Here is a 70,988-nt window from a genome sequence, read left to right on the forward strand (position 1 = left end):
ATGTGTTGATCCAGCCCATCAAGTCTGCCGGAGGGGAAAGGGTGTTGCCCCATTCGCCCTCTCCTCTCTGGAAAGAAAGATGGCGGCCACATGGGAGCCTTGTGGACAGCAGGTATGAGCTGGGAGTGTGGGGGCGACTAAAACCTCATGGGAAGGGGGGCGTTTCGCTCCGCCCTTCACGCCCTACTGAGGCCACCGGTTGTCCCCCGCGAGCGGCTCTCCAGCACGGCCACGACTCCAGAACACAGAAACCAATTTCTTAACTATCTGACTTTCAGTAGAAATACTTCCTGGGTCAATAGGTAAAATAGCAGAAATCCAAAACCAACATTTAATTCTTGAACCCAGCTGTAGAAAGCAAATCACTTCACAATGCTTTTTCAGCATGTCTGATTTGGGGGGGGGGGTAAACTCTAAATAATAGTGGTGAATCTTTTATTGGAACAATGAATCTAATCAAAGCAGATAGAGTGTTAACTAGAATTCATCTGCCTCACAGGGACGGGGAGGGGTGGGGGGTAGGGTTTTATTGGGGTTCTTCATGGTAAAAAATAAGTATTGGTAAAGGGAAATGTGTTTGATATCTGCATGACTGAGACATAAACCTGAAAGCTTTGTAACCTTTCCCACAGTGATTCAATAAATAAATGAAATAATAAAAAAAAAAAGTAGTCGCTAAATTTCGGTCTCCATATCTGAGTTCCTCTTTGACACTCCAGATTCCCGTGTATAGTTGTCTCTCTTCTCTCCCCTCTCCTTTGCTTCCCTTCATTGCTGTCAGGATGTCCAAGGATCACGTGGTTGCAGTGCTTGCTAATTCAGCTATGATAGTCTGGGGCTGCACATTGTGTGGCACCAGAGCTCACAGTGGCAGTGCTAGGGATCGCCTTTTGCAATGTGAGGCGGTGCCAGGGATTGGTCTCACACTCACATCTGCCATGAGAAACAATGTTAGCAGTTCCCATAAGGTTCCCATTTGGGTTCCCCAAACCCGCACCATCTTAAATATTCCCTCCAAGCCACCAATCTTTTTACTGTCTCTATTGTTTTACCTTAAAAGGTAACCAACAGAGTGTCATATAGTTGGAATCATATAGTATATAACCTTTTAATATTGATTTCTTTCACTTGATAATATGCATTTAAATTTCTTCATGTCTTAATAACTCATTTTTAATAGTGATAAATTTTAATGATCTAGTATATAGACATTATTATTTATTTATTAAAGTACTAAAAGTCATTTCAGTTGTACTTAAAGTTTTGGCAATTATGAATAAAACTACTATATGCATTTATGTATGGATTTTGGTGTGAAAATAAATTTTCACCTCTTTTTGTGAAATACCAAGAACCCAATAATTGGTACATATTTTGTTCTTTAATAAGTTATAAAATTGTCATCAGTTGCCCTGTCACCACCAGCTCATACCTGGCTTTCCTATAAGCTCTGAGGCGGCGGCCATGAGGGCATACCGGCTCATTCTTTACACCCTACCGAGGTCACGAGTTGCCCCTAACGAGTGGCTCTCCAGCACAGCCATAACACCAGATACACATAAACCAATCTCATAATTATCTGGCTCTTTGCGGAAATCCAAAATCATTATATAACATTCTATGATTCTCATACCAGCTATAGAAAACAAAGTATTTCACAATGCCTTTTCAACAATTCTGATTGTTGGGTGGGGGGGATTCTAAACAATAATGGTGCATCTTTTGTCGAAATTATGAATGTAATCAATGTAGAGAAGAGTTAAGTGGAAATCATCTGCCTCACAGGCATTGGGAGGGGTGGGAGGGGGGTATATTGGGGTTCTTGGTGCTGAAAAATGAGTACTGGTGAAGGGAAAGGTGTTTGATGATTTTATTTATTTATTTATTTTTATAAAGATCAAATTAACCATGGCATAAGAAGCTGGACCCTTTCATCTTAGTCTCCTCTCCTTTATTCTAATATTCTACCAGTAACTCCCTCTTTACTTTCTTGTCCACACAAATGGTACCACCTTCCTTCACACATGGTGTTTCTTTTGAGTGGAATATGCTTCTCTACCAGCCCTTGACTCAGTTCAGTCTGCTTATCATTTAATCTCAGCCATTATTTCTGTATTAATTAGCTGCACTAATTTTCTTAATGCAGTTCCTTATCTTTTTTCTAGACCAGGTTTTTGTACATCAAAAAATTTATGACTAAAACCTCCTCCTATTAGATTGTTCATCCTCTAAGAGAAGGTAATATTTACAATACTCACTACTTTATTCCCAAGTGTGATTTGTATGGAATCCTGAAGACAATAAGACCCCAATAAAATTGGCTAAATGATGATATAGGAACATAAAGCTGCTTGTGAGTTCTCTGAAGTAGTAGACTGAGATAAATTTGCTAAAGTACCTTCATAACTGGAGACATAACTGCCTGTGTGCTTTGAAGAGAGGGCTTTATAAATATTCACTTATTACTTGTATCACTTGTCATCCCGTTGATCATCAATTTGCTCGAGCGGGCACCAGTAACATCTCCATTCGTCTCTGTTGCATGCAAGTGTAGCCCAATGGCATCTACTAGCTCCAGGAACACAAAGAGTCTCAAAGAGTCTCAAAGAGGTCAGGGTTTTGACGAAGAAGTCTGACCATCTCGTAGGTGGGTGGCCACACGTCCTTTTGATGCCCCGTGGAATCCAGTTGGTAGCAGCTCTAGTCAAGTGGTCATCTCTAAATCACATTATGAGTTCAACCCATCTGAGTTTTGATGCCTTGGAAAACAAGACAGCACCCCGATTCTTGATCATCAATGAAGATCTGAACTCTGGATTCCTTCTCTCACTTGAGTGAAATGTGATATTCCAAGCATAGCTCTTTTAATTCCTCTTTGGGAGGCCCAAATAGCGTTTTCGTTCTGTTTTTGTAGGGCCTAGGTCTCTGAGGCATATGTTAATGCAAGAAGAACAGTGGAATCGAAAAGATGTGCCTGGAACCGGAGGTTCTTTATCCTCTTTACAGCGTCTTCGATGCTCTTGAAGGCTCTCAACACTGTTCTCTTCCTCCTGCACAGTTCTGGTGCCAAGTCGTTTCTCATGTTGAGTTCTTGACCCAGGTACACGTAGCTGCTGCGTTCAGAGATGCTCATTATGTTGAGAGCAAATGGAACATCAGGGACTAGTTCATTTTTCATGAACACTGTCTTGGTGAGATTCAGCTGCAGTCTGACCTCTCCACACTCACAGTCGAAGTCGACCAGCATTTGTGCTGCTTGGCTAATGTTTGGTGTTCTTAATGTTTGGTGTCATCAGCGTAGCAGAGGTGTGTAGTTGCTGACCGTCTATCTTCACTCTCATTCCTTCCCATTCCAGTCATTGCATGACGTTCTCGAGGGTGGCACTGAAGAGCTTTGGTGAAGTGGTATGACCCTGCTGTACCCCTCTCTTTACGTCGATGATCATTTCCTTGTAGAATGGTGAGATGCTGGTGGTGAATCCGTAATACAGCTCGCAGAGGATTCTGATGTACTGAGTTTGAATGCCCTGTTTGACTAGGGCTTCGATGACCACTTCAGTCTCAACAGAAGGCCTTCTTTAAATCGATGAATGTTAGACAGAGAGGCATCTTGAACTCTTGTGAAACCTCAATGAGCTTGGTTATCTTGTGGATATCGTTGATCATGCTGAATCCTTTTCAGAACCCGGCTTGCTCGCATGGTTGTCCTACCTCTAGTGTTCTGCCTATTCTATTCAGGATGACTTGAGTGAACAATCTGTAGACGATGAACAACAGGCAGATCAGGCGATAGTTGCAGATGTTGTGGTTATCTCCTTCTTGTACAACAGAACGGTCCTGCTGGTTTTCCATTGGGACAGAACCTTACATTCAGACAGGTAGCGTGTGAAGAGCTGAGTCAGTATATTGATGTGTACTGGTGGCAGATTCTTCAGGGGTTTGGGTCTGACCTAGGTGCTGTTTGCTTCTTTACCCGGTGTAATGGTGTGTCGGATTTCGGAAGAGAGAACACTGGGAATGACATATCCATCCTGCAGAATTTGGTATGTGAGTAGGTGGATGTGGCTATCAAAGAGATCCGAGTAGAAGTCTTGGATAATCTTCTCCACTTCTGCCCTTCTGGAAGATGTGATAGATCCATCAGGACATCGGAGGGCAGTCATCTTGGTCTTGTAGTTGACCTAGAACAGGCGAGTGTTGCGAATACTTTTCCCGGCTCCTGCCACATTGGCCAACAGTGCTGCTCTTCTCTCTTTGAGGTCTTTCTTTATCACTTCTCTGCACAGCTTTGCAAGCTTAGACGTTAGCTTGTGGTTGCCTGAGGCTCGCGCCAAACCATGTTTGTGAATAAGCTTTAGAGTTTTTGAGGACAGGCGTCTTTTTGTGGCTTTTCCACTCTCGACATTCCTCGAGCAGTCATGGAGGTGCTGAGCCAGTCGATCATATTCCTCGTTGATCTTGTCAACAACAGCATCTTCCCACATTGCCGCAATAGTGCCAAAGAGCTCCCAGTTGGTGGTCATTCTGGAAGTTCTCTTCTTAAACTTTGCAGTCCTTTCTCCCCACTCTGTGAAGTAGAATTTTGCACGAAGGAAATGGTGGTCTGATCCCATTTGTAATTTTGGGACAACGGTGACATCAGTCAGGCAAAAACGTCGATTGAATATGATGTGATCTGTTTCATTGTGGAACCATCCACCAGGAGACTCCCATGTCCAACGTTTAGATTCAGCATTCTGGAACTTTGAGTTACCATGGATGGTCTTGGTCAACATGATGAACTCAGACAGTCTCTTACCCTGCTTGTTTCATTCTAGGCCCTGGGTCCTTATGTGGAGTTCTTCAGGCGAGATTCTCGGTTCTGTCTTGGCATTAAAATCACAGCAATAATCTTGTAGAAGGTGTGGTCTTCTTTATAGAACTTCTCAAGCTCCATGTAGAACTTCTCAATTTCTTCTTCATCATAGTTGGATGTTGGTGTGTAGACAACAAAGATAGAAACTGCCAGCAGTGAAGTCACATCTATTCAAGTGTAATCATGCAATTCAGGTTGCTAGGCATTTGAATGAATCAATGCTCATGGTCAAGTTTGTGTTGACAAGGACACTGGCACCACTGACACATCTATTTTCGCATGTTCCGAGAAACAGTTCTTCTCCAGTGTCAAAAATGGTGTGACGTGATTGATGCCTTCTTGTCTTGGTTAGACCAATGATATAGTACTTGATCTTCTGCACTTGCACCTCGATGAATGCTTCCGATGACAGCATATGTGCATTGAAAGTACAGACAGTCATTTTAGTTCTTCTTCGTTTTGGCAGCCTAGTTCAGCCCTGAGATTTAATCAGCCTCTCCTTGCTCATCCTTCTTAATGCTGCCGTAGTGGGGGCTCTTTCACGGTCAGGGTGAATGAGGCCCATTGTTGTTACTGTTTTTAGCATATCAAATACGCCACGGGTAGCTTGCCAGGCTCCACCATGCAGGCAGGATACTCTTGGTAGCTTGCCAGGCTCTCCGAGAGGGATGGAGGCTTTTAGGACGGCCTCTAACCACCCTTGCAAGTGGTCCCATGGCTCACAGTATATTTGAACCCATTCAAATATGGTGCGGAATATGGGTATTAAGTGTCTTATGATGTGTTGCGTGGCTGCAAAGCAGCTGTGCCATCTGGTAAGCAGCCTGGAGCATGGTGGCAGCTGGGTAGTGGAGGTAGTGGAGGTAGTGGAGGCAGTGGAGGTCGGCTCATGAGTTATTTATCTGCCACCAGCAGGGTGGGTCTTCTGGGTGAGGTTCCTGGGATATTGGGGATTGTTGGAAGCAGGCAGAGGATCTGTTTCCGGGTCACATTGAGCCTGGATTCCAAGGTCACAAAGTTCCATTTTACCTGGTTCTGTGGGGCTTCACTCATGCGTGGGTTATAAATATTATAAATATTGGTAGGATTAAATTGAACTGTATTCACTAATTTCACTAATGTGCCATATTAGTCCTATTGAAATATACACTTTGAACTGTCAACTGGGCTGGAGTGATAGTACAGTGGTAGGGCATTTGCCTTGCACGCAGCCAACATGGCCAACCTGAGTTTGATTCCTCCTCCCCTCTCGGAGAGCCTGACAAGCTACTGAGAGTATCTCGCCTGCACGGCAAAGCCTGGCAAGCTTCCCGTGACGTATTCAATATTCCAAACACAGTAACAAGTATCACGATGGAGACGTTACTGGGCCCGCTCGAGCAAATCGATGAACAAAGGGAGGACCGTGACCGTGAACTGTCAACTACTGAGCATTTATCTATGAGTTACTGTTATTATTATTATTACAATTTTAATTCTTTTGTTTGGGGGTGGTCACACCCAGCAGAGCTTTTTCCTAGTGTTTTTTCTCAGACATAATGCAGAGCTTACTCCTGGATATTTGCTCAGGGACCACTCCTGGCAGTACTCAGGAGAACATATGCAATGCTGTGGATCAAACTGGGAACAGTGATATTTAAGGTGAGTAACTTAAACTCTCTACCCCTGTACTCCTGTACTATCTATCCAGATACTGAGCACCTCTGGGTGTGATCCAAACCACCCCCTCCCATTTTTTAAAATCATTTTAAACTTCATTTTAAGCATTTTAAGCAGCCATCAGCAGTGTATGTTCTTGAGAGGGTAGATCTGCAGCTATGTGACAGCTGTGTTGTGGTATCTCTGTGAATTGAACTGCACTTCAATAATGATGCTGACACTAAACATCTCCTTGTATGAGGACATGAAAACTTCACAACTTCCTCTGTAAAGCATTTGTTTAAATCTTATAACCATTTATAAAATTGAATTGCAGGTTTTCTTACTAAGTTTTAAAAATTCTTTATATCAAATAAATGACTTGCAAATATTTTCTCCCAGATTGTGGCTCCTATTTTTATTCTCTTTTTGTTTGGTTGGGTTTTGTAGTCACACATCTGGTGATATGACAGGGCTTATTCCTGGCTCTGTGCTCAGGCATTATCCCTGGTGAAGTTCAGAGGACCATCTATGGTGCCAGGGATTGAATCTGGGTCAGCCACATGGAAGGTGAGAACTTTACACTCAAGCTTTCTCCCAAGAAAATGGCTGTTGCAACAAACTGTAAACATAATTAATAAAGTCTTTTACAGTAACAAGGGAAATACAATTGAACTAAAAAGAAAGCACCGGTTTCTCCAAAACTAGATTACTATTGTGCTTACTATACATAACACAAATTTAAAACAAATTACAAAAGTGGACTGTTTGAAGTTTAAAATTAGTGCTTAGATTTTTTTCCTAGAAAATATGTTCATATTAAAAATCCCATCAAAGGGTAACGTTTCAGCAAAGGGAGGTGTAGCCTTTGCTTTTATTCTGTGTCTTTTGTAGAGTGAAAGTTCTTAGTTATAATAAAAGGTCTTATTTATAAAATTTTTCTTTGGCAGATTGTTGTGTAGTCATGTCTTATTTAAAGATTTAAATCTTATTTTTTGGAAGCAAAGTAGTTTTATTGGCACTTAGAAAGATGCGAGGGGATAGGAGAGGACAGAATATGGGCTTCTCTAGAGTGGAAAAAACGAGTGTCATAGAGATAAGTGATCATAGAGATATATGTTTAAGGGAGAACATGAGCTTGAAGAGCAAGCCTAAATCTTATTTCAAAGTCTTTTTGTTATATATTTTCTCAAAAACGAATCCAAACTCAAACAATTTTCTCCTGATTTCATCTAGAGTCTTTTGCAGTTTAAATTTCACCTATGACTTATGAACTATGACATATTTTTGGTTACTAGATATCCAGAACACAGAGATGCCCTCCAAACTTTTTAGTTCAAAATGACATACACCAAGATGTAACATTGTTAAATAATTAAAAGCCAATGAGAAGGAAAAATGTTGAAGGCTGTGAGTAAAGAAAAAATGCATAAGCACCTCTATCAGTCTTAAACAATCATAGAAGGTGGGAATAAGATAAATAAAATGGCACAAAAAAGGCCAGGGAGATAGGATGATTATCAACATGCAAGATTGTGTGTCCTGCATGCAGGAACACTGGGTCAATCTGTGAAACTGCATGACCCCCCAAACACTTCTTTATTATTATTTTTATTTTTGCTTTTTGGGTCACACCCGGCGATGCATAGGGGTTACTCCTGGCTTTACACTCGGGAATTACTCCTGCCAGTGCTTGGTGGACCATGTGGGATATTGGGAATTGAACCCGGGTTGGCCGCATGCAAGGCGAACTCCCTACCCGGCTGTACTATCACTCCAGCACACATCCCCCCCCCCCCCTTACCCCAAACACTTCTAAGAATAAACTTGAACAGCACCAGGTGTGGCCCAGAAACAAAAAAATGAAAGAAACGTTGGTGGTGGGGTAAAGTGAGAAAACTCCTGGACCCTTTAACAAAATGGAGAGAAAATAGAAGTAAACAATGAATATTGGTCCTGTTCAGAAGGGTAAAATCAGAGAGCTATCATCTTCAGAAGATTCTCCACCAAGGAAAGTGAATAAACCTAAAACACAGCTCAGAAGTCCATGCCCACGGAGGGGGATGGACACAGACAGAGACTAAGACTGGGATTTTTCTGGGAATGGGCATGGAGGAAGCTAGCTGGTGCCACAGGGCTTTTCCCAAGAGAGCTTTGAGCCCTGCCTGAACAGGAAACCACCTACCAACTGTTGCGCTAGCACTGCCACCAAAAGCTGAGGGCAAAAAGGTGGCAGGTAGTTTCTTCTGCAGTTTCTTAATTTAATATGCTGAACAGCTCAGCATTTGGTAAAAGATTAGGTTTGGTCGTAGTTGGTGGTTCTTATGTTAGTGTGAGTCCAACGGGCAGCCAGGCATGGGCAAATGCAGGCCCCTTGGAGGACACTGGACTTGCTGAGGGGCTGCGGTATCCTCTCAGGCACAGGAGCCTAATGACATGACAGCCACAGTCAGGAATCAGAAACTAAAAATCCTTGGTCTACCACCAACTATTGATCTTCCTGTCCACGGAGTTACAGTTGACCTAATTGGCTCATGCCAACAGGACCTGAGCAGCGTTTTAGATAAACACAAACAGCGCCAGTCTCTGGGTAGAATCTGCAAACAGGATCCTTATACTGCCAGGTCTGTACAAAACCACAATCTCACACAACCACCACCCCTCTCAGTCCTCCCACCATATCCATTTACTGAGTGAGCACTGAGGAATAAAAGAGATTCTCAAGGACAAACTGCATAAAGCCATCCAAGCAAACTGAAGAGGATCTGTCGTTTTGTGTTTGCATCTTGAGTATACTCTTGTTTGCAATAAATGACACTACTTTCCATTTATTTAAAAAAGAAAAGAAAACAACTGGTGTTGGCAGGGATATGGTCAAAAAGAGATCCTCGTTCCTGTTTGTGATAATGTGCTCTAGCTCATCTTCTGTAGAAAAAAGCATGGAGATGTCTCTAAAAAAGCAAGAATAGGGGCTGGAGCAATAGCATAGCGGGTAGGGCATTTGCCTTGCACGCAGCTGACCCGGGTTCTATTCCCAGCATCCCATAAGGTCCCCTGAACACTGCCAGGAGTAATTCCTGAGTGAACAGCCAGAAGTAATCCCTGTGCATCGCTGGGTTGAACCCAAAAAGCAAAAAAATAAAGCAAGAATAGAGGTCACATATGACCTAGAAATTAGATTTTTTATGCCTAACTCAAAATATTAAAGCATTAATTAAAACATTTACCCACAATTATGTTCATTGCAATGCTTAGTAAAATAGCCAGGAAATGGAAGATACTCAAATGAATTAGATAAAAAATTTGTGGTATATATACACAATAAAATGCTATGCAACCATAACTCAAGATGAGATCATGCAGTTCACTACAGTGTGAATGGAACTGAAGGGTATTATGTTATGTGAAATAGTCAGAAGGAGGAGAACAAACACCAAATGACTTCATTCCTCCATGTTACATAGTGAAACAAAACAAGGAAATCACTGTATCACTGTCATCCTTTTGTTCATTGATTTGCTCGAGCAGACTCCAGTAATGTCTCCATTTGTCCTAGCCCTGAGATTTTAGCAGCCTCTCTTTACTCAATGGTGCCACATTGGAGGCTCTTTCAGGGTCAGGGGAATGAGACCCATTATTATTACTGGTTTTGGCATATTGAATACGCCATCTAGGAGCTTGCCAGGCTCTGCTGTGAAGGCAGGATACTCTCAGTAGCTTGCCAGGCTCTCCGGGAGGGAGAACTAGACTATAAGAGGTTGCAAGGCTGCAAATGCAGCTGTGCGCTGCCAGGAGCTTTGTCTTATAGTCTCTGGATCTTGGCCATTGATGGTATTACAGGGCACCAGGGGCAGTTTGTGGGTGTGACTGCCTAGCTACTGGAAAATGGGAGATCTGGGCGGAAAAGGCCCAGTCCCAATCTGAGCAGGCTTGGAGATCTCAGACCCGAGTCCCGCACACCTGGGATCCTCTGCCGGTTCCTTCATGTGTGAGGCTCACCCAGGAGTGTGGATAGTGGCCTTGAGCATGGCTGTGGCTGGGTTACAGAGGTCTTTGGCTGCCGGGGCTCTGCTCAGGGCGGAGAGTGAAACTCAACCCGCCTCCCTCTGAGGGGCCCTGGTGAAGACAGCCAGGCGGTGGGTCAGGAAATAGGCAGCATAAAATAATAACAAAGCCTTGGTGACATGGTGCATGGAAAATCATAAATGTTAAAACTCTTGCCCAAAGTAAGAAAATGGGTCTTGGAGAGGCAGCACAGGAGTTGAGGCACTTGCTTTGCCTCCCACCCTTCTGGATTCAAATCCCTAGCAACGAATATGGTCCACCCAGCACCACAAGGGGTCACTTCTGTGCAGTGCCAGGAATCGCCTCTGAGCACTGTTGGATATATTCCCAATTCTCCTGATTACCACTTATTTAAGTGACAGTTTACTAAGTAATATAAGAAGGAAAAAAGAATTAAAAAGTTAAAAAGAGACAGCATTAGAGCTCTATGAGAGAGATTTAAGAAAAATCACATCTATATTAATGTAGTTCCTAATGAGAATAAAGAGAGAATGGGAAAGAAACACTAGTAGAAAAAACCATGACCAAGAACGTTCCCTGTATGAGGTCTAAGCCATATTTCCAGATTCAAGAAGCGTAAAGACCCTCCCTCCCCTCAAAAATAAAGTAAAATCCCCAACAGAACACCAGGATATATTTCAATTAAAATGAAAAAAGCCAAAGATAGAATCCTTAGAACAGCAAGAATGAAACAAAAGCTTTCATAGGACTCCCAAAAGATCTAGCAAATGAACCTCTAATATCCAGAAGGTAATGGTATGATAAAGCCAACACATTGAATGAAGCAGGCATCCAAACAAGGCAACTCTACCAATCTAGGATGATATTTAAATTAGAAGTAAGAAAATGGTTTTGTTGGTTTTTGTTTTGTTTTTGGGCCACAGTCAGTATTGCTCAGGGCTTACTCCTTGCTCTGTGCTCAGGGATCACTCCTGATGGGCTCAGGACACTATCTGGATGCCGGGGACCAAACCCAGATTAATGTGTACAATATGTTTAAGGCTCATAGGACATTGTCATTACACAGATAAAAACAACCTCAGAAGTTCAGAGATAAGATCATGGTCACTATCACTGTCCTCCCATTGTTCATCGATTTGCTCGAGCGGGCCCAGTAATGTCTCCATTGTGACATTTGTTACTGTGTTTGGCATATCAAATATGCCATGGGTAGCTTGCCAGGCCTTGCCCTGCAGGCGAGATACTCTCGGTAGCTTGCCAGGCTCTCCGAGAGGGGCTCGAGCTCGAGCTCGAGCGGGCCCAGTAACGTCTCCATTGGAGACTTTGTTGTTACTGTGTCTGGCATATCGAATACTCTCAGTAGCTTGCCGGGCTCTCCGAGAGGGGCAGAGGAATCAAACTCAGGTCGGCCATGTTGGCTGCATGCAAGGCAAATGCCCTACCGCTATGCTATCGCTCCTGCCCAAGATCATGGTATTTTTTTAAAAAATACATGAAAAAGGCACAAACAAGAAGAGGCAAATGAAATCTGACCACATTAAAAGCAGATATTAATGTAAAAGAAGACCAACAGTCCAAGACAAATGTCACAGTCATCTAAAATCCAGTTTAATAAATGGCAGTAAACTCTTTTTATCTTAGTAATTTTGCTTAATTTCAATGGCCTGAGCATACCAAGAAAATGGCATTGAATTGTCAAAATAAACCCAGCCTTCTGCTGTTTACAAAAGCTATACTTGACTATCATGACAAACATAAGTTCAGAGTAAAAGGTTTGAAGCAACTACAGTGGCAAATCATTGCCTAAAATAGATTAGGGTGGCTATACTTCAACAAATTAGACTTCTAATTTAAAAATGGCAGTGAAAGACTAAATGGATATTATGTAAAGATAAAAGCATCAAGAAGACTTAACACTTATTAAATATATGGAATGTTCCCATCTAGAAGTAGTAAGGTACTTAAAAGTAAGGTATTGTATCAACCAACCCTAGCATTGGCCTGAAAGACGGAGCATTGTGGGAGCGACCCTAGAACCCCGAACACCCCCAAATAACATTCCTGAAGATATATGCACCTGGGCCAGAGAGAGTGAGTGTTAAAGAGGCCAAGTATATGCCCTGCATGTGGAAGGTCCGGGTTCAGTCTCTGGCACCACACAGTCCCTTAAGCATTTCCATGAAAAATACAAGCAAAGAGCCAGGAGTAGATCCTGAGCACATCCATTCAGGGCCCAACTTCTGCACTAAGTGAAGGAGAATCAAAACACATGAAACAACTATTAATAGTCCTAAAGAAAGATGTCAAACAGCAACACAATAGTACTAAGAGACTTCAACAGCCCCCTTCACCACTGGATAGACAAACCAGACCAAAACAGTAAAAATCAATAATGAACCATAGTCTTAACTAAAGGAAATATAAGAGCTGGACTTTATAAACATGTATAGAGTTCTCTGGGGCTGTAGCGATAGCACAGCAGGTAGGGCATTTGCCTTGCATGCAGCGAACATGGCCGACCTGAGTCCGATTCCTCCGCCCCTCTCAGAGAGCCTGGCAAGCTACCCGTGACATATTCGATATGCCAAACACAGTAACAATTGTCACAATGGAGACATTACTGGGTCCTCTCAAGCAAATCAATGAACAACAGGAGGACAGTGACAGTGACAGAGTTCTTTGTTTCCAAAAAATAAATAAACATGCACAAGGATCATTCTGCAGGACAGATCAAAATCAAGAGGACAGAAATCAATCAAGTATCCTCCTAAACCACAATGCTGTGAAGGTAGGAAAATACACCAAAATAAAACTGGGGAAAACTCAAGCACTTGAAAATTATATAAGTTACTGCTGAACAGTGGCTCAGAGAAAATTAAAGATGAAATAAAAAGTCTCCTGGTACCCATATTTCCAGGAGAAATACAAGCAAAGAGCCAGGAGTAGATCCTGAGCTCCTGAACCCATAACAAGAATGGAGACATTAACTCCAGGACTTATGGGACACTGCTAAAGCTCTACTGTGAAAGAACTTCATGACTCTTCAAAAGTTCATTAGGAAATAAGCAAAGCCTCAACTAAACAATCTGGATTCTAAGTGGGTCCGGTGAGATAGTACAGTGGATAAGGCATTTGCCTTGTACAACTGACCTGGGTTCAATTTTCAAATGATCCCCTTAGCACAGAGCCTGGAGTAAGCTCTGAACACTGCTGAGTGTGGCATAAAAAAACAAAACAAAATACCAATCTGGACTCTAATTACAATATTTGGCAAAAGATTAAAGGAAGCCCAGCATAAGCTGAAAAGAAAAATGATTTTTAAAAATAGAGCAAAAATCAACTATATATGTATATGTATATACAGATATATAAACGTAGTTCAAAATATTAATGAAACCAAGAGCTATTTTTTTAAAATTATTTATTTATTTTTTAATTAAATCACTGAGATACAGAGTTACAAAGCTGGGTTTCAGTCATGGTTGGGTTTCAGTCATACAGTGTTCTAACACCCAACCCTCTACCCCTGTACACTTCCCACCACCAATGTCCCTAGTTTCCCTCCTGCCACATTACCCCCAACCTATCTGTATTGCAGGCACTTTACTTCTCTCTCTCCCAAGAGCTATTTTTTGAAAAATGAAATAAGATGGGCAAATGCTTAGCTATTCTTAGTAAAAGAATCTCATGAAGAAAGAAAATTGATTAATCAGATCAGAAATGTGAGTGGGGAAATAACAACAAACTCCAGAGAAATAGAAAGGATTAAAGATTATTCTACAACTTTGTAAATCATGGTGGTAAATGAAATTTCAAATGAAAAAATATCATTTTTTGTCAAAAAATTGGAGAACCTACAATAAATGGATACAATTTATAGAATCCTAAAACTTCCCAAAATTGGATCTGGCAGTAGAAAACCTTAACAAGTCAATTACTAACGCAAAATTGCAATCATAATCAAAAGTCTTTCCCAAGGGGGTATGGTGCTGCCAGAGGTCAACCTGTACCTGCAAGGTGAGTGCATCAACAGCTTCTTGGTGCTTTCAGACTTCCTGATACTCCAAATTGCCAATGTGCCTTTGGCCAGATCCCACAACTTGGGACCAAGTTTACCAAAAAATTAAATAACCCAAAATTAGGTATGTGAGAGCCACACCTACAAAACACCTCCGGCTCAGCTGTACAAGCTCATTTATTGGCCTTATTTCAGAGACCCATAGATAAATCTCAAAAGACAACAAAATCCACAATTAATCTCGGACCCACACATGGCTGAATAGACTGGGGTAAATTGGAGGAGGGCAGGTTGGCCTGGAGAATGCCCAGGCAGAGCTTCCAGCAGCCACTTGTTTCCACAATCCAAAATCACCACCATCCCTCAGTCTGACTCCAACTCAGGACGGACCTCACCAAGATATAATCTGCTGAAAATTCGGATATGCAGGCTTTGTGACTGAAATCTCCAGACCTTCTTAGACTTGAGATGGGCTACCTCCTCCCACTTCCCAATACACCTGGAAGCACTGGCAGTCACCCCCACGAACCAGCTCCAGTGCCACCATGTAAGCTCTGCTACCGGCCTTGCTTCAGAGATCCCTAAATAAATATCAAAAGAGATAAAAAGCTGCAGTTAATCTTGAACCCGCATAAGGCTGAGCAGACAGGGTTAAATTTGAGAGGGTCAGGTCAGTCTGGTGCCTGCCCAAGCAGAACCTCTGGGAGCTGCTTGCTCCCACAATCCAAAATCGCTGCCATTACCTTGGTCTGACTCCACCGTCTCAGGACAGAACTCACTGAGACATAATCTGCTAAAAATTCTGGTATGCGGGTTTTGTGACTGAAATTTCCAGGCTTTCTTGGGGTTGGGATGGGATACCTCCCCCAACCCTCTGGTACTTCCAGAAGCCACAGTACAAAGGGGCCACCCAATTGAAAAGTTACTCCAGTCTTACCGTCCCAATAAAAATACCAAATGCTCTGAACAAACACCATGACCTCTTGGCACCTGTATTGCAATCAATAATGCACAAAAGGAAAAGGAGAGAGAGAGAGAGAGAGTAAGAAGAAAAGTGCATCCCATAGAGGGAGGCTGGAGGTAGGGTATGATGTGTTGGGGGATGGTGGTAGGGAAATGGGGCATTAGTGGTGGGAAATGTACACTGGTAGAGGATGGATGCTGGATCATTGTATGGCTGAAACCCAATTATGAACAGCTTTGTAATGGTCTATCTCATGGATATTCAATTTAATTTTTTTTAAAGTAATGTGGAGTTCATGCCCAATTCAATCAGCTTAATCAATGGCTGAATAAATAACAGTAAAGGTAAAGGTAAAGGCCCTCCCGTTGATCGTCGATTTGCTCGAGCGGGCCCAGTAACGTCTCCATTGGAGACTTTGTTGTTACTGTGTTTGGCATATCGAATACTCTCGGTAGCTTGCCGGGCTCTCCGAGAGGGGCGGAGGAATCGAACTCGGGTCGGCCATGTTGACCGCTTGTAAGGCGAACGCCCTACCGCTGTGCTATCGCTCCAGCCCAAATAACAGTACTCCTGCATTAAAAAAATGTCTCTCCCAAATGGTCTGTAATTCCAGGCAGTTCTTTCAGACCTTCAGTGAGGATATAGCCTTGCTGTATGTCAGTAGCCTTGATACTACTTCTTAAACTCTTCCAGAAAACTAAGCAGGATTCTTCCAGCTTCTATGATCAACATTATGATGTTACCAAAAGCATACATGCATTAACACTGCCCAAAAAAATTATCAGGAAAACTACAGACCAATTTCATGATAAATTTTCATGTAAAGATCCTCAACCAAATCTTTGTAAGCCAAATTTGCCAATATGCCAATATATTAACTGGATCATATACTATGATCAAGTGGAATTTATCTTAGGGATGCAAGAAGATTAACATATGCAAATTAATGTGATACAGCACATCAATAAAAGGAAAGAAAAATAGTTATCATGTCAATAAAGTCAGAAAGTATTCAGTAAGAGTCAACACCATTTATTTTATTAATTTTTTAAATAAAAATTATTGAATCACTGTGAGATGGTTACAAACTTGCATGATTGCATTTCATTCGAACAATACTCGAGCACCCATCCCTCTACCAGTGGACATTTTCCACCACCATTGTTCCCAGGGTCCCACCCACAACCCCCACCCTACCCCACTCCCTGCCTCTGTGTCAGGTACAGTCTTTCTTACTCTCTCTGTCTAATTTTGGGCATTGTGATTTGTGATAGAGATATTAAGAGGTCATCGTATTTGGTCCTTGGTCTACTTTTAGCATATAACTCCCAAACTGGTTGATCCCTCAATCATCATTTACTTAGTGGTGCCTTCTCTGTCCTAACTGCTTTTTCCCCCAGCACATGGGGCCGGCTTCCAAACCATGGTCAACACCCATTTATGATTTTGAAAACAACCCTAAACAAAATAGGGATAGAAGCAACTTAACTTCAATAGTAAAAGTCAAATACAACAAACCTACAACTAACTCAACAACTGAAAACTGAAAGCATTTCTCTAATATTAGGCACAAGACAAGGATATCTGATCTTACCACTATTATTCAACATAGTTGTGAAATTATAAAGCATAGACAATAGGGGAAAATTAAAGGGATTGAAATGGGAAAACAACACATCATTATTGATTTAAAGATGACTAATATATAGAATACCCTAAAGACTAAGTCTTCCAAAATGCTTTGCACAAAAAGTCTATACAAAAATTTGACTTCAAAATGGGTGGTGAAATCTGTTATATTTTGATATGTAATAATGATGTAAAAGATAAGTAAAATAAAAAAGAAAAATCTCATTTACCACAGCGTCAGAAAAAAAAATCAAGTACCTTGGAATTAACAAAGGAGGTAAAAGAATTATTCAGTGAAAATTATAAATCAGTATTAAAAAAGTAGTAGTCACAAGGAAATGAAAACATATTCCTCGTTTGTGGGATAGAAAAACTAATACTGTTCATCATTCTAACCCAGCAAAAGGGGGACAGGGAAAAATGACAGAGGCAGGCTGGGGGGCAGGAGGGAAGCCCAGGACACTTGTGGAGGGCAGTGGACACTGGTAACGGGACTGGTGTTGGAACATTGTACACCTGAAACTCAATTATGATTACTTTGTAATTCACTGTGATTTAATAAAAAAGAAAAATTACTGTCTGATTCATAGCACTATACATATTAAATAAAATTCCCATCAAAATTTCTATGGCATTCCTCAAAGTCATAAAACAAATATCTCTAAAATCTGTATGGAATTATAAATTCTCAGGATTTTCAAAACAATCCTAAGAAAATAGAATATGGGAGGCATTACATTCCCTAACAAACTATAATATAAAGTCTAGTGATCAAACTGGAATAAATACAGATTTTTCAGACAAATGAAACAATTGAGAGTACAGATATTAAACCTCAGATACAAGAACAGTTAATTTATGATATGCATATTAAGTGAAGAAGTAAAGACTCTTTAACAAAGATGCTGGGAAAACTGGTTAACTACATGCAAAAAAAAAATCTCTATTTCATTCCATACAAAAAGTTAACTCAAAGTCAACTAAAGACACAAATATTCTGAATCCACAAAATGCATTGAGAAAATTGTAGTTATCTTCATAATATCTACATAGTTATCTTCCTGATATTAATCTTAATACTTATTTTTATGATACTGACCTCAGAGGAGTCTTCAAATAATTGAATCCAATTGGCAAATAAAATAAAATAAACAAATGAGACTATACTAAACTAAAACAATTCTGCTCTGAGAAAGAAATGTTGGCTGAGCATCTCAGTAGGTAAGACCCTCTCTCCCTCTTCCTCTTCCTGGTGAGGTTACTCTCCCGGCTAACAACCCTTGGACCATTGGAACTGGAAATATAATTTTTCTCCCTTCCAGAGGATTCCAGCATCATCCACTCGACCACTCTTCTCTAACTTAGCAGGCTACTTCCACCCTCTACCCAGACCCTACACTTATACCTCTTATCACTGAGTGAGGACCTGGAGGGAAGGAAAAGAGCAAGCCTGACACCTGTGAGTCTCCCGGGGGAATAACTATACCCTCCACACAGCAGGGGGGAAGATCTGTAGAAGCCCACTCTGCCCAATGAGTGAAAATAGTAACACAGAAGGTTCTACTGGCACAAGCTAGCAATGTAAACTCAGAAAATAACTTTAGTAACACCATGGTTAGGTGCTTTAGTAAGATCAAAGAGATGATGGTGCAGGTAGAGCTATCAAAGCACAGGAAAGCCTGAGAGCAGAAGTGAGAAAATCACATTTAAAAGTGACAGAAAAGAAGAGCATAGTAGGTGATATACAAAACTCAATAGAAGGTCTGAGCAACAGAGTAATACTAGCTAAGAAGATAGGTGCACTCCAAGAAGAGATGCAGGAAACATGTAAAAAACAATAAAATATGGTGGGGAAAAAAGAAACGAACAGCACATCAGAGAACTATGGGATGATTTCAAGAGGAATAATTTAAGATTCATTAGTGTCCCTGAAGAACAGGAAGGCAAATTGAACCAAAAGCAGCTACTTCAAGACATCATACATAGAGTTCCCCAGCATGGAGGCATCCAGGCATCCTCCAGCAAGAGGCCCAAAGTTTCCCCAGTAAAAATAGACCCAAACAGTAAAACTCCAAGATATTATAACAAGAACGACAAATGCCAAAAACACAAACAAAACTCTGAAAGCAACAAGATCACAAAGGAACTTACATACAAAGGAAAGTTCTTAAGACTCATAGCAGATGGAGCTTATGAGCCAGAAGAGAATGGAGGGCTCAGTCAAAAATTTAATGAATTGAACATCTCATCAAGAATATTCGATCCATACAGAGAAGATTAGCATGGCCCCTGCGCAAGGATGACACGCAAATTCGTGAAGCGTTCCATATTTTTGAACACAAGGGATTGCCCTGCCACAGAGGCAGGGTGAGATGGGAGGGATGGGGGTGGGAGGGATATTATCCATGGTGGTGGAAAATGGGCACTGGTGGAGGGATGGGTATTTGATCATTGTATAATTGAAACCCAAGCACAAAAAATTGTAAATCTACAACTGTACTTCATGGTGTTTCACTAAAAATAAAAAATAAAAAAAAAGAATATTCGATCCAGCTAGAGTATCATTCAGATTTGAAGAAAAATTATACAAAATTCATAGAAAGGCAAAAGGTTAGAAAATTCAAAGTCCTGATATCAGTCATGCACAAAATATTAAAGGAGGGATGGTGGAGGGAAACTGGGTCATTGGTGGTGGGAAATGGATACTGATGGAGGGGTGGGTGTTGGATCATTGTATGAATGAAACCTGTTCATGAACAGTTTTGTAACTATGTATCTAATGGAGACTCAATGAAAAAAAATAAAATTATATAAATAAAATAAAAGACAAACCTCTCAGTACTTACTCATGGTACTTATAGTTTCCCTCTACTAGATTAAAAAGCTGTGCTTATTTTTATCTTGTAAGGGTTTTTATACTTTTTTTTAAATGTAGGAGTACTGCTATTTATTCAGCCACTGATTAGCTGATTGAATTGGGCATGAACTCCACCTTACTTTTTTTTCCCATTTTTTATAATTTTATTTATTGGGTCACCATGAGAGTAGTTACAAAGCTTTTGGGTTTAAGTCTCGGTCATACAATGAAACACCCATACCTTCACCAGTGCCCATTCTCCACCCCCCAAAGCCCCAGTATATCCCCATCCCACACCTTCCCCCTACCTGTGGGACAGATGATTTCCACATTACTCTCTCTCTACTTTGATTACATTCAATATTTTGACACCAGACCCACCATTATTATTTGGGATTTTACCCCAACACTTAGATCTGCTGAAAAGGCAACAGTAGACAATTTGTTTTCTATTGCTGGTTATGAATAACATATGACGTCATGTGGTTGCAGTAGTGGCCACACGATTTTGAAATTCCGAAATTTTAACAATTAAATCTGGAGGGATTTCTGCCATAACCTGCTGCGTTTCGAGATTTGTTCCTGAGTCTCTTGGATCATGGCCATTAAGCAGCTTGATCAGGAGTCAGAAAGGCCATTAGTGGGTGGCGACTGAGAGTTTCGTTAGGATGTGGAGGAAAGGGCCGGCTCCACCCCCATCCTGTGAGGCCCCCGTGTTTCGTCACTGCGGGCCCAAACCTGACTGTCCAATGACCTCCGGTGGATGGCAGCCACCGAGCCGCCAAGGGGGATGCAGGTGGAGAGACAGCACCCTTTCCCCCCTGGGGTGGCTAGGCAACAGTAACCTACTGCAGGGTCCGGACACATTTCTGCCAAAAGCCGTTGGATTTCAAGGTGGGTTTTTATACTTTTTAAGTAATGAATTAATGTTCTTTTTATATTAAATGTTCTATGTATATTCAGCTCATTTTCTTAGATCCATAGAGTTTCTGGGGGGAGGAGGAAGAAGGGGGTTGAGTCACATCAAGCAATGCTCAGGATTTATTTCATATAAATTTATTCTATTAATTTTTACTATAAAAAGATAATTTTTGAATTTTTTCAACTTATCAATTGACAAATTTGTAGAATTTCAGCAGGAGTTTAGCTTTACTCATCTATATGGTTAGATGAGTAAACCATATAGAAATAGAAAAGTCTCTCATACATAAGACAAGGTTGCCCATTCTCACTACTTCTATTCAATATAGTACTGGAAGTTCTTGCCATAGCAGTTAGGTAGGAAAAAGATATCAAGGGTATCCAGATAGGAAAGGAAGAGGTCAAGCTATCACTATTTGTGGATGACATGATACTATACTTAGAAAATTCTGAAGACTCTACAAAAATGCTCCTAGAAACAATAGGTTTGTATAGTAAAGTGGCAGGCTACAAATTCAACACCCAAAAGTCTATAGCTTTTCTATATACAAATAATGAAAGAGAACAAAGAGATATTTTTAAAACAATATTGTCCACAATGGTGCCTCAGAAAATCAAGTATCCTGGAATCAGCTTAACTAAAGAAGTGAAAGACCTATCCAAAAAAAAAAACAAATACAAAACACTACTTCAAGAAATAAAAGAGGACACTAGGGAACGCAGACACATCCCCTGCTCATGGATTAGGAGGATTAACATTGTCATAATGGTAATACTGCCTAAAGCACTATACAGATTCAATGAAGCCCCTATGAGGATAATAATGACATTTTTCAAAAAATTAGACAAAACACTCCTGGAATCCATATAGAACAATAAACCCCCACTAATAGCTAAAGCAATCCTTGGGAAAAAGAAGATGGGTAGCATCACCTTCCCCAACTTAAAACTGTATTACAGAGCAGTAGCAATTGAAACAGCATGGTATTGAAATAAGAACAGACCTGCAGACCAATGGAACAGAGTGGAATACTCTGTCACAGACTCTCAAATATATGATCGCTTAATTTTTGATAAAGGAGCAAGAAATGTGAAATGGAGCAAGGAAAGCCTCTTCAACGAGAGGTGCTGGGAAAACTTGACAGGTACTTGCAAAAAAATGAACTCAGACCTTTGTCTAACACCAGGCACAAAAGTCAGATCAAAGTGGATTAAAGATTTCAATATCAGACCTGAATCCATAAGGTACATGGAGGAAAATGTAGGCAGAATCCTCTATGACATTGAAGCTAAAGGCATCTTTAAGAATGAAACACCACTGACCAAGCGAGTGGAAACAAACATAAACAAATGGGACTGCATTAAACTAAGATGTTTCTGCACCTCAAAAGAAACAGTGACCAAAATACAGAGAAAGCCCACAGAATGGAAAAAATTATTTACCCAATACCCATCAGATAAGGGGTTAATATCCAGGATACACAAGACTTTAGTAGAACTGTACAAGAAAAAAACCCCAACCCCATCAAAGAATGGGAAGAAGAAATGAACAGAAACTTCCTCAAAAAAGGAATACAAATGGCCAAAAGGCACATGAAAAAATGGTCTACATTACCAATCATCAGGGAGATGCAAATCAAAACAACAGTGAGATATCATCTTATACCACAGAGACTGTCACATCAAAAAGAACAAGAACAACCAGTATTGGTGTGGATGTGGGGAGAAAGGGACTCTCATTGTTGATGAGAATGCCAATTGGTCCAGCCTTTCTGGAAAAAAATATGGGCATTCCTCAAAAAACTATAAATTGAGCTTCCATATGACCCAGCAATACCACTTCTGGGAATATATCCTGAAGGTACAAAAAAGCACAGCAGAAATGACATCTGCACATGTATGTTCATTACAGCACTGTTCACAATTGCCAGAATCTGGAAGCAATCGAATGCCCAAGAACAGACAACTGGTTAAAGAAACTATGGTACAACTACACAATGGAATACTATGCAGCTGTTAGGAAAGATGAAATCATGAAATTTGTTTATAAATGGATGGCCATGGAAAATATCACGCTAAGAGAAATGAGTCAGAAAGAGAGGAACAGACATAGAATGACTGCACTCATTTGTGGAATATAAGCACTGTTGAGCTGGAACGATAGCACAGCGGTAGGGCATTTGCCTTGTGCGCAGCTGGCCCAGCCGAGCCCGGTTCAATTCCTCCGCCCCTCTCAGAGAGCCCAGCAAGCTACCGAGAGTATCTTGCCTGCACGGCAAAGCCTGGCAAGCTACCCGTGAGGTATTCAATATGCCAAACAGTAATAATAAGTCTCAAAATGGAGACGTTACTGGGCCCGCTCCAGCAAATCGATGAACAACAGGAGGACAGTGACAGTGACAGTCATCCTGTTAATAATCGATTTGCTCGAGAGGGTACCAGTAGCATCTCCATTTGTCCCAGCCCTGAGATTTTAGCATCATAAACTTTATGCCTTCTCTCCGCAGATGTGGTACGTGAGCTGGATGTCCTTGGCATAATGGTGATGCACTTGGCGTGGATAGTGCAAAAGTTGGTATCCTCAAAGAGCCCACTAGGTAGGCCTCGCAGGCCTCCTGCAGCACCATGATGGTCGAGCTCTGGGAGTGCAGGTTGGTCTTGAAGTCCTGCGTGATCTCACACACCAGCTGCTGGAACTGTAGCTTATGGATAGGCAGCTCGGTGGACTTCTGGTAGCAGCAGATCTCAAGCAGTGCCACGGTGTCAGGCCGGTAGCGGTGCAGCTTCTTCACGCCGCCCATTGCTGGCATGCTCTTGCGGGCCGCCTTGGTGGCCAGCTGCTTGCGGGGTGCCTTCCCATTTGTCGACTTGCGTGCCATCTGCTTATTACAAGCCTTCTAGTTCTTCCCAACTCAGCTGGAGACTCCTTCAGGGTTAGGGAAATGAGGCCCATTTTTTGCTCCTGTTGTTGGAATATTCAGTACATCACGGGTAGCTTGCCAGGCTCTCCGGGCAGGAGCGGGGGGGGGGGGGGGGAGAGGGGGGAGATGGAGGCTTTTGGGGCAATCTCTAATTGTCCCTGCAGCTGTTTCCAGTTTACCGAATGTAAGCTCCTGATGACCAGCCTGCTGTAACAATTTGCACGCAGCCAGCACTCACCTGCCTGCATCTCTGGGCAGCGCCTGGGGCATCTGTGACCTCAGGTTGACCTCCTTGAGGTGGATGGAGTGTACTCAGAGGTTGTTGAATAGCTGGCAGAGCAAGACCCCATCACACAGGGTCTGTGCCAGGTCGAACACATTTCCCAAGTTATTTGGTGGTTGGCGGACAGCGTTCTGCAGTGGATAAGCCATTGCATGGGCAACTGTCACTGTTCCATGCTCAATGGTGTTGTGACTTGGCCCAGCCAGGAAAGATGGTGATGCTGCAGCCGCCGCCCTGGTTCTTTCTTGCCCTGCCGACCCGACGCCATTCTGTCTTAATCCTGCAGAGCAACCAGTGATATCCAGCAGGAATCATGCGCAGAGTTACAGCAGGGATCACACGCGGAATTTCATGCCTGGCGAGCTGAGTCGTGCGTCATCCAGAGTGAGATGGTGAACCGGGTTTGGGAGAGCACAAGGGGTTCGACTGGAGTCGACTCCATCTTGCCTCCAACTGGAATATAGCACTGTTGCACTGTCCTCCCGTTGTTCATCGATTTGTTCCAAAAGGCACCAGTAACGTGTCCATTGTGAGACTTGTTACTGTTTTTGGCATATCGAATACACCATGGGGAACTTAGTGGAATATAAAATAACATAAAATGAGACTGACACCCAAGGACAGTTGAGACAGGGCCAGGAAGATTGCTCCATGTTTAGAAGGCTGCCTCATAAGCTGGAGGAGAAGGCAGATGGGATAGAGATAGGATCATTAAGTCAATGATGATTGGAGGGATCACTCGAGATGGAAGATGTGTGCTGAAAGTAGATAAAGGGCCAAACACGATGGCCTCTCAGTATCTGTATTACAAGCAATAATGCACCAAAGTAGAGAGAGAGTAAGAAGGAAACTGTCTACCAGAGAGTCTGGGAATGGGGTGGGGTGGGGGTGGTGGGAAGGATACTGAGAACATTGGTGGTGGAAAATGTACACTGATGAAGGGATGGGTGTTCGATCATTGTATAACTGACACTCAATCATGCAAGCTTTGTAACTGTATCTCAGGTGATTCAATAAAAAATAAATTAGTTAATAAATTTTTTAAAATGTTAGATATAGGGAAGTTATACTGGTGGTGGGATTGGAAAATATTATATGCCTAAAATTCAACTATCAATTACTTTGTAAATCACAGTTATCAATTAAATTTAAAAAATTAAATCCAGAATAGAGTTTCTATATCACTATCACTATCACCCCATTGTTCATCAATTTTCTCAAGTGGGCGCCAGTAACGTCCCCATTCGTCCCTGTCATGTGCTAGTGTAGCCTGATGGCATATTGGGGGCTCTTTCAGGATCAGGGGAATGAGAACCATCATTGTTACTGTTTTTGGCATATCAAATACGCCATGCGTAACTTGCCAGGCTCCTCTGTGCAAGCGGGATACTCTTGATAGCTTGCCGGGCTCTCTGAGAGGGATGGAGGCTTTTGGGGCAGCCTCTAATCACCTTTACAGGTGTTCCCAGTCAAGCATATATGCAGGCTGGCTACTCTCGGTAGCCTGCTGGGTTCTCTGAGAGTGAGAACTAGACAATAAGAGGTCTTGTGGCCGCGAATGGGCGAGCGCTACCAGGAGCTTGGTTTTATAGTCTCTGGATCTTGGCTGTTGATGGGGTTACACGGCAGTTGGTGGGTGTAACTGTCAAGCTACTGGACGATGGGGGATCTGGGTGGAGGAAGCCCAGTCCCAAACCGAGCAGGCTTGGAGATCTCAGCCCTGGGTCCCACACACCTGGGTTCCTCTGCCGGTTTCTTCATGCCTGAAGCTCATCCGAGCATGTGGAGAGTGATCTCAGCATAGCTGTGGCTGGGTCCCGGAGGTCTTCAGCTGCCAGGGCTCTGCTCGGGGTGGAGAGGAAAACTCAACCCGCCCCACTCCAAGAGGCCCCAGTGAGGACAGCAAGGCGTGGGGGCAGGATACTCTATATAGAGTTATATAGAGTTTCTATATAACTCAACAAATCTATTCATTGGCATTTATCTCAAGAACACAAAAACATAAATTCATAAAGGTATACACATACCTGAGTTCACTGCAGCACTATTTATAAGAGTAAATTCTGGAAACAACCCAAATACCTAATAGTAGATGATTTCTTAAAGGAGTTGTGGCATATGTGTGTGTGTGTATATATATATATATATATATATATATAATATTATTAAGAAAAAATAGATTATTCAAAAAATGCAATAGAATATTATTCTGCAGCACTGTAGCACTGTCCTCCCATTGTTTATCGATTTGCTCGAGTGGGCACCAGTAACGTCTCACAACAAACTGTGAGACTTGATGTTACTGTTTTTGGTATATCGAATATGTCATGGGGAGCTTGCCAGGCTTTGCCATGTGGGAGAGATACTCTCGGTAGCTTGCTGGGCTCTCTGAGAGGGGCAGAGAATTCGAACCCAGGTTGGCTGCATGCAAAGCAAACACCCTACCCACTGTGCTATAGCTCCAGCCCAGAATATTATTCAAGAAAAAAATCTTAAATACAAGAAAATCTAAAATCTTTCTTTTGGCCTCAGCTAGAACGGCATTATTCTGAATAAAATGAGTCAGAAGGCAAAAGATAGGCACCAACTGATGTCACTTATCTGTGGAGAACAAAGAAACAAGACTAGGGAATAGATTATGACCAAGAGTACAAGCCCTGTCACAGCCGACACACCTGAGGGTGTGCGACTGAAGCCATCTAAGGACTATTGAAGAGAAATACTCAACTCTGGGGTATGGGTAATTCATTAGCATTATTATAAACTTAAACACTAATGTTAATAATGACTGTAAATCATGCTAACACAATAATTTTCACCAAAATGAAAACGTATGTAAATATCATCCTTTTCAATGGAAACTCTACAAGCTTGAATAGAGTGGCATGGCACATAAACACAACCAAACAATTAAAACATCTAGTGAAAATGTTTCTAACCCAGGACTTGAGAGATAGTATAGGGCTTAAGATGCTTGTCTTGCATGTGACCAACCCCAGTTCAAGCCATGGTTTGATCCTGGAGTGAATATGTTTCCCCAAGAACCTCCAGAAAAGAACCCTGATTACAGAGCCAGGAGTAAGTAAACCCTGAACACTTCCATGCCTGGCCCCTAACAAACAAACAAACAAACAAATAAACAATATACTCTGTAAACCCCAAAGTCCAACAACAGATGTGACAGATATATATGTATATATATATATAAAATGCAATATTATACAGCTTTAAGGAATTATAAAAACATCCAGTTTGCTGCAAAGTGGATAGAATTGGATGATAATAAATTAAACAAAAGAGAGACAAAACAAAGAAACAGTAATGAACAATAACAAGTTCTTGACCTCCGGAGCACAAAGCCATGAATTGGCCCTGAGCACTGCCAATTATGGCCCCAAAACAAAATAAGCAAATAAGTAAATCATTACTAAAATTTGAAAATTTCTTAGTTTCTCCCTAGCCAAGTAGACCACCATGCTGAGAAACCTGAACATATTCTGATTGTTCTAAGGAATTTAACAAGAAAAACAAGATATTTTATTTTAAAAAAATCTCAGATGCTCCGAATACAATTTTCCTTTTATCTTCTACTCTGAGTGCTCCAACTTACCTATCACCTGACTTTCTTCCCCCAGAATGTGTTGATTCAAGTTCAGTCCACAAATGTTGGTGGAGCACCTAGGGATTGCCAGAGGGGAAATACTGAGAACTGATAGAGTCAAAACTGCAAATTTGGGTCTTTTAAAATAATATGTTAGAAGATACTTATTAGCATGGAAGGAAATGTGCTAATCATAAGTTGCACACGAGAATAATAATGCACTAATACTATTCTGTAAACAAGGAATGGGATGAAGGAACTGGAGTAATCTTCAATATATCACTGTATCACTGTCATCCTGTTTCCTCAAGCAGGCCCCAGTAACATCTCCTTCGTCCTAGCCCTGAGATTTTAAAAAGTACCACATTCGAGGCTCTTTCAGGGTCAGGAGAATGAGACCCATCATTGTTACTGGTTTTTGGCATATTGAATATGCCACGGGGAGTTTGCCAGACTCTGCCGTGTGTGCAGGATACTTTTGGTAGCCTGCCAAGGTTCTCAAGAGTAAGAACTAGATAATAAGATGTTGCACAGCCACAAATGTGGCTGCGCACGCTTCCGGGAGCAGGGTATTATAGTCTCTGGGTCTTGGCAGTTGATGGGATTACACAGTGCCAGGAGCAGTTGGTGGGTGTAACGCCTACATACTGGAAGATGGGGATCTGGGTGGAGGAGGCCCCAATCCCAATCCAAGCAGGCTTGGAGATCTACACCGCATGTCCCGTACACCTGGGTTCCTCTGCAGTTTCCTTCATGCATGAGGCTCGTCCGAACGTGTGGAGAGTCGTCTTAAGCATGGCTGTGGCTGGAACCAGAGGTCTTCAGCTGTCAGGGCTCTGCTCAGGATGGGGAGGGAAACTCAACCCGACCTCCTCCAAGGGGCCTCATTGAGGACAGCCAGGCATGGAGGCAGGAGACTCTGCGCTTTTCTCTGCTGGGAGCAGGGTTTTATAGTTTCTGGATCTTGGCCATTGATGGGATTACACAGCGCCGGGGGCAGTTGGTGGGTGTAACACCTACATACTAGAAGATGGGGATCTTCTAGTGGAGAAGGCACCAGTGCCAATCTGAGCAGGCTTGGAGATCTACGCCCCGGGTCCCGCACACCTGGGTTCCTCTGCCGGTTCCTTCACTATATAGACTTTGAAAAAAGTAAGATATACAACAGTATGTGCAGTATTTTTAAGTGTATTTAAGGGAATGAAAAATCACAAGGGAGTTCTAATTTAAACTGCAAGAAATAACAGCAAAGAGAGAAAAAAGTAAAATAAAGAAACCAATATGTGGTGTGGGGAAGAGGTGACACCATGGAGGGAAATCTGCCAGGATTGTGTAAGTGTCCCTCCCAACTTCATTGATCCCAATAACGTCCCTGTCTCAGGATCATATCAGCAAATGCTGGTAATGGGCTTGCTCAGATCAACAGCACCAGAAGGAACCCATCAGCCTTTAAATGTAGCTTCTATTATGGATTCACACGGTGCCTCTAAGGCCTAGATGTAAATGGAACTGGTGGACGTGACCCAGGGAACGTGGGAAAAAGACAAAGGACACATTTCAGGTCCTATGGCAACAGGTAATATTTCTTCTTCAAAGAACCACAAAGGCCTTTTAAAAGCAAAAAGGAATCAACATATACTGAGAATTTCCCTTCCCTGGGATAAAAAGAGAGGGATGAAGAAAGTAGAAAGCAAGTGAGATGCCAAAGAAAAGGAAGGCAGGTGAAAAGCCTAAGAATTCCAGAGCTGGTTATTACTGCTTTCCAGGAAATGAGAGGTAAGAAGAAAGAAATACTACTTTATTGAATGCTGACTAAACATTTCTTTCCCAGTGGGGGGAAGGGAGACAGAGAGAGAGAGAGAGAGAGAGAGAGAGAGAGAGAGAGAGAGAGAGAGAGAAGTAGGCATCTTGAAACACCAGCAACTATACAGAAGGCAGAAATAAACACCAAGTTACATGGACAGCACAAGCCCATAGAAAAAGGGAGAGTATCAGGGAAGCCAAAAGTCATCTGAAGTGTTTACAATTTTGAGTGAGCCAGTAGCTTAGAACACTTTATCTGAACTGTCAAAAATTACCCTCAGAAATCACGAAAATTAATCAAGAAGTTAAACATTTATTAAAAACAAGTTTAGAGATTTAGGAGAAAGGTCATATTTGCCGCGTGGAGGAAAGCTGAGTCAGTTTGTCTCTGCACTGTGGAGGAGGGTATGTTTGATCTGGAGCAGGAGGTCCAGGTGCAAGAGGAGCCTATGGGAGTCCCGTCAACTCTGAGGCCATGAGTCTACACAGTGGCAAGAAGTTCTAGTGTCAGATGTTCTTGCAAAAAAACCCATAATGGGTGATGAAATTACTGAAACACCCTGACCCTCAGTGACGTTTGTACGCAAAGAAGGGAAGCAGCATATGTTTACAGTCAGTGAACACATGATCTGCTAATTGGGCAACACTCAAAAGTAACACACCATTTACCCAGGCCTAAATGAAGTATTTTGCTCAAGGTAGCAGTTCTGCATCTCCCCCAAATTTTTTTGGATTGTAGCTATTGAGAAAACATGAAAGGTCACAGAAACAGACAAGAGAAGCCCTGAGCTGTGCAGAGAGCTACTTTGGGAGTACGGAGGGGCAGAAGACAGTTCTCCCTGAGTTTGTACTGTATACTCACCCTTTGAGTGAAACCAGGAGTGAGACCAGCCTGAGGTTCCTTACAAACCTTTGCCAAAATATGGATGACACAGAATGATCAGATAGAGCACTAATGCACTGTAGCACTGTCCTCCCGTTGTTCATCGATTTGCTTGAACGGGCACCAGTAACGTCTCCATTGTGAGACTTGTTGCTGTTTTTGACATATCGAATATGTCACAGGTAGCTTGCCAGGCTTTGCCTTGCTGGCAGAATACTCTCAGTAGCTTGTAGGGCTCTCCAAGAGGGCCGGAGGAGTCGAACCCGGGTCAGCTTCACGCAAGGCAAACGCCCTACTTGCTATACTATTGATCAGGTAGAGAGGAAACAAAAAGAATCCCAATCTTGTTATCTTAGTTTCACTTGCCTTTCTGTGTCTACTGCTGATTCCCTTCCCCTGAACTCCATGAGTTGATATCTATATAATCAAAATTGTCGTTGGAAAAGGAAATGAGCTTTTTTTTAAAGCTACCCCTTTGTTTACTTCTTTCACATTAGAATTTGCTGGAGCGATAGCACAGCAGAAGATCCCAGGAAGCTACCTAGAGTATCCCGCCCACAAGGCAGAGTCTGGCAAGCTCCCCATGGCGTATTCGATATGCCAAACACAGTAACAACAAGTCTCACAATGGAGACGTTACTGCTGCCCACTCAAGCAAATCGATGAACAATGGGAGGGCAGTGCTACAGTGCTATGTTAGAATATTCTGAAGACATACAACTTCTCAGAATTACATGAAATCTTACATGTCGGTTCTCTTTGGGAAGAGGAAGGTAAAATGTTTATGAGTGTCAAAATCATCTAGATTAAAATGCTTGATTTGTCAATTATTACTTGTGTGACCTTGGATAGGGTATTTACGCCTACTGAATCTTAGCTTCATCACTTGAAACATAAAAATAATGTTTACTTCCTGGGACTAATTACTGTAGTAACAACACATATGAGACTATTATCACAGAGACTAAAGGATAGAAATATCTCAGCAAAGAGTGATGGTGACATTAACAAACTAGAAATCAAATCATTGCTATCTGAATTATTACTATCAACCTGTTTATGGACCACTTCCTAAGCCAAATGTGCCATTTGAATGAATGTGTTGTATTTGGGAAGGATGAGCCCCATCAGAAGATGTAGGGTTCCCAGTGGGGCAGGCAGGTGGACAGGGAATGTGGCAATGAATTCCTGGGAAGTAAAAAAAGCCAATAGCCCGAAGACTGCAAAATCCCACCTTGTGGACACAGGAACTAAGGCCTGATCAGACCTTTGCCTGGTACCAGCACAGACCCAGAGAAGGCTGCACCCCCACCAGAGAGAAACTTCAGCAGAAACAAAGGCCAGGAAAGGAATATTCAAAGGCCATAAACTCTACCCCTTTAGCGAACACGCTAGCAATGGACTCTTACCCAGGTAGAAAGCTCCCAAGTGAAGCAGGTTGGGAGAAACCCCTAAAAGTCAACTTGAGCAAAGGAAGTGCACACATGTGCTGCCTGTGTCCATGTTTACTGCTGAGTACTTCCAAATAAAATCTTCACTGTTTGTCTCCTCCTGAAATGCTCTTCTGTGAGGGAATGGTGGGGATCCAAAAGGCCTGAGTAAGGCCATTGAAAAAAGGACTCATCAGAGAGAGAGAGATACAGGCCCTTCCCCCTGGGAAAATGCACCCTAGTGTAAGTGCACAACTCAGCACAGAATGCAGGCATGATGCATTGTGGAGTAAGAAAGTAGGTGCTGAGTGCAGGGGTGTGGGTTCTCCCACCCCCCGACCCCCATGGGGAATTTTCATGTATCTACAGTTTTCCTAAACTTCCCTCCCAAGTTCATGGTAGGGTGGTGCCAAGGGTAGGCCTTGGAGCTGCTGATGCATTCTATTGGTATTCTTAGCACTTTTGCTCCCAGGGGATCCAGACCACTTCTGCATTTTCGAGGTTTTCCAGGTCTTCTCAAAGGTCTTTGTCTTTGTCCCAAAGACCTAAATCAGCCTTTGGGCTGATTTAGATTTCAGATTTTTCCCCCAATATACACCTCGAGTCAACCTGTTGCAACCCTCTACTCCCACTCCCCACCCCTCCTCCCCCCATCTCTCTGCCTGCAATAAATACAAGTTATACTACGGTAAAGAAAGGACTCAACACTAGAAATGTTGCATATAAATGTCAAGAGAAAAATTAAAATCTTTCTACTCCCCAGTAACTTCTGAAGTCAGGTCTCTGGTTTTCCTTGCAGCCGACAGTCCTATTTAAAATGGAAGGAAAATGCTGTCAAGGGAGGAATGGGAGGGCTGGTAAGGAGGTTTTCAGTAAATAAAATCAAATTAAGAACTTGCCTTGGCCTGAAGTCAGCCAAAGGCATGAGGACCACAACTCTTTGAGATGCAAATCCTGAGCTCTTTAGAGATGAAGACACTGAGGTGAAGACCCAGAGCTGGAGCCAACAAAGAAGAAGCTTTGAGATAATCTTAGGATCATGAAAAGAGCTTGAAGGGACCATCAAGAGCCAGGGCTTTGTCTTTTGACAACACCTAGTTTAACTTTTTGTGTGCAGAGAACTCCAGCCAATGTTGCTTGGAAGAAGTCCAACTACAAAACTAACTTTGTAAAGACACAGGAACTTGTGTTCTACTTTGAACACTGGCCTGCATCTCCCTCTGAGACATGTCCTCTGGGCTTTTCCTTCTGGAAAAGCTTGTGTTCTCCCTTGAACATGATCTGTCTCTTTGTCTCCCCTCACACTGGTCTAAGTAAATTTGCCTAAATAAAACTATCTGGGCTGGTATGGCGGTTGCTTTGTACTCTGCAGACTTGGATTTGATGCCTGGCACTGCATATGCCTTCTCCCCACCCCACAAGCACTGCTAGCAGTGATCCCAGAGCACAAAGTCAGGAGTAATCCCTGAACTCTGTGGGGTGCAGCCCCCAAACCAATATATATACATATATACATATATGTATATATGTGTATATATACACATATATGTATATAATAAATGAAACTATTTCACTTCATTGTTTTGTCTCCTCCTGACATTCCTTTCTGTGAGGGTGATTTAGGCAGGTAGACAGGGAAAGACCCTCGGCAATGAAATTTAGGTCAACAAAACTTCTGGGAGGAAAATTCTAAGACTGATCCACCCTGTGAATATGGAAAACAGAGACCTGATAAGCAGCGGACCCTGAGGTTCCTCAACACCCCGTGAAGTCCCTCAAATTCTCAAATCTCTCCCTTAAAACTTTAGTGACTCAACCCCAAGAAGACTCCAGAACATTCCAGATCAAGACGTCCCAAGAAGAGCCTATAAAAGCCACCTTGAACAAAGGAAGGGCGCACATATGCTGCCTGAGCCCATGTGCTGCTTATACCCATGTGGCCGAGCACATGTGGTGCCCCAGCCACATGTGTTGCCCACATCTCCCTTGAGATGTGGACTTTCGTGCTTTCATGTCTAATGCTGGGATGTGTGTAGGGGCTCTCTCCGCCCTTGGAGAAGCCCGCATTCTCTCTTGAGCATGTTACTCTCTCTCTCTCTTTCTCTCTCTGTATCTGTCTGTGTCTCTCTCTGTTTCTGTGTCTGTGTCTGTCTCTCTCTCTCTCTCTCTCTCTCTCTCTCTCTCTCTCGTTCTCTCTCTCAAAAACCCTCCAAATAAAATCTATTTACTTTATTGCTTGTCTACTCCTGAAATTCCTTTCTGCAAGGTGAGACAAGAACCCAGTAACCCTGGGTCCCAGATGGTAGAGGCGGATGGGGAGAAAATGACCGTCTTTCTCCTCCCCGCTTCACATGAGCCACCCATGGGGCACCTCTGACATCAAGGGGAAGCGATGTTCCTGGGATACCTATGCTGAGGCTGACTTTACTTTTCTTGGACAAAGAAATTATTTGCTCCAGCCTGAGTCCATAGCTCTCTGAGAAGCTGAGTGGTGGGAACAAGTCCCTGCATTGTGCAAAACATGTGGACTTCAGCCACAGCTTAATGGTAGCCTCTTGGGGTTGATGGGATGTGAGTTTTTCATGCACCACAAGCTCATAGTAGGCTTGACCAGACCTAACCCACACTAGGCTTCTCCCTGAGAGGCCAGGGGGGATCAGGCAGAAGGATGATGGCACTCTTCTCTTGAGCTCCCTCCCTTGCTTTCCACTTCACCCAAGTACCTGCAACTCTTGGGGAGACAGATAAGAGTTCAGGTGAGTACAACAGACCTTGTGAGCTACCAACAAAAGTTACTCCTCCCCTCCTGCAACATAATCCCTCCACCTGCACTGTAATCTCTGACATTTTACCTTATGTCTAGATATTTGAGGTGTGGCAGTGCTTTAGTATAATATTATGGAATTCCTGGAAGTTTGGGTAATGGTAAATTATAAATTATAAAATAATAGTATATTATGTAAATATTTGCATTCCAAATTTGCATTTCAAAGTATTCTGAGAAGGAAAGATAGCACTTGATAGAACTTCTTGTGAATATAATTTATTGTAAATCATGCCTCACCTTATGAGAATAAAATGTTTCTGTAGGATTCAGCAACAAAGCATAGTGTCCTAGGTACTTCAAGCAGAAAGGAATTTAATATTGTGAGCTATACTGATTACAGAATCATCAAAAGGGTGATTTTTATATAATCAGGTTTATACATATACAAAGAAAAATCTTTCCTTTTAAGAAATTCTGGGGTAGGGCTTCTAGGGTTTTGATATGCATACAGATATTATGGGGTCTTATTCAGATGGATCTGAGTGTTGTCCAAGATTTCCTGTGTCTACATGCTCAGGTATTACTGCTGTGTGGTAAGCCCCTCTGTAAGCAGGTTGGTCTGTATTTAAAAGAATTACTGCTCCCATCAAGTATATCGATTTAGGTATCAGATCTTAAATAACATGACAAAAATGAAAATTGTGACGTGGACAGTAAGGGGTTAATGAATTGGGTTTTCATTTTCCAGTAAATATGAAGTGCTGGTTCGAGCATCAGCACATTCTGAGGTGATGTGTCTGTCTGCAGTCTCCCTTCTTACTTCATCACTGCTCCTTTGCCCACTCCTCTTGCTGGAGCTCTTTGGATTTTGGCCTCCTTTTTTAAATCTACCCATAGCATTGGCAGAGGAATAAATGACATAGTGCATACCAAGAACATTGGAGATAATACAAGGAGTTTTGGAAATGTTACTTCCCTCCTTATTATTTTTTTAAAAATTGAATCTCAGTGAGATACGGCTACAAAGTTTTCATGATCAAGTTTCAGCTATACAGTGTTCCAACACCCATCCCTCCACCACCACCAACATCTCCAGCATCTCTCCTGCCACCCCCTCCCAAGCCTGTCTTTATGGCAGGACTTTCCTTTCCTTTCCTTTCCTTTCCTTTCCTTTCCTTTCCTTTCCTTTCCTTTTCTTTTCTTTTTTCCCTCTTACTCTCTCTCCCCCCGCCCTTTGGGCATTATGGTTTGTGGTACAGATACTTGAGAGGACATCATATTTGGTCCTTTACCCACTTTCAGCATACATCTCCCATGCAGAGTGATCCCTTACAACCATCATTATCATAATGGTCCCTTCTCTATCCCAACTACCCTCTCCTCCAACCCTTGAGGCAGGGTTCCAACCATGGATCATTTGTCCTGACCCTTGAAAATGAGCTTCTATATGTCCCAGCAATACCACTTCTGGGAATATACCCCAAGGGTGAAAAAACACACAGCAGAAATGGCATCTGCACCTGTATGTTCATTGCAGTACTGTTCATAATTGCCAGAATCTGGAAACAACCCAAGTGCCTGAGAAGAGGTGACTCTTTAAAGAAACTATGGTACAACTACACAATGGAATACTATAGCTATTAGAAAGATGAAGTCTTGATATTTGTTTATAAGTGGATGGCCATGGAGAGTATTATGCTAAGTGAAATGTATCACAAAGAGAGGGACAGACATAGAAGTACTGCACTCGTTTGTGGCATATATATTAAAAACATGGGATGAGACTAACAGCCAAGGAACAGTAGCAACAAGTGTCCTTCCTTATGCTTAGTTGTAACTCATTTCTATTAACTCCTGAAGGACAGTGAATGATAAGAAATATGACCCTGTAATTTAGAGGTGCATGCTTAGTGGAGTTCAGAGACTTTTCCTAGTGTAGTACTCTGGGGGCTCACTTCTGAAGACTGACCTCAGAACCCTGGCCTGGAAACATAGACCTCAGGCACTCAACAATATTTTAAGCTATAATTTTAAATTTTGAGTTGAGCAACATGGTATGTAATATTGTTAATAGTTAATATTATTGTATCATCCATGTCAAGAGAGGGGTTTGGCAGGGTGATACCATTTCACTGAAACTCTTCAGTGCCACCCTGGAGAAGTCATGTGATGACTGAAATAGGAAGGAATGAGAGTGAAGATAGACGGTCGGCAACTACACCACCTCTGCTTCACTGATGACGTTGTTCTAATAACACCAAACATTAGCCAAGTGGCACAAATGCTGGCCGACTTAGACTGTGAGTATGGAAAGGTCGGGCTACAGCTGAATCTCACAAAGACAATGTTTATAAGAAACGGTCTCATTCCTGACATTCCATTCACTCTCTCTGAGTGAATGAACATCTCTGAATGCAACAGTTATGTGTACCTAGGTTGAGAAGTCAACATGACGAATGACCTGGCACCTGAGTTGCACAGGGGGAACAGAGTGGCTTGGAACGCCTTCAAGAGCGTTGAAGAAATAGCTAAGAGAATGAAGAACCTCCGGCTCCAGGCACATCTCTTAGATTCCACTGTTCTTCCTGCATTAACATATGCCTCAGAGACCTGGGCCCTATATGAAAACAGAATGAGAATTCTCTTCGGGTCTCCCAAAGAGGAGTCGAAAGAGCTATGCTTGGAGTATCACACTTCACTCAAGTGAGAGAAAGAATCTGAAATTCTGACCTCTGTCGATGATCAAGAATCAGGGACGCTGTCTCATTTGTCAAAGCGTTGAAAATCAGATGGGCTGGACATGTAATGCGATTTGGAGATGACCGCTGGATTAGAGCCATTACTGACTGGATTCCATGGGATGTCGAAAGATCGCATGGCCACCCACCTACTAGATGGTCAGACTTCTTCGTCAAAACCCTGAATGATTGGTTTGAGGCTCTTTGTGTTCCTAGAATGAGCAGACGCCATTGGGCTACACTAGTGCATGACAGGGACGAATGGAGACATTACTGGTGCCCGCTTGAGCAAATCGATGAGTAACGGGATGTCACGTCATCAAGTGATTATTGTTTTAGGCATACAATAATATTAGTAGTCATATAATAATATTATAAGCATACATTACTGCTCTTCACTTGCCTCTGAAGTATAATTTTTATACTAGTATAATGACCTAAAAATTTACAGAGCAGGTTATTGCAGGCTATAATAAGGAAAAGAGAAAAAAATAATTGGCAAAAAGAAATTGAGCAAATAAAAAGTAAGCATAAACTATGAATGAAAATATTCACAGCAACTTTATGTATAATGAAAAAAAATTGGTAACAACCTAACCACTCATACTTCTAAATACATCCATGACATGTCTTATCACAGACTATTGTGTAGCTCTAAATGCTTTGTCTGATTATTGTTGCATAGAAAACTGCTTTTGACTTAATATTTAGATATTTTTAAAATCAGGCTATAAAATGATGTTTGAAATTAAAGTATACAGATGAATAAAAGAGAAAAGAAAACTGCTACAGTGAAAACAGTGGTTGAATTTCAGTGGCTTTTCCCCATTTTTTCATTTCTTTCAGTATTCTGAAGTCTTTCTCAGTAATAATAAGTGTTATTTTGTATGTGGCAAGCACAGACTGTGGGTCCAGGTCATTGCCACAGCTGCTACTTCATACTCTTGGCCACTTCCAGAGGGCTAACCTCTGTTTACAGTGTTCCTATTGGTGTATGGGAATAATAGCGTCATCTTATTCTTCAGATTTTATTACACTGGAATGATCAAGTGCTTGGAGCATTACCTTGCAGGAAGAAACTACTTTGCATATACTAGCTGTTGCTAGTTACTGAGGGGTAGAAATATAAAAATTACTGGAAAACATTTAAAAATGAGTGAGGGATTTTAAAAATAAACATCTTATTTGAAACTGATACCAAATGTATAATAAATTCAATGTACAGGGAGATTCTACAATTTCTCTCAGCCAGTTTTCTCTGTTAACATTTTATAATACCATAATATATGCATGGAAATTATGAAATTAACATTGGCACATTAACAGTTAATTATTATTAACTAAGCTCCATATTGTATTTCAAATTAACCTATTTTTCTCATTCACACATTTTTCTATTTCAGGATCTTGGAAGGGCATGTTAGGGGGCCACATTCAGCGAAGCTCATGGGTTATCACTGGCTCTGCACTCAAGGGATGGCTCCTGGAGGCTCATGGGAGGCAACGAGGATCCAACCCGGGTGGCCACATTCATGGCAAGCATTTTATCCTCTCTACTATCACTCTGGTCCTGTTCCAGGATATTTTTATTGGAACAGTTTCGTTTACTTTTTAACTGTAAAGTGTGCATAGAAGTTAATAAAATAAATAAGTGCTTTTTTTTTTTAAAAAAAAAAAGGTTGAGGGAAAAGCAAAATATTAGCAGTGCTTTAGAATCTGGTCCTGCTTCTTCTGTGTCACAACTTTCTCTACCTTCCTACTTCAGAGGTGATCACTGCTGCTTTGTAATCATATCCCTTTTCCTCATTCAATTATGAAACCCCCACTGGTTTGTTCTTTAAAGCAAACTATTTAGGGCGCCACAGATTTTATTTTTTACAATTTTCATGAAGTCCTGGGAGTGGAGCCCGTAGTATATGTGGCAGGTAGTGCCGGCCTTGGGCCTTGCTCACGTGTGACAGGGCTCAAGCCCTGTCACCTGACAGTCTCATTGGACAGAGCTGGGAGTGATCCTGAGCACCAAATTTTTAAAAAAACGAAATCTACTATATATTTCTATTTTTTTTTTTGAAAAATAAATCCACTCGTCGGTATAGACAGGCATGGGTGGCATGCCACCCTACACCAGGACCCAACATACAGACTGTGGCCCCCTAAATAATTTGCTTGGAAAAATTTGTGTTACCAAGGACAAGGATTCAACTGAAGAGTGAAGCGAATATATAGGATCTGAGAAAACATTTGAAAATCACAGGTGGTGTATGAACTCAGGTGTCTCACGTAGGTGGAACAAGATGCTGGAGAAGGGGCCTGGCCCAGCCACTGGTCCTGAAGGAGCTGGTGGTGAGAGAACTTTGCGGCAGTGTCAGCAGGGACCTATGAACCCGCAGGGCATGGGACACAGACGCTGCCAGGACACCAGGACTCACGCAGGCCAGCGGCCAGGGGTCTGAGTTCCAGTCTTCGCTGCAGCGCGGAGCCTGGTGGGAGGCCGGCGCAGGTCAGAAATGGAGTTTCAGCCCAGGTAGGGGTGGTCGGGGGGTGCTGCAGGCCAGGGATGCTGACGCAGCAGGCCAGGGGGCACGGAGAACCACAGACAAGAGCAGGAGAGCTGGCTCTGCCTCGACGAGGCTCTCTGCACCAGCCTGGGCACTGGGCAGGGGTCCTGGTGGGGCTCTGGGAACCTCAAGACAGAGCTTCGCCCAGATCCCTTAGAGTTTCACAGCAGTGGAGCAGCAGCACCCAAGCCCGCCAATGTCTAGGCTGCAGAAAGACTCTGGGTGATGCTGTCATCACCCACAAGTGATGACATCATAACCTGAACAGTGGAAACAAGGGTTTTAGAGATTCTATCACAGAGATTTCTCACGAGTTTGAAGAGACTATGGTACAGTCGGTCAGTAAGGCACGAGAGTGTATGAGATGGGCAATGAGCAAACTGCAACCAGAAATGACAGGACAGAAACGCTTGCTCTGTGAAATAAAAAAAAGGACTCAGTGGAAGGGCTCAGTGCAGTGACTTCAGCTGCAGGGTAAACCACCACGCAGGATGCAATGTGGGAAGTCCTCAGAAAACCACAGGAGTTGGGGGAAACAACAGAAGAAAAGCATACAGGAGAATTATGGAATTGGTTCAAGGATCACATGAGAATTATAGGAGTCCCTGAGGAACAGGAACTGAAGGACAAAAAGTTCTATTCACAGACCTAACTAAGAATTTCCCAGAGCTGAGGAGCACAATTACACAGATTCAATAAGCTCAAGGGATTCCAGATCTAAACAGATACATTCTAAGATACTTCTGATCAAAATGACAAGAGACAAAGACAGAAATAGAATATGGTAAAGAGTAAGATGAAAGAAGGAACTTACAAAGGAAATCAGAAGCTACCAATATCCCAGAATTTTCTTCCACAGGCCAGAAGAGAATGATGACTTTTTTTTTAAAGAACAACTTAGTTCAATGACATGAACACTTCATCAAGTATAATCTATTCAACTAGATTATTATTCAGACTTCAGTATAATACAAAGTTTCTTGGATAAGTAGCAGTTAGGAAAATCTATAGTCTTGAAATCAGTTTTGCAAGAAATTTGAAAGATAAGGGAAACTCCATAAATATTAATAATTTTCATAAAATAACAATAAATTTATTGATCACAATTGTCTCACTCAATTGATCACAGAGTCTCCTGCCCCCACGCCTGGGTGTCCTCGCCGGGGCCCCTTAGAGGGGGGCAGGTTGAAATTCCCCTCCCCGCCCTGAGCAGAGCCCTGGCAGCCAAAGACCTCCAGAACCAGCCACAAGCATGCTGAGACTACTCTCCACACACATGAAGGTACCGGCAGAGGAACAAAGGCATGCGGGTCCCGGGGCTGAGATCTCCAAGCCTGCTCGGATCGGGGCTGAGCATTCTCCACCCAGATTCTCCATCCTCCAGTAGGCAGGAGTCACACCCACCAACTACCCCCTGTGCTGTGTAATCCCATCAACAGCCAAGACCCAGAGACTATAAAACCCAGCTCCCGGAAGCGTGCGGCCACATTTGTGGCCACGTGACATCTTATTATCTCATTTTTGCTTTGGACAACCTGGCAGGCTACTGAATGTAACCTGCCCACATGGCAGAGTCTGGCAAACTCCCCGTGGTATACCCAATATGCCAAATACCAGTAACAATGATGGGTCTCATTCTCCTAACCCTGAAAGATCCTTGAATGTGGCACTTTTTAGAATCTCAGGGCTAGGATGAAGGAGACGTTACTGGTGCCTGCTCAAGGTAATTGGCGAACAACAGGATGATCGTGATTGTGAATTGTCTCACTCAATGTCAAGGGCCTGAACTTACCAGTCAAGAGACATAGAGTGGTGGGATGGATCAGAAAAATGAACCCAACTTCCTGTTGCCTACAGGAGAAGAAGCTAAACAGTCGTGACCAATACAGACTCAAAGCCAAAGACTGGAAAATAACCTTATCAGCAAACAATCACCTAAAAATGTTGGGGTGTTTACATATATCAGACAACACAGAGTTTAAATTTAAAAGTGACAGTCACATTGGAGAAAACTAAGAATTTTCAGAAGAAAGATCGTATGGTACAGAATCTAACAGGACTCTGTTAAACAAGGCAAAATACAGCTTTTCTCCTCAGAGAATAACAATCATGGTCACAGTCCTCCAGTTGTTCATCGATTTGCTCGAGTGGGCCCAATAACGTCTCCATCATGAGACTTGTTGTTACTGTGTCTGGCATATTGAATACGTCATGGGAGCTTGCCAGGCTTTGCCGTGCGGGCAAGATACTCTCAGTAGCTTGCCGGGCTCTCCGAGAGGGGCAGAGGAATCGAACTTGGGTCGGCCATATTGACTGCGTGCAAGGCAAACGCCCTACCCGCTGTGCTATTGCTCCAGCCCAGAGAATAACAATAGGAAAGGAAAATGTCTGAATGTCTGTACTCAGAAATTCTTTTCTCACGTATCCAAGAATTCAAATGAAAGAGCTCGGATCAACTCTTTCCTTTGAAACAAGAATACTTAAGATAATTGTTTTAATAGATGTTCTTTTTGAAAGTATACTTGACTGGGGAAAATATAATATTTATATCTCCTATGATAAGAAGTGTACATTTTGGCATTCTCTGCCTTAGACACTCACACTCATCTCAACCTACGATGTCTACTCTCAGCTTTTTCCCTTCTGGAGTAGCTCATGTTTTCTCTTGAACACACTTTTTTCTCCCACAATGCATACTAAGTATTTCTCTATGGAAATTTCACTAAATAAAATTATTAATTAATTTCATAACATAAAAAATAAAAATAAAAGTGACAGTCATTACTTAATGATCAAGAAGTTGCCTTCTAGGGGCCGGAGTGATAGCACAGCAGGTAGGGCGTTTGCCTTGCACGCGGCTGACTGGGTTTGATCCCCGGCATCCCATATAGTCCCCCGAGAACCACGAGGAGTAATTCCTGAATGCAGAGCCAGGAGTAACCCTTGAGCATCACTGGGTACGACCCAACATTTAAAACAAAACAAAACAAAACAAAAAACAAACAAAAATAACCCAAAAGACCAAACAAACAAAATAAGAAGTTGCCTTCTAAACATATGCAGCCAACAACAAATCATCAAGATATTTAAAACAACTGTTAATAGACTTAGAAAGACATTGATAGTAACACAATAGCAGTAGAAGATTTTAAAACTTTTAACTGCTGAATAGATTAATTGGGCAAAAGCTAAACATAGAAACACTGGCCTAAAAGGAAGAATTGGAAGAGATGAGCATAACCGACACTTATAGGACTCTTCATTTAAAAGAAATGTTGAGTACACATTCTCATCCTGTGCATCTGGGACATTCTTCAAGACAGACCATACACATGCTGGGACACAGACCGTGTCTCCATAACATCAAGAAGAGAAAAATTATGTCAACTATCTTCTCAAAACATGACATTCTGAAAGTGAAAATGAATCACAAACAGAAACTGGGGGGAACTTGAGCATTTTGAAACTAACTTACTACAAATAACCAATGATCCATAGAAGTTATTAAAGAAGAAATTAAGATAGTGCAGCCGGAAGGGTGTTTGCTTGCATATGGCCACGCAGGTCTCGATCCCCGACCCCTAGCATCCCATGAGGACTCATTCCTGAATGCAGAGTCAGAGGTAACCCCTGAGCTTCACTGGGTGTGACCCAAAAAGAAAAAACAAAAAAAGAAAAAAGAAGAAGAAACCAAAAGATTCCTGGAAAGAAATGGGAATGAAGGTTTGAGTTATCAGAACATATGGTGCAGAGAGAAAGCTGTGTTAAGAGGAAAGTTTATAGCAAAACTAGTGTACATCCGGAAACAAGATTGCAAATAAATAGCTAATTTCATACTAGAGAATGACCAGGGAGGAGAACCCAAAGTAAGCAGAAGGAGGAAAATAATAAAACTCAGAGCAGAAATAATCTGAATGGAAACAAAACAAAAGGTCAAAAGTTCAAAGAAAGCAAAAGCTGGTTTTTCAAAAAATAAACTAGATTGACAAGCCATTGTTAGATTCACAAAGAAAAAAGAAAACTAATAAATCTTAAGGAGGAGTGAAAGAGGATACATGAAAACATATGCCACAGTAATTACTATGAGAATTTATGCCACTAAAACTGGAGAACTTAGGAAAAATAGATAAACTCTTGGGATCTTTAAACCTTCTAAGACTGACTCAGAAGGAAAGCACTTTAACAGACAGATTACTACAAGGAAATTTAAATGATAATAAAAAATCTCCCTCCAACCAAAAGCCATAGCTCAGATGGATTTACTAGCCAGTGCTTCCAAACTTTCAAAGACCTCCTTCCAATCCTTCTCAGGCACTTACAGAAAGTCAATGAAACAAGGATCATTGCCTTAATACCAAATATAAAGACATCACTAAAACAGAACATTATAGATCAACATCACTGAACATGATACAAAAATCCTTAACAAAATACTAGCAAATCTGGCTGGAACCATAGTACCAGCCTTGCACACAGCTGACCCAGGTTTGATCCCTGGCATCCCATATGATTCCTCGACCACTACCAGGACTAATTCCTGAGTGCAGAGTCAGGAGTAATCACTGAGGATCTCCAGGTGTGACCCAAAAAGCCAAAAAAACAAACAAATAAACAAACAAACTATCAAATCCAACATTATACCAAAAGGATCACTCACTATGACTCATGATCGATCACGATCACGACCATCCTGTTATTCGTCAATTGCCTCGAGCAGGCCCCAGTAATGTCTCCTTCATCCTAGCCCTGAGATTTTTTAAAAAGTGCAATATTCAAGGCTCTTTCAGGATTAGGAGAATGACACCCATCATTGTTACTGGTATTTGGCATATTGGGTATACCACGGGGAGTTTGCCAGACTCTGCCGTGTGAGCAGGTTACATTCAGTAGCCTGCCAGTTTGTCCAAAGTAAGAATGAGATAATAAGATGTCACATGTCACTTCCGAGAGCTAGGTTTTATAGTCTCTGGGTCTTGGCCATTGATAGGATTACACGGCGCCAGGGGGCCAGTTGGTGGGTGTGACCCCTGCCTACTGGAAGATGGAGAATCTGGGTGGAGGATGATCAGCCCTGATCCGAGCAGGCTTGAAGATCTCAGCCCCGGGACCGGCATGCCTTTGTTCCTCTGCTGGAACCTTCATGCGTGTGGAGAGTGGTCTCAGCATAGTGGTGGCTGGTTCTGGAGGTCTTTGGCTGCCAGAGCACTGGTCGGCGCGGGGAGGGAAACTCAATGACTAAGTAGGATTAATCCCAGGGATAGAATAAATATATGTAAGCCAATCAATATGCCATATCAATACAAAGAAAAAATGATAATATCAATAGATGCAGAGAAAACATTTTATAAAATCCTAAACCTGTCCATGACAAAAACATAAAAATACTCAGTAAAGGCTAGAGAGATAATACAGGACGTAATGTGTTTGCCTTATACATGGTTTAACTCTAGTTCAACCCCCAGCACTGTCTATGGTTCTCCAAGCACTGCCAGAAGCAATTCCTGAGCACATAATCAAGAATAAGCCCATTGCATGACCTAATGTGACCCTCCCCTCAGAAAAAGTCTCAATAAAATGGGAATAAAAGGAACTTCACTCAATATAGTAATGGCCATTTAGCACAAACCCACAGCTAATGTCATATACAATGTTGAAAAACTGAAAGCCTTCCCTCTATGATGGGGTCCAGGACAAGATTGCCCACTCTCACCACTCCTATTCAACATAGTACTGGAAGTACCTGCCATAGGAGTTAGGAAAGAAAAAGATGTTAATGGAATTCAGTTTAGAAAAGAAGTCAAACTATCACTATTTGACATGATATTATATTCAGAAAACTCTAAGGACTCTACTGAAGAAAAAAACACAAAACCTCCTAGAAACAAAATATTCTACTGTAAAGTTCTAGACTGCAAAATCAACACATAGAAATCTATGACATTTCTACATGTAAACAATAAAGCAGAAGAGAAAGAAACAAAGAAGTGAAAAAAGCAAAACAAAACAAAATATTCACATTTGTGCCTCAGAAAAATAAAGTACCTGGGAATCAACTTAACAAAATAGGTGAAAGAGTTGTAAATAACTACTAAAGAAAAAAGAAGAAGACACAAGGAAATGAAAATAATTTACCTTGCTCATGGATTGGAAGGATTAATATTGTCAAAATTACTATCCTTCACAAAGCACTAAACAGATTTAACATAGTCCCTATAAAGTACCCAATAAACTGAAAATAGAACTTCCTCACCATCCAGCAATGTCACTTCTTGGCATCTCCCCCAATGGCCCAAAACACTTTTTTGAAAAGATTTTTTAGCGCCTAAGTTCATTACAGCACCATTCATAATAGCCAAGATCTAAAAACAAATCAAGTGCACCTAAACAGAGGAGTGGATAAAGAAATCATGGCATAGTTAAATAGTGGAATACTTAAGAGAAGATGAAATCATGCAATTTGCTGCTGCACAGATGAACCAGAGGGTATCGTGCTGAGTGAAGCTGGTCAGGAGCAGAGGGACAGACACAGAGTGATCTCTCATGTGTAGGATGTAAGAAACAGTGAAGGAGAAACAAATACCTGAAGGCAAAAGGACCTGAGAACTGGAATTTACCATAGCAGGGGCCACGGTGAGTTGGAGAGACACAGTGAGACAATAGTGGAGGAAAGTGGACACTCCAGTACGTGTGTGTGTGTGTGTGTGTGTGTGTGTGTGGAGGAGGGTGACGATGTCAAAATCAGTATGATCAGTATGATGAAACTCTATCATTAACAGTATTGTAAATCATGCTACTTCAATTTTTTTTTATAAAAAAAGCTTTAAAAAATGTTCAGGTGCTTGGGAGACCTTATAAGGTGCCGGAGATTGAATTGGGTCAACTACACATAAGGCAAGCCCAGAGAGAGAGACAGAGACAGACATGGACACAAACACAACGAGGAGGGAGAGAGAGAATGAGAGGGAGGGAGAGATACAGAGACTAAGGGACTTGTCTTGCTTGTGGCTGGACCAGTTTGACCCGGGAATGACCCTGAGGAGAGGCAGGAACTGCTCCGAGCACTGCTGTGCATGGCTCCCAAATAGAAAAAAAAAGCAGAACTGGAAAATCTGTCAAGACAGGAGAGAAATAGTTGCTAGCTGCTGTGGATAGAAAGAATTGGATGCCTGAAAGTGGACACAATTTTCTCTTTGGTGCGATAAAAATGTCAAGAATTAGAGATAATAACTCCATTGCTTTGTGAACTTACTAAAAATCTCTGAATTTCACATTTTAGAAGGACAAATCTTATTGCATGTGAACCATATTTCAATTACTATTCCAAAATAACTATCAATGATAAATAAAACACAAAAGTGAAAACAATGTTTGTTGGAGAGACAGTACAGGGGTTAAGGTGCAATCCTCACACTCTACTGACCCCAGCACACCAGAGGGCTGCCCCCAACACCATCAGGAGTTATGCCTCAGCATAGAGCCCGGAGTCAAGCTTGGGCACAGTTGAGTGCCTCCCAACCCCCAAGATCATTAGATTTCTTGCAGACCTGAATTTGTAGCCTGAATACTACAATGACTACCATTACCCCAGTGCATACCTATCTTAAACTTTAGATGCTCAGCCCAGTGGCCTTCAAGACCCTGTACATGTTCACGACTTTGCCACCTTCTCCTCTCTCCTTTTCCAGGGTTCCCTAGAGTGTGCCAAAAACATCTTCATGCATCTTGTTTCCCTATAATTCTGAACTCTGTGAAGTGTGGCATTTTATATTAAAAAGAGATTCTATATTTAGCTCTCTTTCTGAAAAAGAGAAACTCTACCTCTTCTCTCTGCTAAAGATTCCTAAATTTTTCTTTTTAAATCCCTAGCTTGGGGTCTTTTACTACCCACAGGATGTTTATAGTCACTCACCTTTTTAATATCTTTTTTACATTTCTATATTTAATTCAATTGAGGCATGAATATAATCTCTATTTGTCTGTGTAGATCTGTCACTAGCAAGAGCCCAACTTTCACAACTTTATAAGTTTTAAATCTATCCCTTTCATATGCTCTCATTGCACCCTCAGGAGATCACAGTGACCTGCTGTTACTGAGAGCTCCGTTTTGCTGGGAGGAAACAGACTCAGATAAGTACTGGAGGATGTGGCAGGTTCTAAACTTGAACCCAGCTCTGAAAGGTCTGATACTAACCAGAGTTATGATCATTAACTTCAATCTGAAAACTCTGGGGGAAATACTCTCTCCTATTCCTACATTTTGTAAGCCCTAGCCTTCACAGATAGATTTCACCTTGGACTCATATGGAGTTCTAAATGCTCCGCTGGAACATTTCAAGGGTTGGCCCTTTCACCAGTTGGCCTGTGGTGATCCAGTAAGACTTCAGCATCAGCAGTCACCTGAGAGCCTGGTAAATCACAGAGCACTAAGCCCTATTCCCATAGTTCAGAAGGTCTGGCCCAGCTTCTACCACTCCCAGGCTGGCCCTGTATCCCATGCTCCAGTGCATCCTAAAAATTACTCTCAATCACACTGTGTTGATGCCCCTTGTTATCTTTCTGTACCATCCATTATCTGACAGGTCTAGCAAGTAAGGCTTTTACCCATCTGACCTGAACCTTCATCTAGAATTCAAATCCCTGTCTACCAGGGCCAAGCATTTTGACTGAGAAAAATCATTCAACCACCCATGTTTGTTTCCACCTCTGTAAAAAGAGATGATAAGGATGTCGATTTTATTAGGTTATTGAGAGGATTAGATGAGAATAATTTTTGAAGGCTTAGACAACAAAATGAACAATAGGTACTCAAACTGAATTATTATGTCCCACTCCGTCTTTTGACATAGCATGCCTGTTTCCCTCTAGATATGCCTTTAAAAAAATTTCGCTTGAGTCTAAAATATCTGCTTTCTTGACTTCCTTCTTTGCAGGGAATCCCTTTTAATCCTTTCAGTTTTTACCTTCAGTTGATTTGTTCAGATCAAATTCCTCATTATTCTTAAAATTGTTTTCTTTTTTATGTTCATAATCTCATGTGCTTCACAATATCTTCTTCATTACTGTATTAGATAATTGTCATATTTTCAACCAATAGTAAATTCATTTGAGGCTTTCATACTAAGGACCGTTGAATTATCCCAAATTTCAAGGAGAATTTTCTGAACAAAACATTTTATCCATAAAGAAACCAATGGTGGGCCAGAGTGATAGTAAAGCAGGTAGGGCAATTGCCTTGCACACGGCTGACCCGGGTTTGATCCCCAGCATCCCATCTGGTCCCCTAAGTACTACCAGAAGTAATTCCTGAGTGCAGATCCAGGAGTAACCCCTGAGCATTGTTGGGTGTGCACACCCTCTCCCCAAAGAAAAATAACCTAGTGGTGAATTAATGTATTTAGTTGTATGCCATGAAAAGAAGTAACTAACATCATTTAGAATATTGGCTATTAAGTTTTAAATTGATCCAGGCTTCAGGATTTAATTTGGCTACCTATGCTAGCATCATCTGTTTTCAGCATAGCTTGGTATATTTTTTCTTTTCTTTTTTTTTCTTTTTAAACAGGCTCAAATATTTTATTTATCTTTTAACTAACATTAAATCCATTTAGTATTATAATGTGTCAAATTTCAATTTCCTACTGAAAGAGTATCCCTTCTTACCTTTTTTGCATTTTATTTTTATTTGTTATAGACATTCAATATTCTAACACCAATCCCACCAACATTGAACCTTCCCATCACATTTTTTTCCAGTTTTCCCAACTACCCCTTAAGCCTGCCCCCATAGAAGGTTCGCAATAATTTATTTTATATTGCTTACTATAAATAATTTGCTAAAATGATCAAAAATTGTCTCCTTAGAAGAAAGTTAGTGAAGATTGTTGTATCTCACCATGCATTCATTAACCCCTTGTATAAGAGATTACTAAGATGATGCTATGGGTTAAGCCTTCTGTGTTTATATTTTGTTAATGAAGATTGGTTGCATTCTATGTTACATCCCATCCAATCTGGTATGCTGCTCCTAAGTGTTGTAGAGTTTGTGATGTCACTCCAGGAAATACAGAATTTTGAATGGGGTGATACAGCTGGAGTTAAATTTTTAACTGGGTGGCTGCTTTGGCATGTGTGTGATTGCTGGGGCTTCCAGAAGTACAGGGAGGTGGGGGGAGCTAGCCCATCCCCAGTTCCATGAAAGCTTAAATATTTCAGTCACAGAACCTGAACTTTTCAATAGATTGATTAATTTCAGGATGAGTCTCATCCAAGCAGTGGAGTTTGGATGGGAGCATGGTGGCAGTTGTGGAGTGTGGAGGGTTTTGGCTGCTAGGGCTCTGTTTGGACAGATGCTGGGCTCACCCACCCTCTCTGGGGTTCCCTGAACTCAGTCCTGTGCGTGGTCTAGAAGAAATTCTGCAACTTGTTGATTTGTTTTGTTATTTATTTATGAGTTTCTAGATCATGGCTGCTGAATGAGATTACTTGGTGCTGGAGGTGGCTCATAGGCATGGTTTCATATGTTTTTTCCTTAAATACAAATTGCTTAGAATGGCAGTAGTGTTGACACTGTAGTGAAGCCTGTAATATAGTCACTCAAAATCAGTAAATACTATGTAGTGAAAAGTCAAGAGTCATCCCTTAGAACTTTGATTCTCTTACCTCCCAGGTTTAATGGGACACGTTCTCTTCAGTAAAACCACAAATGAAAACCTAAACTTTTACTCTTGGAATACATGGTATATATTTTTTAAAAGTGAAAAATACTATTCTCTGAATTCCTCGAACAATTTTATTTCTCAAGGAAGGCATTACAAACTATCATGCTTGGCCACTGCAAAGGTCTTTTCTATCAATAGTTATTTTTGTTTACTATGATTTCTCTAGAAACATTTTTGGAGGATTTCCCTCCTCACTTATGAATTTGGTCAAAATATTGTTCAACATTGTCAGGCTGCCCAAGTCTATCGACACACCAACTGTTTCCACTGTTCAGATGACAGGCTAACTGAAAGTCCATCATGATTCCAGAGATTAATAAGAACTCTCCAGTCAATGGCTGTACACTTAGAAGTTTCCATCATCTTTTCACTTTATAACATATATATATGAGTACATATATATATTCTCACACCCCCTACAATATGTATTTTTAACACTTTCAATTGCTAAAGTTTTAAGTTTGAATATCCTGTTTAGGGTCAAAGAAATAACACAGGGTTTAAAGCATTTGTTTGGCATGTACTCTATCCTGGTTTGATCCCTGGTACATATAGGCCCTGAGCACCACCAGGAGTGATTCCATAGTACAGAGCCAGAATAAGCCCTGGACACATCTGAGAGTGGCTGCAAAAAAAAAGTTAAGATCCTATTTAATCCATACACCTCCCAAGGAAGGTTATGCAACTTGACAGAAGACAGAAATGAAACTTAGAAGCAACCTAGGAGCTAGCTGGCACAACCCAAAAGTGATGAGGTCACTGACCACTGGGGTCCAGAGCAGGGAGAAGCCTGGAAGGCATGTTCAGCTCTTCCATGGAGCCCTGGTCTTCCCAGAGGATTTATTCCCTGGGGGAATAAATGAGCCTATTTATACTCAAGACTTTTCCCTCACGCACAGTAACAGACATATAGTCACATTGATTTGTTGTTGTTGTTGTTGTTATTGTTGTTTTTTGCCCCATATTTTCCCTTACTTTCAGTTTGCACTTTCCCCTCAAAAATATAAACTTTGATTTCTGCCTTAAATACTGCTTTCCTGAGCACCCATGTTAAAGCAATTACATTGTATTTCCAATCTACAAAATTGATTACTATTGATAAATGGTCCATTGAGACATGAACAAAGTAACAAGCATAGAAGCATAAACTGACTCAAAATCATCTCAAAGACAAGCAGTAATTTATTTCTTATAATATGAATTATACATCTGTATTTACCTAGCAAGTGATCATTTCATTTGAGAAACAGAAAGATAATTTTTTTTATTAGTGAAACACCATGAGGTACTGTTCTAGATTTACAATTTTTTGTGCTTGGTTTCGATTATACAATGATCAAATACCCATCCCTCCACCAGTGCCCATTTTCCACCACCATGGATAATATTCCTCCTACCCCCATCCCCCCCATCCCACCCTGCCTCTGTGGCAGGGCATATTCCCTTTTGTTCTCTCTCTCCTTTTGGGTGTTGTGTTCTGCAAAAGAGGCATTGAGTGGCAAACATGTTCAGTCCATAGTCTACTTTCGACATGCATCTCCCCTCCTGGGAGGATCCTCCAAACACCCTTTATTTGGTGTTCCCTTCTCTATCTGAACTGCCCATTCCTCTAGGATACCCGGTTGGCCTCTAAGTTATGGAATAATCCTCCTGGTGCTGATCTCAGCTATTCTTGGGTATTAATCTCATATTTTGTTACTTTATATCCCCCAGATGAATGCAATCAGAAAGATAAAATTTAAACAAAGTAAACATGCATTATCTTCTATAAAACTATGCCAAACTCAAACTTTCTGTTCCCAGAGATTATCCTTGGGATTCTTGGGGACCATATGTGTGCTGGGGAGCAAACCTAGGTCAGCCACATGCAAGGCAAGCACTTTACCTGCTGTGCTATGTCTCTGGGCTATGAACTTTGACTCTCTTCCACACAAAAAACTCTGAACTCCAGGGAAAGACTTGAGGTTGTTTTAGGACAAGTACAAGAGTAGACCTCGCAGTATGCAATTTAGTTGCCAAGATCAAGAAGAGACCAAAACCACAGAGAATCATTCAAGCTTCCACTTGTTTTAGTAAAAACAAGTCATTTACTTAGCTGCCAGGACTCATATACAACTATTCCCAAACCTACAAATTTCATACCAAGAAAAAAAGCAGATAAAGTTATCCACGAAATTCTATGTGAAACATCACTCTGAGTACATCACATATATTTCACTAACATCAAATGTGGAAAGTCAGTTGTATTGGGCAGATATTTTACTTTAAAACTGGATTTTAAAGTGCCATGTCCAAAGTATGAATCAACTTTGAGCATCTGTATGAGTTGAATTTGACTGGACTACACAGAACAATGAATAAAGACTCAAGTCATGACTTTATAAGGTCTGAGGGCTGAAGAACCCCTTCCATATTGTAGTGGGCCTTGGAGGACAAATGAATTCCAGGGTCAATGCATTATGGGAAGGGAAGGCACACAGACTCTTAGAACCTTAAAATGACACTTTGACAAATGCCAGGAGGAAGCAGTGTGGGATAACATACCATGGTTGCAGCCCACACGGCAGAGTCTGGAAAACTCACCGTGGCGTATTCAATATGCCAGTCTGGAAAACTCCCCGTGGTGTATTCAATATGCCAGTCTGGAAAACTCCCCGTGGCGTATTCAATATGCCAGTAACAATGATGGGTCTCATTCTCCTGACCCTGAAAGAGCCTCGAATGTGGCACTTTTTAAAATCTCAGGGCTAGGACAAAGAAGTTGCTGGGGCCTGCTCGAGGCAATCAATGAACAACAGGATGACAGTGATACAGTGATACAGTTGCAGCCATAATACCTTTGTGAGAATGATGAATGGACAGCTTTGTCATTACTGATCACCAACTGAGAATGCAAGCTACAGGAAAATGATATTCACGTGTGTGTGTGTGTGTGTGTTGGGTGTGTGTGTGTGGGTGTGTTGTATGGGTGTGTGTGAAAGAGAGACAGACAGAGGGACAGAGAGAGGCATTAAATAACCTGGGAGATATGGTAAGACCTGAAAACTGGAAATGCTGCTTAGGAATGGATGCTGTGAGGGTGAGTTCTGTTCCGTGTGCAGCAATAGGGAACTTTGCCAGGTTTTAAATAAAAGAGAGATTATATTTGAATATCAATCCCTATCCAGGCTTATAGGTTTTGGGAAAAAATTACTTTATTAATTATCGTTGATTTATAATTTTCTGGAATTCTAAGAGATTAGCTCTATCTACATGTATAATTAAAAAAGAGAGATTTAGGGGCCAGAGGGATAGTACAGAGAGGACACTTGCCTATAAGTAGACATATTTATATATAGGCATATACATTTAATTTAATTTAAAAAATTTAAAGGCCCTCCCGTTGATCGTCGATTTGCTCGAGCGGGCCCAGTAACGTCTCCATTGGAGACTTTGTTGTTACTGTGTTTGGCATATCGAATACTCTCGGTAGCTTGCCGGGCTCTCAGAGAGGGGCGGAGGAATCGAACTCGGGTCGGCCATGTTGGCCACTTGTAAGGCGAACGCCCTACCCGCTGTGCTATCGCTCTTATGAGTAATTATTTGCTAATATATTTTAAGATTTACATGAAATATATAAGTCCTACAAGTGTAAAATTTATTAAGAGGAGAGTTAGGAAAATATAAGGGGAGAAACTGAATAAGTCTCTAGAAATAAAAAAGTATGTTTTATCCTAAGAAAACAAGTAGTAGGCAGGGGTCACACCCACCAACTGGCCCCCTGGAGCTGTGTAATCCCATCAACGGCCAAGACTCCGAGACTATAAAACCCAGCTCCAGGAAGCATCTTATTATGACATCTTATTATCTCATTCTTACTTTGGACAAACTGGCAGGCTACCGAATGTAACCTGCCCACACGGCAGAGTCTGGCAAACTCCCCGTGGCGTACCCAATATGCCAAATACCAGTAACAATGATGGGTCTCATTCTCCTAACTCTGAAAGAGCCTTGAATCTCAGGGTTAGGACGAAGGAGATGTTACTGGGGCCTGCTCGAGGCAATCGACGAACAACAGGATGGTCGTGGTCGTGGTCGTGATCCAGGCTTATATACAGAGAATAGAAAAAGTCAATAGAATGCAGGGATCTTGAATTAGTATTTTTAAAAAATGGTGCTGGAGAGATAGTACAATGGGTACAGCACTTGCCTTGCTCCTGACTAACCTGGGTTTGATGCTGGGCATCCCATATGATCCCCTGAGTAAAGCGCCAGGATTACTCCCATATGGTCCCCTGAGTACAGCGCCAGGAATAATCCCTGAGCACTGCTGGGTGTGGCCCCAACAGCCCCCTCCAAAAAAATAAAATGGAGAAAATTTCACCTATAATCAAAAGTATTTTTCTTTTCAGTGCATGAATTTGAATCACCAAAGCAATCAATTTTTATCTTAGTGAGAGAATAAAAAATATTAATCATCACTTTTCCAAAATGAATCATGAGAACTTCCATATATGTCACTCTGCATGAGGGGTCCTGGGCCTTCTAAACACCACTTGGAAGCTCCAAAAAAATTTTTTTTTAAGTTTCTACTCAGCGACCATGAGCCGAAAGGAGACACAAGAGGTTTTGCTGATACTATAGGCTGTCTAATGTCACCAACTTTCTCAATTATTTTTGACTGCAGCTTTCCATAAGAATATGCTTTATAACACAACCCAACATACACATACTTATAAAACAGAAACAAACATTTCAAAAGTCAATAGTTTTCCCTCCCCTTTGAAATGTATTCTGATCTTTTTCATTTGACTCTGCTTCATTTCATCTTTAAAACGTTGCTCAGACACAGAGCAGATCCATGGTTTCCAGGACTTATGAACAACATGCATGAGAGAAAGAGGGTGACTAAAGTGGTGATGTTGATTTCTGTGCCTGGATTATTCTCATAGTAGTTGTGCATGTGAATGTATAATAGAATTAAACATACACACATAAGAGTGTGCAATTAAAAATTTGGTGAAATTCAAGTCATGTAAATATTAACTTGGCATAGTTAAATGCCAAGGTCAATTTCCAAACTATGTAAATGAATGATTAGTGTGTAGAAAAAATTTAAAAAGATCTTAAAGGAGAACTAGTTTGGAATGTTTATGGAAGGCTATTGCGGTTGGTGAGTTATGAGCAAGTGGAAGAATGAGACAAGATGTGGATGGGAGTTAGGAGCCAGATTCTGATAGGCCTTATATAGTGTTATAAAAAATTTTCACTTTTATCAAGAGTTCCACTTCTACAGTGAAAAATTAATATTCCATTAACATTCTTATATAACACACAAAATATAATATGAATGTACAAAATATAAGTAAAAATATATCATCTACACTTATCCAAAGTTATTTGGGCTGTACAGAAATTTAGGAAGATTTGGTAAGGCTTTCAAGATTTAGAAGAGAAAGTAGTACAGGAAAAGCTTCCTATTAACAAGTTTCTGGTGGAGGGAAGGACACACTCAACATATAGATTGGATACAATTCCAATAGAAAACCTGTCATCTTCCTGGCCTTTGAAAATCAGAAAAAAAATTGAGAAAAGTGCAACCAAGGGGCCGGAGTGATAGTATAGCGGGGACGGCATTTGCCTTGCACGTGGCCAACCTGGGTTCCATCCCCAGCATCCCACATGGTCCCCCAAGCAATGCCAGGAGTAATTCCTGGGTGCAGAACCAGGAGTAAACCCTGAGCATCGCCGGATGTCACCCAAAAAGCCAAAAAAAAGTGCAACTGAAAATTTAAAAATAGTACTTCAGTAATTAGAAAGCTAAGAAGCAAGGATAGTAGGAACATTACAATAAACTGTATATAAGTTTATGCCTAAGTGTTTTAATCATATTGTCTCCTAAATTATACATAGATGAGTCAGAGTCAAAGCATCCCAATGAATAATTAAAAAGCTAAGAAAACATTGTGCTGGGATCAGGAGGTAGACTTTGCAGTCTGAGTGTGACTTAAAATGAGAAAGTAAAATTTTTAGAGAAATAAATTGTAATTCAGAGACTAAAAACAGAATATATAAAACAGAATATATAAAACAGAATATATAAAACAGTATATAATCCAAAATTTTTGAACAAAAGAATTAGGATAACATGGTTCATTTTCTTTCTTTTCTTTTTTTTTTTTATTTTATTGAATCATCGTGAGAGAGTTACAAGCTTTCATGTTTGGGCTACAATCACACAATGATCAAACACTCATCCCTCCACCAGTGCAGATTACCCACCACCAATATCCCCATTATACCCCTTCTTTCCCACCCTCCCTCTGCCTCCATGGTAGACACGATTCCCCATAATCTCTCTTTACTTTTGGGCATTATGGTTTGCAATAAAGACACTGAGAGGTTATCATGTTTAGTCCTTTATCTACTTTCTGCACACATCTCCCATCCTGACCGATTCCTCCAGCCATCATTTTCTTAGTGATCCCTTCTCTATTCCAGCTGCCTTCTTCCCTTTGCTCATGAGGCAGGCTTCCAGCTGTGAGCAATCTATCTGTCCCATGTATATACTATCCTTAGGTGTCAGCCTCATGTTATGTTTTTTTTAAATTTTTTTTTCTTTTTTATTTATTTATTTATTGAATCACCGTGGGAAAGGTTACAAAGCTTTCAGGTTTAGGTCTCAGTCATGCAAATATCAAACACATTTCCCTTTACCAATACTTATTTTTTACCATGAAGAACCCCAATAAAACCCCACCCCGACCCCTCCCAGTCCCTGTGGGGCAGATGAATTCTAGTTAACACTCTATCTGCTTTGATTAGATTCATTGTTTCAATAAAAGATTCACCACTATTATTTAGAGTTTACCCCCCCCCCCCCCAAATCAGACATGTTGAAAAAGCATTGTGAAGTGATTTGCTTTCTACAGCTGGGTTCAATAATTAAATGTTGGTTTTGGATTTCTGCTATTTTACTTATTGACCCTGGAAGTATTTCTACTGAAAGTCAGATAGTTAATAAATTGGTTTCTGTGCTCTGGAGTCGTGGCCGTGCTGGAGAGCCACTAGTGGGGGGCAACTGGTGGCCTTGGTAGGGCGTGAAGGGCGGACTGAAACGCCCCCCTTCCCATGAGGTTTTAGTCTCCCCCACACCCCCGGCTCATACCTGCTGTCCACAAGGCTCCCATGCAGCCGCCATCTTTCTTTCCGGAGGGAGGAGGGCGGAAGGGACCAACACCCTTTCCCCTCCGGGCAGACATGATGGCCTGGATTAACGCATAGTCCCTTCACTTTTCTGCTCCAAGCTGCTGGGTTCTGCATTAAGTCCTTGTGCTTCTGGGGCTGTGGCCGTGCTGGAGAGCCGCTCATGGGGGGCAACTGGTGACCTCGGTAGGGCATGAAGGACGGACTGGAACGCCCCCCTTCCCATGAGGTTTTAGTCGCCCCCACTCCCCCGGCTCATGCCTGCTGTCCACAAGGCTCCCATGTGGCCACCATCCTTCTTTCCAGAGAAGAGAGGGCGAATGGGGCAACACCCTTTCCCCTCTGGACAGACATGATGGCCTGGACTAATGCATAGCCCATTCACTTTTCTGCTCCAAGCTGCTGGGTTCTGCATTAAGTCCTTGTGTTTCTGGGGCTGTGGCCGTGCTCCAAACTTAACTATGATTTTCAGAGAGAAACGTTGGGTGGTTTACTTCCCATGGATCACTTTGTATATAGGTTTTGAGGAAAAGTCCTAGTTCCCGCATACTTGAGCTGTGCTTGTAGAGGCTTCTGGTCACCGGGGTTCCATCTGGGGGAGGCGGGATGCGGTACCTACCCCATCTGGGACTTCCCGATGATCTCGGCTCTTTTTGGAACCTGTTTGTTTTTTTTTTCCCTTCGGGATCTGTGGATCCCGCCCTCCATGTAGTCCTTCTCTTCGGCTGAATGCTGTAAAGATGGCGCTGGGAGGCGGGCTGTGGGCATGACTTCCGGAATCTGAGTTTACCTGGGAGTTGTAGTCCCGGCAGATTTGAGGAAAAGTCCAAGTTCCCGCATACTCGAGCTGTGGTTGTAGAGGCTTCTGGTCACCAGGGTTCCATCTGGGGGAGGCAGGATGCGGTACCTACCCCATCTGGGACTTCCCGATGATCTCGGCTCTTTTTGGAACCTGTTTTTTTTTTTTTCCTTCGGGATCTGTGGATCCCGCCCTCCATGTAGTCCTTCTCTTCGACTGAATCTCATGTTATGTTGTTTTATACTCCACAAATGAGTGCAGTCCTTCTATATCTGTCCCTCTCTTTCTGACTCATTTTACTTAGCATGATATTCTCCTTGTCTATCCATTTATAAGCAAAGTTCATGACTTCATCTCTCCTGTCTGCTGCATAGTATTCCATTGTGTAGATATACCAAAGTTTCTTTAACCAGTCATCTGTTCTAGGGCACTTGGGTTGTTTCCAAATTTTGGCTATTGTGAAAAGTGCTGCAATGAACATATAGGTACAGATAACATGGTTCATTTTCAAAGGAAAATAAAATCAAGTATAAATATACTCAAGGATGGAACAAAAAAAATCACTCTTTACAAAAACTGATGCTAAAAGGAGTTAAAGTGATCTGCATGATAACATTTCAGTAATAGTACTGCAAAACGCAGTGCCTAAAAGGAAAATGAGAGAGATAGAGAGAGAGAATGTCTGCCATAGAGGAAGGCTGTGGGGGGCGGGGTGCATGGTGTCAGGGGGACAGGAAGAAGGGAAACTGGGGACATTGGTGGTGGGAAATGTACATTGGTGTAGGGAAGAGTGTTGGAACATTGTATGACTGAAACACAATTATGAACAACTTTGTAACTGTGTATCTCACAGTGATTCAATAAAAAAGTTTTAAAGATAAAACAGAATATATGCAGATAATGAACATATATAAAGTCTCATATGTGCTCAGAAATAAAGCAGAAATACTATTTATTTAATCAAATTAATTTCTTTGTGGTGCCAGAGATTGAAGATAATTAACACAAGTAGGACATGCAGTATACCACTCAGTTAAATCCCTGACCCCAAGATCTATTTAAAGAACCAAATATGTACTTTGTAACTGTAAAACACACGCTAAAAATTTATTTTATTTTGATTTATTTTGGGTCGCCACATCCAGTGGTGGTCAGGGCTTACTCCTGACTGTGTGTTCAGGGATCACTCCTGGGGGTGCTTAAGCAACCATATGGGATGCTGGGAATCAAACCCAGGCTGGCCACTTGCAAGGCAAGTTACCTACCTGTTGTATTATCGCTCTAACAGGACAAATCTAAAAATTTTAATTGCAAAAATAAAAATACAATACAATAAAATAAAAATTTTAATTGCTCCACACTTAGAAGGATGGATACAACAAGGAAATAATCAGTAAACTGAAGGGCCAGGAAGACGACGCAGAGGGCTGAGCGGTGTGTCGCTCATCGGAACTCTGAGTTCAACTCCCAGCACCACATGGTCCCCAAGCAGCACCTGATGCAACCTTCAGCACCTGAGGAGAACTGCTGTGCATGGTCCAAAAGCAGAGCAGCAGCAAACACAACTGCTAGAAAGAAATAAACTTGAAATAAAATTAGAAACTCCTTTGAGTTTAGTGACTTTGAGTTCCTCTCACTTGTTTTTGTCTGAGAAGATCTTTATTTCACCTTCAGGTCTGAGTGATAACTAGCCTGAAAGTCTTTTTCTCTCAGTGCTTTGTTTTGTTTGAATTTCTGTGGAGAAATATTATCATCAATATTATTTATGACTCATTTTTTCTTGCTTCTTCTAGGATTCTCTCTTCTTTACTGATTTTTGCAATATTAATTATGTTAATTGTAAAGTGTCTTCTGCATGTGTATGGTTTATTTTGTTTGAAATTCTAAAATTTTGTCTTCGGTTGAACAACTTCTTTCTCTAGGGGAAGTTCATGACTATATTTGTTCTAAGAGGAACTCTGCCCCTTTTTTTCTCTCCTCTTCTAGAACTGTCTAGAACCTCTTGATGCTTTTATGTGATCTTCATTATCAAGCTCTTTCTTCCTTTCTTTGCTTCTTTCTTTCTTTTTGTTGAAGTATAACAGATTTTATTTGAATGTTTTGAGGCAGTGGAGAGTGGGGATAGGAGCAGCATGCTCGAGAGAGAAGGCCAGCTTCTCCAGCATGGAGAGAGCCTCAGTACATGTCTCATTGTTACAGTATGAAGGTACGAAAGTCCACATCTAAGAGGGGAGATGAGGGCCACACATGTGCTCATGCTGACAGCACATACCCTTGGGATTTCTGTTTAAATCTTTCTCAAACTTTCTATCATACTTTGTCTGTTCTGAAGCTTCTTACATGAATCTCTTCATTCCAGTGAGCACCATTAGGACTATTGCTTTCAAATTTTCGTCAGGTAGTTTACATTATGTGTTCTTTCCAGGCTCTCATCCTGATCCACGGGTACAGGTGAATTCCTGTTTCCCCATTATGTCTCATGCTGACTGGGATAATGGGTCTGGGTGGTGAGCAGGCTTGAGTAGTAACTGGAGAATTTCTAGAAATGGGTACCTGGCTCAGGGTGTGGCTCTGAGTTTGAGAAGATGAATAGAAACCAGGAGTACAAAATCATGAATACCCAGGCACAACTGTGTTCCAGTGAATCTGGGCTGCACAGTCACGAGTGTATGAGGGCAGGTGTACATTGAGTTTGAGAGGGTCTGATCTCCAGCTGGGGTTCAGTTACATAAACCTAGTCAGTGAAAGAGAAAGCCATGCCACGGCAGATATAAGACAAGGCTCAGTATCACTGGTGACAGAATATGAACATGGGGACTGGTAGGGAGCTTGTTGCTTCATGGCAAAGTTTCTTTCTTGGTGAGGATGTCTCTGTCTCCGATTCATCTAGATGCCATTCTTTTGTCCCTTTTGGGAAAGCACTGTCTGTTGGAGCATCAGGTCAGTTTCTGTGTAGAAAATTCAGGTTCTGGTATTGATTTCCTCTGATTTTGGGAGGCATCTCCCTATCGCACTACCTGGGTCCCTGCCTTAATAACACTACTTCTTCCTCATTCCATCTCTCCAGTTTTAGTGTAGGGCTTCTCAAAGTGTGGTCCCTGCCCCTCATGTACTATTCTTACTGAGACTTTCTATTTAGACTTCTTGGAGGTGAGTTTCAGCAATATGCATTTTAATTTTTTAATTTTACTATGGTTTATATAAGATGGTTATAGTAGTGCTAGAGCTCATGGTATTGATATACCAAGACACTGCCACCAAGGTTCCCACGGTCCTCTACCACTGTGCCTATACTATGTCTGGTCTGATCTGCATTCCTTGCTCCACTCTCCTGCTGTTTTGAACTGGTTTTGTAATCAAGACCAAGGGTTTGTCATTGTTTGCTACTGTCTATCTCTTTTCAAAAAATGCATTTTAAACAAGACCCCAGAGATTTTCATGTTAAATCACTGGAAGCTTGGAGAAGTTTGTTCAACTGGATTTGTGAATAGATGGGTTGTCAGTTGCAACAGACACTGAAGTGAATTTGAGTTGGATGTTTCCTCTTTTGTGAAGGTGGAGTTTCTGAAGGTGGTTTTATTTTCAATTTATATGGTTCCTGAGCAATCACCTTTCCAATGTTTATATAAACCTGATTCCTGTCTCTCAAGAAAAAAACAATGTTTTAGTGACTGATTTTCTCCAAATGTGAGAGAAAATAATTCAGTAATCTCCCTAATTCACAGCACTTCCATAGATAATCATCATTTGTTCTCAGATGAAAGTAATTTCATTATATAAATGGATGCACATTTTATAAACACAGATGCATGTGTTTTATATTCTACACATATTTATTTACATATCCTGCAAACACATGTGTACAGAGAGCCACATGGACATTTTTAGAAGTGCATAAGGAGCATTTTATACATGTAAATACCACAGTTGATGCCTCATGAACATTTTTTTCCTCAGGTGGCAAATTGGTTTCACCGCTTAGACTCTTATGAGCTTCTTATTAACCTTTCCAGATAAAATTTTTCCTATTAAGTGAATCAGTCTCTGAAATGTTCTCCAATGTGTTCTCTTCAAAAAGTTCTACCTTCCTTAATCTCTGAGTTAGTGGAATGGAATATATCCTAAAATGTTGATCATTCTTAAATGCTAATATTTCAATATCATATGCCTTATAGATGGCATTTCTTTAAGTTTCCATGACCTAAATTTGATGAAGAGAATCCTGATGAGGCTGGTAAGATTTTTTAAAATTTATTTTTTATTTTTTAAATGAATCACCATAAGATATAAACTTTTCATGATCGAGTTACAGTCATACAATGGTTGAATGCCCATCCCTCCACCAGTATACATTTCCCACCATCAATGTCCCCAGTATCCCTCCCACCACCCTCACCCCACCCCACCCCCTGCCTCTACGGCAGATAATTTCCTTCTAACTCTCTCTCTACTTTTGGCATTATGGTTTGCAGTGCAGATACTGAGAGGTCATCATGTTTGGTCTTTTATCTACTTTTAGCACACATCTCCCATCCCAAGCTATCCCTTCAACCATCATTGACTTAGTGACCCCTTCTTTATCCCTGCTGCCTTCTCCCCAGCTCATGAGACAGGCTTTCAACCATGGAGCAATTTTCCTGCCCTTTTCTCTACTGTCCTTGGGTGTTAGTCTCATATTATGTTATTTCATATTCCATAAATGAGTGCAGCCATTCTATGTTTGTTCTTCTCTTTCTGACTCATTGATAAATGATCTTACAGCTCTTTTTTGGTAACACAAAAGATCTTGGACACACTTAGAGGCAAGTTAAAATGAATCTAGCTCAAGAAAGTCAGTCTTGCAGTAAAAAGAGAAGTGGGAAATGGGAGAATAGATAGATAAATCCTCTGACACTTTGAAAAGGTCTCTCTGCTGAATCTCTTGAAGACACACCTAAATGTTATTTCCCACACCAGAAACAATCACTTAACTACAACCCAGCATCTTCTGGGCCAAAGCTGATTTTTCAATTAATATTTTGTAGTGCAGAGATTCAACTCAGGACTTAAACACATACAAGGTAACAGTTCTGTTACTCTTACGGAGCTACTGTTACTGAGAATGTTTAGAGGAAATTGTGTTCCCCACTTTCTATTTATACTGTTTTGTTTTAGACTGCAGTCCTATCATCTACCTCTTAACTTTTTTAAACTTTATTTATTTTTAGTGAAAGTAAAAACAATAGTCGCTTTTCATTGAGGATCTCTTTGTGCCAGACACATGCTAAATCCTTACAAAACATCTATGTTTGGATTATTGTCCTCACTTTAAAGATGAGAATAAAAGATGTTCAGCAAGAGCCAGTATCTTGCTCAAGATTAAGCAGCTAATTATGAGCCAAGAGTTGAACCCAATGTCCTCGTACTGGATTGTCCCTCAAAATCCCCAAATTTCTCAGACCCCTAGGATAGAACCTTATTTGGAAAGAGGGCCATAGCAAATTTATTTAATTGAGATGACTTCATAGTAGGGTAAGCTGGGCACTATGTAACAGAAAAGAAAAGACAGACTTATGGGGAGAACTCTTTAGAACACTTAAGAGGCAGAGACCATTGGCAACACCAAAACCTCAAAGACAAAGGACAATCTCCCTTCCCAGAGTCTGCAGAGACATACAATCTTAACCAGACTCGCAAATCTGAATTTGCTTTAATATTTGTAGTTTCCAAAACTGTTGAACAGCTCCTTTCTGCTATTTAATTCCCACCCCCGCCCCCCCACTCGCCATTTGTGGACTTTGTTCTTAAAGCCCTAGGAAACAAATACATCTCTTGATCCCAAGCAATAATCCTTTAATCCACTTACAGCAGCAATTTTAGGGAGGAAAAAAAGGGAATTTACCAAGGGCTCATGATCCTTGGTAAGTTCTAGATCAAGTTATTGTGGACTATATATTTTCAAACTTTCTTCACTTACTCCTTACAAAAATTCCATCCACTTCCACCTTTACCAATAAAAGCACCTGGAATGTTTAATTGGTAGAGTATATACCTAGCATGAAAGAGACCCTGTGTTTGATCCTTGGCATCCCACGTCACTAGCATCACCAGCACTGTCAGCCAAACCTTGGTGGTTACCAGCACCAATAGACCAGAACCCCACTGTGTTGCTATTCCGAATCTCAGAATCCTCCCCCATCTCCATTGCCAGGCAAACATCGCTGGGGGAGTGGAGGTCTCCTGACCCCTCTCAGGACTGTCCCTACATAATTCTGTGAGTTGCCGCTTGCTGCTTTCTTGTGAAAGCTCTTCTCTTTCACCATTTGAACAAGCTGTCGTCTCTGCAATGTACAGTGATATCAGGTGTTGACCCCAATATCCTCTCTATTTCATCATTATCATTGTCATCCTTACTTTAGCTCATCAAAGTAGGTTCAATTGAGGTAATAGAACCATCTTTGATTTGAAATATTGGCACTAAAATATGAAGTCACTGGCTTGGTTGAGATTTCCAGAAGATGGCAGTGTGGATCATAAAACCACGGCATCCCACATGGCTATTCCATGACCAGCCTGAGATTTCCTCTGAAACAGGCAAGGTCCCTGAGAAGGACTGGAAACAACAGGAAACTGGCCTGGGGGCTCACCAGGATATTTTCCATTTTGCAAAGTATTGCCTTTATATTGAAGAGAAAACATTGGACAACAACTCTAAGCCCTTCATTTTCAGAAACTTCAATTTAGAGATTTGGTCACCAATATTTTCATGTGTCAACTACATTCTCATCTTCTGTCCAACTTACTTGAGCATTTAAGATAGAAAAATCAGTTTCAGTACTTACAGAACGTGGAAAAAAGAAAAGAGAAAGAGGGTTTGGAATGCAGAGTGTATGCCATACATGTGGAGAATCTGGGTTTGATCTTCAGCAAAGAGAGAGAGAGAGCAAGAGAGAGAGAGAGAGAGAGAGAGAGAGAAAGTGAGAGAGAAAGATAGCTCAGAAATATCATTGTAAATAACGGTCACTAAATTTTTAGTAGTCTTTTAATTACTAATTACTGTAAAATTACTTGCATCACTATTGAAAAATAAAAGATCCACTGTAATTTTGTTTTGTTTTGTTTGGGGTCACACCATAGCTCAGGGGCTGACTCCTGGCTCTGTGTTCAGGGATCTCCTAGCATTACTTAGGGAGACTACATGTGGTGCCGGATGTTGAAATCAGGTCAGCTGCATGTACTGTTTTTACTGAATTCTCAGGATCTGACATCTTCTCTCTTTGCTTTCATTGTTCTCCAAGTACTTTTAAATTTCATCTTTAATTATTTTTGTTGATCCAAGTCATTTGATAAGCATGTTTATATGAAGATCATTTATTCTGGGGTTTTTACGTTTTCTTCTCTTTGTGACTTCTAACATGATTTCAATATTCACTCATATATTATGACTTATGCTGCAACATATGACTTAGCCTTAGAAATGTCCTAGTGCATTTGGGGAAGCATGTGTATTCATTGCTTTCAAGAGGGGAATTTCTATATATGCCTATTAAGTACACCTCTTCAATGATTTCAATTAATGCCATTATTTCCTTGCTAATTTTTTGTCTCAATGATTCATCCATTGCTGGAGGTGTTGTGTTGATTCCCTACAATCTTTGTGTTTTGGGGTCACACCCATGCACAGGGGTTACTCCTGGCTCTGCACTCAGAAATTACTCCTGGCAGTGCTTGGGGGACCATATGGGATGCTGGGAATTGAACCCGGGTCCGCCGCGTGCAAGGCAAATGCCCTACCCACTGTACTATTGCTCCAGCCCCCCTTGAGGTCTATTAATAATTTTCTTATATATTTTAAATATATTTTAAATCATTATGCTATCTATAATACATTACATAGCTATGATGTTTATATAATTATGGAACACACATAAAATTTATAGAAATAATTTATATAAAATTGAATATATAACTCTTACTTCCTATAAATATAAAATTTTTAATTGCAATAAATTATATTAGAGGTATTTTGTATTTATATAATAATAATTGTTTTATATATGCTAGATGAATATATAGATACTATTATATTGTTGATTCTCATTGGTTTGATCCTTTGATTAATATATTAAATTCATTTCTGTCTCCTACTGTCTTTTTTCAGTTGAAAGTTCATTTTACTATCTTTGAGAAGAACTGTTCTGTTACTTTCTCTGTGTCATTGGCTTGGAGCCCCTTGCTTGAGTCTTTCACTATAATTGTATATGCTTCTTAATATCCATTGTGAGTTTCTTATATAGGATGGATACACAAATAATAAAGGTCCATTTTTCTAATCAATCAAGTGACTCTGTCTTTTGGTGAGTTAAGACCGCTTACATTTAGGGTGATGAATTATAGATTGAGAACCCGGCAGGTTACTGAGAGTATCCTGCCTGCACGGCAGAGTCTGGCAAACTCCCCATGGCATATTCGATATGCCAAAACCCAGTAACAATGATGGGTCTCATTCCCCTGACCCTGAAAGAGCCTCGAATGTGGCACTTTCTAAAATCTCAGGGCTAGGACGAAGGAGACGTTACTGGTGCTTGCTCAAGGAAATCGATGAACAACAGGGTGACAGTGATAAAGTGAAATTACAGATATGTGCTCACTGCCAATCTTTTTTTTTTGTTTTTTGTTTTCTGGTTGATTTCTTTTTATGGCTATCCTATCCTACCTTTTGTTTCTGGAAGTTTTTCTTTTGTTTTGGGGGCCGCACCCAATTACGCTCAGGGGCTACTTCCAACTCTGTGTTCAGTCCTGACACTGCTCAGGGGACCATATGATGCTGGATTAAACCTAGACCTCTGGAACCAGAGCATGCATGTAGCGACCCATGGCGCCAGCCCTGCCTCTGCGTTTGCATGTGCACTTTCCTCGTCTATTCTCTCCACTGCAGCATTTTTTCTTCTGAGTGCTACAGATGTTTTTGGTTTTTTTGTTTTTGTTTTTGTATTTGTCCTGAGCATGATATGCATGCTCTTTAGTTTAGAAAGCATTTTTTTCTGTAATTAATGTGTCTTCATTCAGCTATACTTGTTTCTCTCTCTCTCTTTTTTTTTTTTTGGTTATTGTCTCATATCACTGTTGTTGCTTTTTTGTTGTTGCTGTTGTTTCTAAATTCCCTTGCTCAGGATTTTGTGATGTTTTGTTTAGTTTTTGATTTTCATGTGTAACTGCTTTATTCTTTTCTTGCAGAGCAGGTCTGGTGGTAATTAATATTATATTTGTCTGAAAAAAATCCCATATTCCTCATGGGTCGGGGGGCGTTCCGGTCCATCCTTCACGCCCTACTGAGGTCACCAGTTGCCCCCCGCAAGCGGCTCTCCAACACGGCCATGGCCCCAGAAGCACAAGGACTTAATGCAGAACCCAGCAGCTTGGAGCAGAAAAGTGAACGGACTATGCGTTGATCCAGGCCATCAAGTCTGCCGGAGGGGAAAGGGTGTTGCCCCATTCGCCCTCTCCTCTCTGGAAAGAAAGATGGCGGCCACATGGGAGCCTTGTGGACAGCAGGTATGAGCCGGGAGTGTGGGGGCGACTAAAACCTCATGGGAAGGGGGGCGTTTCGCTCCACCCTTCACGCCCTACCGAGGCCACCGGTTGCCCCCCGCGAGCGGCTCTCCAGCACGGCCACGACTCCAGAACACAGAAACCAATTTCTTAACTATCTGACTTTCAGTAGAAATACCTCCAGGGTCAATAGGTAAAATAGCAGAAATCCAAAACCAACATTTAATTCTTGAACCCAGCTGTAGAAAGCAAATCACTTCACAATGCTTTTTCAGCATGTCTGATTTGGGGGGGGGGGGTAAACTCTAAAAAATAGTGGTGAATCTTTTATTGAAACAATGAATCTAATCAAAGCAGATAGAGTGTTAACTAGAATTCATCTGCCTCACAGGGACGGGGAGGGGTGGGGGGTGGGGTTTTATTGGGGTTCTTCATGGTAAAAAATAAGTATTGGTAAAGGGAAATGTGTTTGATATTTGCATGACTGAGACATAAACCTGAAAGCTTTGTAACCTTTCCCACAGTGATTCAATAAATAAATAAAAAAAAATCCCATATTTTTCCACCATAATGAATGACTCATTTTTTAGAGTAACAACATATTATTGACCAGAAATTTTTGTCTTTCATTAGTGCAAATATGTCATTTCACACTCCTAGCTTGAAAGCATTATACTGAGATATGCTTATACTGATACAAATAGGACAAAGGTGCATTTGTGTATTTGGGTTTTTTTCCCCATGGTATCCAATAATTTTTTTTGTCACTGGCTTTGGACAATTAAGAAATGGCATGTCCACTCAAAGCCTCTTTTGCAGACCACAACACCCAAAAGGAGAGAGAGAACACAAGGGATTGCCCTGCCAGAGGCAGGGTGGGATGGGAGGGATGGGGGCGGGAGGGATATTATCCATGGTGGTGGAAAATGGGCACTGGTGGAGGGATGGGTATTTGATCATTGTATAATCGAAACCCAAGCACAAAAAATTGTAAATCTACAACTGTACCTCATGGTGTTTCACTAATAATAATAATAAAAAAAAAGAAATGGCATGTCTTGGTGTAGGTAATTTTAGATTAAAAAGATCTGGGTGTTCTCTAAATTTCCTAGACATTTATGCTTAATTGGTTCTATAGGTTAGAGAATTTATTAGTTATTGTTTCTGTGAATATAGTTTCAGATTTATTTTCTTTCTCTTCACTTACCTATAATTCTCATATTACTTCTTCTATAAACTTGAGTGTAAAGGCCCTCCCGTTGATTATCAATTTGCTCGAGCGGGCCCAGTAACGTCTCCACTGGAGACTTTACTTTGTTGTTACTGTGTCTGGCATATCGAATACTCTCAGTAGCTTGCCGGGCTCTCCGAGAGGGGCAGAGGAATCCAACTCGGGTCAGCCATGCTGGCTGCGTGCAAGGCAAACGCCCTACCCGCTGTGCTAGTTGTTATATTCTTAGGTTGGATTTCATCAGTTTGCTTTTTTTTTGCCCAATATCTCTGTTGGAATTTTTAAAATATCTTGTCCCTTTGGTGAAACACTCCTTACACTTGTGTAAATATTTTTATAAAAATATCTTGGACTTGCATCTGTGTGTTAAGTTGTGATTCTCTAACTTAGATTATTTTTGTTATAATGACTCTTTTTCATTCTTTATTCATCTTCTATTTCTGTATCCTTATGTTTTCCCTTGGATACATCACTTTCTGCTGGAAAATTCCATCTTATTTTTTCAACAGTTGCCTACATAATTTTTCTGCTCATGCATTTGGGTTCATTTCTTCTGTTTTCTTGCAGGTGGCACTGTGCTTTTACTGATAGGATTCTTTGTTTCTAGGACTGAGATAGGGAGCAGCAGGGCAACGAAAATCAGACTAAAAGCTTCAGTCATCCGATCCCAGGATTGTCAGTGGAGAGTGGGAAGGACACCATCCAGGAGGGTGCTACTGACCTATGACCTCTGTGGTCACTGTTTTCCCCTTTACCTGCCAATAGTCAGCCATACTGTCTCACTGTTTTCCGCTCTGAGCCATAGCCTGGTGGCTCTTCTTGATGGAGGTGAAAAGGAACTCAGATGGTAAAAATGACCCTAGCCTAAAACAGCAGGATTTCAGCTCACTACTGAACAACCTGTGGGTTAGAGAGAGAATCAAAGGGGAATGGAAACAAATGAGAATTAGGACACAAGTTACCAGAACTTGTCAGACACAGCTAAAACCATGTTAAGAGGAAAATTTGCAGCTCTGTAAGCATTCATCAGGAAGGAAGAAAGGGCCCACATCAATAACTGAAACAGCAGGACTTTGGACCAAAGAGATAGTACAGGTGTTTGGGTGCATGCTTCGTGGGGCTGACCCCTTCTTTGACTCCAGCCCTGCCTGACCCCCAAGTATTGCTGTCAGCCACATCAGCCAGTTAATCACTGGGAACTGGTTGGGACACTTCCCTCCCCACCCAACCCCCACACTCCAAGGCTCAGTGTGATTGAGGTTTTGTCTGAGAGTTTGGATTTGATGAGCAGCACAGTCTTTCTCCTCTCCCTAGATGTCGGCTGTAGTTTCTATCATCTTGCTTCTCCACTTTTTCGGATCAGGGCTGTCTGTAGTATTGGCAGCTGGTACACACACACACACACACACACACACACACACACACACACACACTTCAGTGCTTGATAATCTCCTCAATCTCTTAAAATATTGATATCTTCCCCCAGATTCTATACACACTGTGATTAAACACCTTCAGATATACTGATGTATGTGTCTCTCAGGCAAACCAGACTGGGTACATTGGAAATGTAATTCATTTCTGATTGTACTTTAGCAGGAAGGTTTGTTTGCTTGACCCTACATAGAATAA

General features: G+C 41.4%; 2 pseudogenes; one reads left to right on the forward strand and one right to left on the reverse strand.

Annotated features, from left to right (window-relative positions):
• The first annotated feature begins 19,366 nt into the window (after positions 1–19,366).
• Positions 19,367–19,464, forward strand: LOC130036277 (uncharacterized; annotated as a pseudogene).
• A 3,932-nt stretch (positions 19,465–23,396) lies between these two features.
• Positions 23,397–24,261, reverse strand: LOC130034981 (histone H3.1-like; annotated as a pseudogene).
• Positions 24,262–70,988: the final 46,727 nt, after the last annotated feature.

Source organism: Sorex fumeus, unplaced genomic scaffold (assembly GCF_029834395.1).
Source record: "Sorex fumeus unplaced genomic scaffold, SorFum_2.1 ptg000063l, whole genome shotgun sequence".
NCBI lineage: Eukaryota > Metazoa > Chordata > Mammalia > Eulipotyphla > Soricidae > Sorex > Sorex fumeus.